The sequence below is a fragment of the Alosa alosa genome, chromosome 5 (genome assembly GCF_017589495.1).
Source record: "Alosa alosa isolate M-15738 ecotype Scorff River chromosome 5, AALO_Geno_1.1, whole genome shotgun sequence".
Lineage (NCBI taxonomy): Eukaryota > Metazoa > Chordata > Actinopteri > Clupeiformes > Clupeidae > Alosa > Alosa alosa.
In genome coordinates, this window is record NC_063193.1 from 20731284 (window position 1) to 20803372 (window position 72089).

Genomic DNA, 72089 nt, shown 5'->3' on the forward strand with positions numbered 1-72089 from the left:
CTTTGACTATATATTCTTTTTTTAAAACATTATTTACTGAGAGTGAATCCACAAGACCACCATGCACGCCACACCCACCCAAAACACAGTACACTACAAGTTGGATGAATCTGAAAACAACTGCAGTACAACCTGAAAACTAATTATTCAGTGGTTTTCAAATATTTTCTGAGGTGTGAGGATGCATGTTTTTCTTTCTTTTTTTTTCACATTATTTACTGAGAGTGACTCCACAAGACCACCATGCACGCCACACCCACCCAACACATAGTACACTACAAGTTGGACGCACCGCCCCTTGTGGAGACTAACGTAAATTCAAAATTGAAAAGGAAAGCATCATTTCATTGATTGAGACACCGACCTCGACATGGGAAGCGTGATGTTGTTCTCTTATATAAATTTCGCGAAATGGAGCGGCTAGATGACAATAGCCGTGTTGGAATTGTGAAACGACGAGATATATTTGTGCAGTTATAATGTTGCTGCTGCTGTAGTGTAACGTTGTGCCTCGATGCTTACACAGACAGCTCCCTTGAAGCGGTTGTCATACAGTTGCTGGAGCGCACGGGCGTTTGTTGCTGGGGAGGATATATTTGTTGCTAACACTAGCACTAGCAGACGCTAGGCATCTTGCCATCGTGTTCCCTGCCTTTGGATAATAATTGAGTCCTCATGTTTTGCCGGTGTTTTTATTCACATTTCTTGATTTTTGATTCATTTGGAATCGCCAAAGTGTGGGCAGTGGACAGTACACGTCACTGAAGGTAATGCTAACCTTTTGTAACCGTTACACTCTGTGGCTTGTTATCGATAACGTTAGCTTGATTTGAGAGACGAAATTCGCTAGCAATAGCGAATAGCAACAGCTAACGTTACCTCACTCTCCAAAGGTAATTTAGCCACCATCTCCTAGTCATTCTGTGTGGAAAATATGACAGTTTTACCGTTTGCTAATTTGTATGTGCAGATAACGTCAACGTTCTCCATCTGTTAACTAGCTTCTAAGCATCTGAATCTCTCATAACGTTAACTGACATTAACGTTAGTGTTCTTGTAGTCGGTTTAAGAGATATCGATAGCTAATTTACGAATTATCTATGATTCTCGATTAGGTTAGATAGGTAGCTAATCATTTCTCTGTTGAGGTTTCCTAGCTATCGATAGCCAGCTAGTTACATAGACAAATAACACAAGGCCTCCAAATTAATGTGCTGTCTAGCAGTTAGCTTAGCTAACGTCATTTTATACTGAAAGCTGGAAATCTACACTGAATTACGGACATCTCAGTTAACGCTAAGACACAAAAGACACACACGTTAGACACCCAAGTTAACGTTAACTGGGTAGCAACTAGCTTCTACAATATTGGTTTAACCAGGTTTATGGCGAGCAAGTGTCAGTCTACGTTAGTTCACCAAATAATTATATACCATTTGTTTAGTACGTTAATGTTAGATAAGTAAACAGCTCTAACAGTACCAATGAGCCGCTAGCCAGATGTTCAACATAAACGCTAGAAGAATGACGGATGAATGATCCAAAGGCCAATCAGTGTTTGCAAGCTAGATTCTAACTGTTAGCTGCCACTGCCATTTACCCCCGAAACAAGCCCTGTGGTAGGCCGTCTAGCTAACCGATTAGCCAGCTTGTTAGATGAAGATGCTGCCACAGTTTAAAACGTTGTTTTCGTCTCGCTGCCATTTGCACTCATGTCAGTTAACGTTACTTCATTAATTCATAATTTGTTTCCTGAGTATGGTGTTAACGTTACGTTATTTTCATCTCAGACAAGTTGGCCAACGTTTTGCTAACGTCAACGTTTTGGATAAACGTCAGTTGCTCTGTTTGCATAAAGGACAGCTTGTCCTACCTAACCAGTTACTTTTAATTGGCTTAAGCAGTTACTCAACTTGTCTTGCATGGGTATGCAGTTGGGAGTGAAAAGAGGTGTTTACAATGTGATTTCGCTAACATTTGCCTTAGATAAAACCGCTGAGTCTTTGCAGGATGGATATGGATTTGGGTGCTGGCGGGGACAGCGCTAGAAGAAAAATGGATTTGGCTGGGGAGGTGACTGAGGTGGTTCCTCTGGAAATGTACGACTCCGCAAGAGCAAAAATAGCTGCAAACCTTCGATGGTTATTCGCCAAAGCCTACGGCATTGGTAAGTTGCACGCATTTAAAAAATAATGTCCTTTTGGCTAACAGGCAAAGGCTACATGCTACATGCTCATCTCGGCACCCATTTGCCTTATTTTTCCAGAGGGAGACACTGGAGTATACCACTCATAAACAAGCAGTTGCTGCAGTGGTGCCTTAGTTTGAAGTGTTTAATGCTAATGCATAGTGTTTTGAGGGATCTCAAAGTGTCGTTTAACTAATTCATGTCAGTTATTTAGCATGCCTTAGAAGATTTCTTTATTTTAACACATTCAAACAAGCAAGCATGTCATATGTAGGGAGTGGGAATGTTGCAGGCTGCGTCCACTGAGCCTGGGTTTGTACATGAGGATCAACAGCATTTGTTCCGTTTGCTTGGCTGGCAGAATCAAATGCTGGCTGTAAGCAGGAAATGTGGGCTTCCCAACTCCACAGACTGACAGTCAGCAATTATTGTGCACCACCTTAACACAGCTCTAAGTCAGAGTGCATTAATCCACTGTTATCGTAAAACAACACAACAGGAAGTGGGATGGACCGACGTCACTGCAGACTTATGGAATGCGTAGAGTAGTGAGTGCATCATCATGAGCCATTATTTGGAGATGGTCCTCAAGACCGTGTCTCCATGCATGTGCTTAACTCATTGAATGCCAAGCTGTTTTCGGGAGCTTTGTCGTAGAGTGCCAGCAATCTAGACCATTGTTGATGATTTTTGTACAGCCACAGCATATTCTGTGTTAAAGCTATAAACACATACAATAGCTCGACTAAAAGGTGAGACTTTAAGCTCTCGGTGGGTGCAAACCGTGTATTTCTACACGCCTCTGTTCCTGAGAAATCCCAAGCTAAACAGTGGCTAGTTTTCATCAAAATCGCTGTTTTTTTTTTTTTCTAGAAATGGAGATATAACGTCTTTCATGAATTATGAAGTGTTGCCTGTTACTTACTCATGTAAACTTTCCAGGAAGTGATCAGCGAGACCTGGCGAGACTGCCACCTAGTGATATACCCACGAAAATGGCCTGGTTTTGACCTGACGTGCATGCGTCACTGATTCGACCCAAAGCGGCAACCGAGTTATGATAAAACGTCCAGATAAAATCTCCAGATTGTGCGTTGTGAGTTTCATGATTGTCATATATTTCATTTCCATTCATCACAGAGTTCCCAAAATCACATATAAGGTGTGTTAGAGTGTCTAGTTTCGTAATTAAAAAAAAAAAAAGCTAAAAACGTAATATTACGTTTTTGGCACTCAACGCATGGGAAGGGAAAACGTAATATTACGTTTTTGGCACTCAATGAGTTAAGAAGAAGTGAAGTGAAAGATTGTGCCCATTCATTGTGTGATTGACAGTTTCATCGACTAAGAGTCACTCAGTTGTACTGTTTAAAGCAGCCGTGGCCTACTGGTTAGCGCTTCGGACTTGTAACCAGAGGTTTGCCCGTTTGAACCCCGACCAGAAGGAACGGCTGAAGTGCCCTTAAGCAAGGCACCTAAACACTCACTGCTCCCCGAGCGCCGCTGTAGCAGGCAGCTCACTGCGTTGGGATTAGTGTGTGCTTCACCTCACTGTGTGTTCACTGTGTGCTGAGTGTGTTTCACTAATTCACGGATTGGGATAAATGCAGAGACCAAATTTCCCTCATGGGATCAAAAGAGTATATATACTTATACTTACTTAGTTATACTATAACCATGAAACTCATACTGAAATGACTGAAGCAGAAATGCAGACTACTTGTTGATCTTTTCTTAATATTTCATATGGCCACATTGAATGTTTAAGGTAAACGTCATGGTTCTTAGGTTCATGTACAATTTCATTCAAACCTAAATAAATACTGTGGATTGGATTGAATTGTAACCTTCAGCCAGCATAAACAGTTATGTAATGGTAGTCAGGCATCTGGTTGCTCAGAAACAAAATTGGACCCACGTTGCAGGACCGATATCAGCACATTTTAATTTCAAGTAAGAAATGTATGCCTAGTAGTGATTGTGCTGATGAAGGAATGTAAATAACTACTGTGTGTCAAGTTTAAGTGTTCTTCAGAGTTGGGTAGTTCCAGGCTCAGGTAGTGGAAATCCTGGTCCGTTTGCTGCATGTTACATACAACTTCTTGTGCAGCAAATTTCAATTTTGCTGTTGGAGGATTTGCAATTACAGGTTGTTCACAAAAACACTAGGCATCAGTGTTTAACTCTGTTGCCCTCAAATTTGGTTAGGGAGTCTAAACTACTACAATGTGTGGTCCAACAGCTTTTGTGTGCGACTCAGGTTTGCGTACAACATATTTTTTTTATTATAAGATTTGGCTTTGGCAGATTATTAGGTGCTGTGAATGTGATTGAAAAATCATTGTTTGGTCCATGGTGTAATGAAACATTTAAAAGTGTTTGATCACTGTGATCAAGCCCATCTTAGCAGTGAGTGGCTTAAAGGTTGTTTCTTTCTTTGTAAGATATTTCAGACAATTCATACAGCTTCCCCCTTAAAGGAAGAGTAATTGCAACACAATTACCTGTGGGTATGTGGCATCAGCAATTGTTTTGAAGAGGATCATAGTCACTTAGATTTAGCGTCATAGATAGATAGATAGATAGATACTTTATTGATCCCCAGGGGAAATTCAAGTGGGAAATTCATTGTCCTTTATATCCTTTCATTTTTGGTGCATCTGATTGTCATTAATCAAATTCCAAGGTTCTTTTTGAGCTAAATGTGGTAACGTTTTAACTAATCAGTGGAACCTCTAGCACACTTAGGTCTATCTGTAACTGACTTGTCACTCTGGAATCCTTGGCCAGCTCCATGAACATGAAGGTTTCTTGAGAAAGGAAAAGGTCATGTGCTTGGGTTGGGCTGTATTAGGATGGTGACTGCTATGTGTAGTTAAATTGGAACGCTCCACATATCATCCAGTTGACAATCAGGTGCTTCACAGCGGTAGGACGGTAAACTATTAAATCAAAGATAACAGACTGGAGAACACTGATAAAACGTGCAGTCTTTAGTAGGGCTGTCAAAATAACTGATTAATTTCGATTAATTAATTTGAGAAAAAAATAACCGATTAAAAAAAAAAAAAATAACGCAGATCAATCGATTCTGTATGACCTTTGACCCCGAGCCGTTGTAGTCAGTAACCATTAGACTGTAAAATGAAGGAGAGAGAAGAAAATGTGCTGCCTAGATCATTGATTGGAACATTTACTTTTCAAAAACGGCTTGATGGTATTGGTAAAAATAAAGTGTTGATTAAAATAAAGTCCTCTGCAATGTATGTGATAAAAAAAAACCTTCTTCCCGAAGCACTTTTGAATTTATTTCCTCAGCATATTAGGTCAGATCATAGATTATTATGGCCATTATTAAAATAATAATAAAAGAGTTTTTGATTTTTAATGTTTAATGTTTTAATGTTATTCAATTATTGATTTGAATTTAAATATTTAAAATACTTTCACAGCAAAAATCATATATGCGATTAATTTAGATTAATTAATCACAGAGTATGTAATTAATTAGATTAATTTTTTTTAATCGATCGACAGCCCTAGTCTTTAGTAGTGCAAACAATTACTGATATTTAGTCATTTTATAAATGCTTTTGTCCATATTGAATCAGACAAGGAAACAAGGAATTTGTGCCTCTTGTAAATGTGATTAGGCCATCAGTTTTTCTTTGTAAATTTCTTTGTGCTGAATATAAGTGCTGATCGTAGGGTGAATATCTGACAACTACTCATTGGTAGGTGATCATTCACAGACATCTTGAAGTACACTCTTGTGCAGTGTTTTTTGCCAGACTTTCAGTGTGGGAGCAATATTCAACCCTTTTGCCCATGGAAACAACAAGTTCATCCACATGGCTCTGGCCCTCAGCATTTTGATGTTCTCCAGCTGAGGTAATAATGGCAGTGTTGGACATTGATTGGGAAAGCTCTGAATTTTGGCAGGGAGGCATGAAGGTGCAGGCTGAATTCTTCCTTGGCTCCGAGTTGTGATTGCTCCTTCGCTCAGGGGGAAGCAATTGGACTCTGTAAACTTTGTTGAAATCATTTTAATCACTCTTTTTGGCTGGTCTGTTTTGTTGTTTTTTTTTGCAAAATCACACAGCTGTCGGTTTGTTTAGGTTTGAATGGGACTTGAACTAAGGTAAAGGTGGTACTAGTATGGAAGAGAACTAGAGGACTTGCAGGCAGACAAAAAGCTTGAATAACATTGGTGTTGTTTGCTTCTTTGACATGGTAATAGCCCTTGATGGTGACCATGTCATGTTTATCATCACTCTGGGATGACTGGTTTTATTAGGCTATACTTTGGAAGCAGGGAAAACGGCACTAACCTTGCCCTTGCTCTTGTATGGGGCTCGATGATTGTGTAGGCAAGTTAAACGTTTTGTTTTTAACATTAGAAAACTGTTCTGGCTTATTCACAGCAGCCTTGAGGCTGTATTTTGTTCCTTGGTGATCTAAATTAATCAAATGTTATGATCTAATAGCATTTTGTAATAATGAGGGTAAACTATAATTTGGTGTATTGACAATTAAAGCCTTTGACAGAGGCCTTATGTTTGAAATTTTGATTTTAGAAACTGGGAAACTAAAAAGATGGGGCCTATGCATCTACATTTCAGGAAATGTATTTTTATATTACGCCTAGCATTGCAGAACTTGCCCAAAATGGTATCACAGGTATCTGTATCAAACAAACATTTTGGAGTAATGCCTTGGCCCACACGTATGGAATATTATGCTGGCAGCATCAACTTCTTGAGAGGTTTTTCAACAGGAGCTTGGAGTCATGTTCATGCTGAAGAGGAATTGGTACCAGAGTATCAAAATAGAATCAACCACTAGGCTTGTGACTCTTAAGTATTCTCTTCGTATATCCGAGAGCTTTCTAGTGCAATTAAATCCTTATGGGTTGTCTGTATTAAGGTTTAAATCTGTTGTTAAATCTCAAATGAAGTGGGCCAAGCTTACATTTGTTTGATTTGAGTCTGAATTTCAAGGCTAGACCTATCCTTCAACAGATCACACGTTTTCTCCGGAACACAGTGCCTCCAGTGATCTTGATGTAGCCTAATTTGCACTGATAGCCCCAGCTCCACACAGTGTTGCTGTGTTGGCACTACGTCTCCTCATCTCAAGCCCTGGCTGGCAGTGAAGACCCCTGCATTGTTTCCTGGTATACCCCCTTGTGAGACTCACGGCTCAGGCTGTCATCACTGGCTGCAAGAACCTGTCATGTGTGAGACCAGTGACCTAATTTTAATCCACCAGTTGTGTGTCTAATGAATATTTAATTGGAAATGCTCATGTCATGGCTGTGCACTTTGTGGGCAGCACATGACAGAAATGTGAAGTTGGCCTACGTACAGTTGCTGGATAAACTTGTTGTGATGGTTGAATGAAACCATGCTAAATGAAAAGATGCTTGTTTGGTGAAACGAGTGAGAATTTTCACGCAACCTGCAAACATGCGTGCCAATATTCAGCAGTATGAACACAAATGTACTATTTCATATGTCGTGCAGCTCTGTGAGTGACTCACAAGTTATCTAAATAACCATGACTTGGTGAACATCGTCCAAATTAAACTTTAAAGTAGGCCTGTACCCTTGGATTTCCAAGATATCGCATGTGAAAGCTGTGCTTTCATACAGACAATAATTGGCCATTGTGGAGGGCAAATTATCCGAGGCTCTCTGCATTTCTCAAGAGTTGCCCTGCTTCCCTTGACCCCTGTCCGTCCGACTGTCTGTACCTATTGTATGTGACAGGCCAATTTGCCCTCAACAAAGGCCTTTTAACGGATTATGACCCGCATTATGGCTGCAAACGACAGAGTAGTAAATAAAGCTTAAGCTCAGGCTATGCATGAGGCTCCAAGCCCTCTAGAACACATGAGATATGGTGGGAATTTTCACTTGCACAAAGAATTTGTATATTTGGCCCTATTATTGCAAAAAAATTTTGTTCAATGATGAATATTTTGAACATATTTTTTTCTATATGGTCATTGTGGATAAGGTTTTCAATGAATGACCGTAATACTGGCCTAATTTATCAACTTAGTTAGTAGGGCCCTAAAGGACTCAGTCTAGATGACCTTGCTTTCTTAGTTGCTAAGCTAAAACAGGCATATTGGCACCACCCTGTATCATCTCTGGGTTATTCTTATTTGTACTAATTTAGGAGGGAAGCCTTCATTTAATCCATTTGAGAATACTAGATCAGAGGCTGCCTTGTCGGATGTCCAGCAAACTGATTTGGTTACTTATCTGATAAAGGATGGACAGCTATTCCTCTGTATTGCTTTTTTTATGGGTTTTGCATGACCATCAAATCAGATCCTATTGTTTTATTAAGAGCCAATTTTGTTAATGACCACCAGTTTTAAATTTGACTCAGTCTTTAACATATTCAACTGATACTTGGCCATTTGTTACTTTAGTGTTTGTGAGCGTAGTGTATGAATCTGAATCATTCATTTAAATATCAGGCCCATGTAGGAAGCAGGTGTTTGGGCATGTTGCGTTGCACTAGCACAGACAAGAACGCCTTGACTCGTAGTGTTTTTCCATGATTCAGCTGATTGACACCCGGTGGAAAGATCTCTGCAGTTTATAGTGTGTCTGTGTCTGCTAGCCCATCCCTTTGTGGAACCCAGCCCAGTCAGTCCACTCCCCCTGCGGGGAAAATGTCCCACCTTCCTGTTAGTAAGCTGGCGATCTCTCTCACACACACACACACACACACACACACACACATGCGCACACACACACAGGAGTGAAATGGACTCCAGTCCAGCCTCAGCCAAGCCAAGTCTTTGCACCTCACAGCACCAATGTATGCTTCCCCCTCAGCTTCATGAGTTACCCTCGTGCAACACACCATCACCATGAGACTCTGACACTTGGTTGTTTGTCTGCTGCACAGTGTAAGCTGATTTGTCAGAGCTGACAGGTCGTGCCCCCTGACTCACTGGGTTCAGTGCAGCTTTGGAAGGTGTGATTAACAGTCAGGAGCCCCAGGCTACTGATGCAAATGTCTGTCTGAGTAATACACTCGTAATATTTGTGTGGGGAATACTGTATGTTTTAGTTTTTCTTTTCTTTTGTGGTAGAGAGGGGTGTGATTCTGTTTTTGATCAGGAAATGCATAGCAGCAGTGGACCCACTAGTGATATGACACTGTTGCTTACTGTCATAAGATGTATGTTTAATCACACAAGAAAACTGACTTTTGGATGATCAACTGTCCTTTCCCTCTTCTCTTCAGACAATATCCCAGAAGACCTGCGGGACCCGTTCTACACGGACCAGTATGAGCAGGAGCACATCAAGCCACCCGTGATCCGGCTGCTGCTCTCCTGTGAGCTTTACTGCCGTGTCTGCGGCCTCATCCTCAAGGGCGACCAGGTGGCATCGCTGCAGTCGCACCTGTCTGTCATTCAGGCGCTCTCGCGCAAGGGTATCTATGTGATGGAGAGTGACGACACGCCGGTCACCGAGTCGGACCTCGGCTGCATGCCCATTAAAATGGTGAGCTTGAACCCACCCACAAAATACTGGGTACCATCATGTGGCAGTCTTGTTGTAGTGCTCTTGCTCTAAACTGCCAGTGAAACATAAGGTGAAAGTCTGCATTCCTGTTGTGCAAAAGTGTAAAACGGTGCATGTACACTGGAGAGCTACTTATTGAACCAGTTGGACCACATTATCGAAGATGATTACCGCACTGAAATGTCACATTCAACACGAGGGAAACACAGAGAAACAATAGGCATGTTTTGTTCATGCACGATTGCCTTTATGAATTCCCAATAGCATAAGATACAGGGTTGCCACCTTGTATTCTTCCACTCATGTTTTAGAACATCCATTTAAACGTACAGTTTTTGTTGTTGTCAAATCAGCTTAAAAGATCATGTGCCTTTTGTAAGCCAGCCTTGTTGAACCACCTAGACAGTGTAGGCTACATAGTTTCTCAGCAAGCATCTTCTTGTAACCAATCAGAAGTCTAGAGAATTCCCAGTTCAATTATGGCTATCTATGAGAACAAAGCTTATTAGCTGAAAGGATTGAGTATGGGAGTGGATAGGACTCTTGAAGTTGTTGGCCGCCCCGAGTCGGATGATTGCAGCTTTACCTTTTGGTGTTTCCTGGTTGTTTCTCTGAATCTTTGTAGAAATAATAGATATTGGAAGCCAATATGTAGCCTATTTTTTTTGTCTGAGTTGATGTGAGTATACAAAGAAAAGGGAAGATTGGCACTGACAACACATTGCAACCCTGGCCTCTGAGATTCAGATATAAACATGAAAAGTATTTTCCACAGGAAGGTTCGCATGGAGGGGGTTATGCCAGCGTGGGCTTCAGATATGATGCCATAAATGTGATGACGTGTCTGCTTAGCTCTGCAAATTTTGACATTTTAGGATTTCAAATCTCTGGGGTAGACCCATAAATATTTATCATTTCTAGATGGCTTGCCATCTGGGAGTCCATATGGACATCCCAGGCCAAAAGTGGTGGGTGGGGACAAAGTGGGATGGGTGCCACCATTGCTTCCCAGTGTGCCCTTTGCCTCTAATGTCTTGAGCGGTATGATGTCCACAGATACTGTGTCAAGAGATCACAGAGATTTCATGTATGCAAAGTATTTAGGCTAACCTTTGCTGTTAACCTGAAAAGAGCTCACAGAGATTTCACATGTGCAAAGTGTTTAGGCTAACCTTTGCTGTTAACTTGAACAAATGATCCAGTCCAGTATGAGTGTTGTTTTGGAGAAGTGTTGACAAGGTTTGTTAAGACTATTAACTATTAGTTTGTGTTGCCTTTTCCTTTGTCCCAGAAGGACACATGCTTCTATTGCTGCTTATTGGACCCTGATGCACACAGATATGGTGACCGCTTTGAACAAAACACAACTTTTACACAATTACACTTGAAGGGCAACTTTTAAATCTTGCATCGGTTGAATTTTGATGCACAAACACTATGTGTGAGAGACATGAGTTAGGAATCCTCAGGCACCAGGAATGAATGGAGAAGGAGTAGTAGGGTTGGCAGGTGTAACAGGGTTGAACTGAAGATGTTCAGTGTGGAGAACTCTGCCAGCTTCCGTGTAATTTAACCTTTTAAGATGCAAATATCATTGAATCTGGATGAGGCAGTTTTTCAGTGACTAAGATCTGCGGTAACGACATGAATTTCCTTTTCAGAGTACAGTGTGTTGTGTTTGTTGTTTAATTCATAGAAGTTTAAAAGATACAGTTTCTATAGTGATTGTGAAATATTTCTAAGTGTTTGCATTGTTAGGTCAGGTAGCCTATAGAGGAATAATTCAAATTGACGTCTTAACATTACTAACTCTAGATACAGTTTGTACATCAGTGTAGTGCAAAAGTTTTCACATACATGGTAATTTTACAGTATTCACTCACCATCCTATTTTGTTTTAATGACACAGGCTAGATCAGTTTTGGCCTTAATTTTCTGCTTAATTTTTAAGTTAATTTTGCTGTTTTCTGTCAATTTAAGATCACCGTATGGTCCCCCCCCCCCCCCCCCCCCCCTCTGTGCAACTCTTAAGGGTTATTTAGGACATGGCCATCGATCAGTATTTGGATGTCTGCAATGCACATCCCAGTTGCAAGCTGCAGCCCCAGCGTGTCCTGCTTTCACTCAGGCTTTCCGCTGGCCTGCCATGTGATCTCCAAAGGCTGCCTACTTAATCGCTGGTCTCAAGCTGATCAGGCTGCAGCTCCAGCATGTGAGACTGTGGTATCTGCTGCAGCAGCACTTTTCACAGTCACAACAAGCCCGGCGTGAGTTGCTGTTATTATGGTATTGCATGTGAGGACTAGATTAATGATCATGTTCAGTGCACCTACCTCAGAGGCGGAAATTAAGTTTAGTAGATGTTCACATTTTAAAGGCACTGACAAATACTACTAGGTGGTGAAATTCCCCATCCACTCAATAGTAAATCATTTTGTATCTGAAATCTACCAGCGACTTTTATACAGTATTTCACCAGCATGTGGCTTGTGCTAATTTCCATCTCTGACACGCCTATGTACTAATATTTTTTTTTTTTTTTTGCAAACACAGCATATGTTTGTGAATGAAATAAGGCCAGGAGAAGTGCCAAGATACTACTAGCCTGCTTGCTATTGGATGGACTACTTGAAGGGAGCACGTGTTTGATGGTGCCACCTGTGCTTGATGGCATGAGAGAGCTAATGAATGACATGGAGCTGAATTGGGGATTGTTGATGTTTTTTTTTTTTTTTCCCCCTTCTGGAATTTAAGAAAGAGAAGCAGAGTTGGTAAACCTAGAAGATTAATTTAAGTATAAGTATATATACTCTTTTGATCCCGTAAGGGAAATTTGGTCTCTGCATTTATCCCAATCCGTGAATTAGTGAAACACACTCGGCACACAGTGAACACACAGTGAGGTGAAGCACACACTAATCCCGGCGCAGTGAGCTGCCTGCAACAACGGCGCTCGGAGGCGGTGAGGGGTTAGGTGCCTTGCTCAAGGGCACTTCAGCCGTTCCTACTGGTCGGGGTTCGAACCGGCAACCCTCCAGTTACAAGTCCGAAGCCCTAACCAGTAGGCCACAGCTGCCCCCCAATTTGTCCTGTCTGTACACGATGTGTGGAGATCTTTTAGAAATATGTTGGTTCTCTTATGAAATGGCTGATACTATTAATTGTCTGCCTCTTTTATTGTCATTTCTGATCTTTGATGCTTTCACAAAAATATGTACAACTTAGTGTCTTGGGAAGTTCATGTACAAGATCGTGTGTGTGTGTGTGTGTGCATTTGTGTACTTGTAGAGCCCTTGTGACATCAGATCAGATGACCGACTAAAGTTCTGGGAATGATGCCACAACAGAATTAAGCCTTAAGAACAAAGAGTTTCAGAACTTGAATGAACTGGTTTGAGTTTGGGTGTAGCCTGTGTGAATTCAACAACTAATGCTTCTAAATTCAGTGTTTACACAGGTGGGGCGTTTTGTCTTTAGAAAAGTCTAGATGGTACATAATAGTCCTGTACAGCAAGAGACAACATACTTACATTAACAATATTAACATCCATATTTTTAACTTGGACTGGATAGCTAAAATGTTGATGGAGGAGTTGAGTCTTTATTCAGATTAAAAAAATGTCTTACTGGACCTCTGTGCTTGTTATCTTTGGTAGGTGAAAGCCTCTCCCATTGTTTGCGGAATCCCATTAGTGTCCATTTGTGAAAACTCCCCTTAACTTTACTGTACCTCCTGGCTCTTCCCATACTGTTGCCAATGAGATTGAATGAACAAATAAAAAAAAAAGGAATGAATGCCTACTACCTACAAAGCTATTGTCAGCATTGCATATAATTGACACAAAATCTAAAGACACATACTCTGTACAGGGCTGCAGCTAACGGTTATTTTCATAGTTGATTAATCTGTCAATTATTTTCTCGATTAATTGCTCAGTGTTTCCAAAGATTATGTCCTAATGCCTTATTTGCCTTATAAACGAAAGATATTTAGTTTACCGTCATAGAAGAGATAGTAAAGTTGAAAATATTCAATCAACTCCATTCAATTCAAGAATTTTGAGGTAGCTTACTTAAAAACGGAAAATGACACAAACTGATTACCAAAGTAGTTGACAATTAATTCAATAGTCAACAACTAATTGATTCATTGTTGCATCCCAAGTTGCATGTAAAATGCCTTAAGTTGTGCCGAATGTAATAGGAAGCCTACGTGTGCCTATTTGTCCAGCTCAGTCCTTGCTGATGATCTAGTCTCTGGGAATGATGCCCTTCATAAGATGAGTCGATAGAACTTTTTGAGGAACCCTCCAATCTATGACCAGAGGGGTTGGCCAAGTGTGACTGCATATTTGTTTGAAATTTACAACAATGGCAGCAGTGCAAGCACTACATCAAACAATACAAATAATAGAAACAATCCAAGCAAATATTGATTAATTAAAACTTGAGCGAGAAGAATTTCTAATGTTATTCCACAAGGTTGTTGTCGAAATGCCAACAGGATTTGTGAAAAGCCTTATGTGTCAGCTTGCACTGTTGGTGGGGATGTGGGAAGTATAGCAATCCCTTAGGCATAGTGGTCGATGCCACATAGTGGCGGCTGCAGTGATGGGGAAACAACCCTAACGGGGTGTGGCCGGACGTCACTCAAAAAGTACATTTTGATCTAGTTGTACCAAAGTCCTTTTAGGCAAGTCCCTCCACTTGGGGGCCATATTGCAATGCTTGTTGGGGCCCTTATCGGGCATCTATTTCGGCAGAAATGGACGTGCGCAAGGCTTTGTGACTCCGACCTTGCTCCAGCGGCGCGATTACATTACATGATTGGCATGATGTATTTATAACACACCGATCTAATGCACAATGTATTCACTGTAGTCGACTTTTTTGCCGCGGAAAGGGCGGGATATGTGTAGATGACTGCCATATTGGCGTTACAAACTAACCTCATGCATTTCTATGGAGGATTTTTTGAGTGCTGTGTCTCCTCATTAGAATGTCTCTAGTTGTAGCAGGCTAAAGCTCACTCCTGTATATCTGTATATATACTTTTTTTGATCCCATGAGGGAAATTTGGTCTCTGCATTTAACCCAATCGGTGAATTAGTGAAACACAAACAGCACACAGTGAACACACAGTGAGGTGAACCACACACTAATCCCGGCGCAGTGAGCTGCCTGCTACAACGGGCGGGCGAGGGGGAGCAGTGAGGGGTTAGGTGCCTTACTCTCAAGGGGCACTTCAGCCGCGGCCCACTGGTCGGGGCTCGAACCGGCAACCCTCCGGTTACAAGTCCAGAGTGCTAACCAGTGGGCCACGGCTGCCCAACTCCTTGATGTTTGAAAAGGACCTGCAGGGTTGGGTTGCATTTAACCTTTCTTCCTGACTTCCTCCTCCGTCTCCCTCACCTTGTCTGTATTGTGCACATTACACATTTATATTTCACGAGGGCTCACCTACAGTCATGGCTATTTATACCAAGCTATTTTTACTATTTGGAATACCCGAGAAGATGGCAGCAGAGATTCCCCAAGTGCAAGCATGGATTGAAAGTATGATGGTGTTTGTATTCTCATGGGTGGAGCTCTGATGATGTGGGTTAGTGGTGTGTGTGCCTCTTGGTCATCACACTTTCCTCCCACGTTTAAATGATTTGGATTTGAGCCAATTAGTACACTAATTACTCTCGGTTTACTTGTCCGAAGTGTTTGCTTTTGAAATCTCCTCAGTAGATTAATGTGAAGCTGATCACACACGTCTCTGTTTTCGTGCCTGTTCCAGAGTTCCCATATCCCGATGATCGATGCCCTCATGATGGCCTACACTGTGGAGATGATCAGCATCGAGCGGGTGGTGGCCTGTGTCAAGCGCTTCTCCACCTTCAGTGCCTCCAAGGAGCTGCCCTTTGACCTCGAGGATGCCATGGTCTTCTGGATCAACAAGGTGAGCAGCAAGGGATCTTGGACTCCTACTTATGCCCATGGATGACTTTCTTTAGGATTTTATTTGTAGTTTGTAATAACATGGTACTTAACAGTACAAATACATCTTGGCTTAAATGGACTTTCTTAACCTGCTATGGCACCATCAAGTAGAGTGTAGATGGGATTTCAAACCCATTCTCTCCAGTGTTGAGCCACATGTTGCATAATAGTGTTCACCACCAAGACCAATCCTATTAGCACTCTACTTAATGGGAGTGTTTTTACAACACCAAGGTTAAGCTTAAGATCAGAGGTAAAGTTAGGATGGCTGGTGGCATACAAGGCAAGTTGTTTTTGGATTCTTCTTTTGAAGTATCTTGAAGTATCTTTAAAGTATCACCCTTCCAGACATCATTTTCCTGTATTGCAAGTGGTACAACAAAACTCCCATGCATTGTTCAGAGTTGGTGAAGTGTCATTGTGTACTTCACCGATGCAGTGCCCAGTTCGTCTTTTTAACGGAATACCCAGACACTGTATTTTTTTTTCTTGGAAAAACATTCCAATGCCACCCACTGTTCTGCTGCTGGAATGCTTTACTGGAATTGGTACCGAAAACTCCTCTGCACCCGCCACATAGGGGGACAAAACAAATTAGACAGAGCAACATGAAAATGTATGGAGACAGCTGGATTATCAGGTAGTGTTGCAGAGTCTGTCTGGTTTAAAATTAGTCTGCGCTGCTCTTGCCCAGCTATAATTAGCTTATCTGGGGAATCAGGATGGCATGCAGTGGATGCCTGGTATTGAATGGCCTGTTGCATTAACACACTCCGTGTACAGTACAGCTTTCACCTGAGAGTGCAGCCCTGATATCTTCAGACACTACGTATTGATGGTGTCCTGTCCAGCGGAATCTCCTTTTGGTTGATTTTCCATCAGTGCTGGAGAACACACTGTTGGGTGCACTGTCATAGTTACCCGGTTTGAACTTAAGGGCTTGCAATATAGGGCTTGGCTTTTCTGCATAATTACATTACATTCAAGTGTAATGAATATGTCTGTTGTTTCTTTTACAATGTAAAGGCCTGTAGGCTCATCAGTCATACAGATTGCCACTTCTGGGATTCATGTGAACGTTTGTCTTGTTGGTGATTCAAAGGGAATTACTTTAAAGCGACAGTTGGGAATTAAGCCCACTGGGCTCTGTAGTTTATCCCCTGGATGATCAGGGTGGGATTTATTTCCCTTCCCTGGTATGGAACCTTGTTTTGAATGCAGTAAAATTGAATTGTCTGTGTAACCAGATGTTTTGACTGAGGTAGAGGTGTTTTGACTAAAGTTAGCGTACTGTTTTGGTTACAGGTCAACATGAAAATGAGGGAGATCTCCGAGAAGGAGGTCAAAGTAAAACAGCATCTTTTGGAGTCGCCAAGTCACCAAAAGGTAAATCTGCCGTCTCTGCATGGACGACTGCTGCTGTATTATTGTTTTTTTTTCTTACTGCAAATTTCACAGATCTTGGGGGCTGAACACTGTTGCTTCACTCTTTTTATAAAATAATAAAAATAAAAACAAACCTCCCTCTCCCACATTGCTCAGCTGAGTATCCCTAGCAAATATACTAATATTTGACTCTTTTCCTCTGCCGCTGTTTGTAGGCATATTTTGCATCTTCCGAATGACGCCACTTTCTAAACTGCTCTTTTAATCTCTGAACGCAAATCAGTCCTGCCTGTTCAATTCTCTCTGACACTATCTGCTCCTCTCCATGTCTTCTCCCTTCCAATACCTCCCTCTTCCCTTGCTACTTGGATAGTCTCCCTCAAAATGGTATTGGAAACTAGTACCTGTAAGTTGGCTGCTAGTTCCTCCTCTCCACCTTCGCACGTAGTGATGTATCTGTCCATATTTGTACAACCACCACCACAAGCACATTCTTGGCTGGCAGCGCTTTGGAATTATCCCTTATTTTTGGGGTTGCCGGGTGGGGCCTTTCACTGTATCTGTGTCCACAATGGTCTGTGCCAACCTTTTTTTTTTTTTTTTTTTTTTTTTTTTTTTTTCCATTTCCTTTCCTTGTTCTCAGTGTTCTTTTTTTGTCCATGTGTTGTGTGTCATCCAGCCTGATTTCATGCTTGCTCTGGCCCACTGCATGTTGGAGCCTGTGGAACTGTCTCGTGTGGTACAGTACACCACTCATTACCATTCACGTTAGCCCTCTCAACTAGACCTGTGTAGCTCAGGCTAGTTTGTAGTTATCTGTCGGTCTATGTTAGCTGTGGTTTTAGACAGATCTGTCAGTTCATGTGTGGTCATCCATTTGGTGTTTTAAACTAGTCTAAAAGGTCATCTGTTTTGTCTCTGGTCTCTTGTGTCTTAAAGGTAAAGGAACATATAGCAGATAGTTATGTTTGTCTATTTGAGCTGTAATATCTCCTCATTCTGTCTTTGATTCTGCCTCGGTTTAAAAACACAGGATAAGTGCATGTAAAAAGAAAATAGAAAAATCCCCCTCACTGAATGAAAAACAAATCCATCACATGGTCTCATTTAATATGATTGATTCAGTTGAAATCACTCACTCACAAATGACTTGCTTTCACTTTTTAGTCACTTTGTTTATTTTTGTTTTACATTGAAGCATTTCTGAAAATACAGTGATGAAGTACCCCCTTGTCACAACGACTAGTCCTCACATTTGTGTCTAATATGAGCTTCAATTTCTTTTGTTGTACACTTGAAATTAATTTACTCACTGCCTTTTCATGTTTTCTTCTGCCTTTGCTTTCTTGCTGAAATCCTTGTTTTTACAGTCTGACAGAAAGATTACACAAGTAATGAACTGGACTTCCAAATTAAACATCAGACATATTTAATTTGGTCACATAATAATATTTTAGCTGACAGTTGAAAAGCCTTTTTTCCTCAAAAAGGAAAAGAATCTAAGAAATCACAACCTGTGGCATTTGAATTACACCAGAATTATTTATCCCAAAGTTCAGACTGTAAAAATGAGTTATTTGTAGGTTTATTGCTTTATAAGTCACCACACTCTTATTAAATATTTAAGAGCACATGGTATTTTTGTTTTGCTACACTAGCTATGACATTGGGTTTCTGTTTGGTTAGTTGTCTAGTATTAATTTTGAAACTGCTTTTCCAAATTATTACTAGACATCACTACTGTGCTTGAGTATCGTTTTCTTTAAAGACCTTTCTCCTTTCATGATGCTCTAACAGTTTGGAAACTGAGAGCAAGTGGTCTGTCAGATTTCCTCTTGTTCCTGTAAAGGTCGTGGAAGTTCATTACCAATCACTTTTATGCATTACTCTTTTAGCATCAATCCATAATGGACAAGCCCAGTCATAGCTACAAAGAAACCAAATGTGCTGTGTACCACGATCCCATCTAGTTTCCCACCATCTCGATCTGGCATCCCACTGTGTCAGATGAGATGGCAGCGGCTAAACGCTGTGCGGACCGGCCTCAGTAAATGTGTGCCCTCGCGTCCGTTCCGGTTTAGGTGCGGTATCGACGGGACCATGCCTCGGGCCGACAGATGCCCTACTTTCCCCTGGTGGAGGAACTGATGAGAGACGTGTGCGATGGAGCAGCTCTGCTGACCGTGGTCCACTATTACTGCCCCAACGTGATGAAGCTGGACGGTACACAAATGCAGTTCTATTTGTTTTTGTTTCTCATCAGAACCGTCCATATTTGTCCATTGCACTGGCTGCTGAATCATTCTCCCTTTGACTGCATTAGGGGTGGCAGTGAGTGCCATAGTAGGCCATGTCATCTGCAGATTTGCATCATGGCCAGCGACAGTCTAAATCTGATTAGAGGGTAACTGCTAAATCATGTCTGCGTCTGGCAGGCAGTCAGAGCAAACAACCACAGCGGAAAAACGGCGCAGAGGCCTGAATGCAAGCATTGTTTCTTGCCAGGATTACCAGTTAGAGGAATTCGGTCAAAAATCCTGTTGGCTGGTTTACTCTTGTTATCCTCTTCCTTCGAAAAGGATAAGGTGTTTTAAAACAAGTAATCAGCTTTATAAGCATTATGTTATTGTACAGTCTCAGTACTATTGATACAGGGCTCAATCATTTCCCTGTGTGGTCACGGTTGTTTATTACTCAGCATATAAACAGATTTCATTGTTACATCCATAGCATTCTTAACAAGTTCTCTTTTATCGTCAGTTTATCAATATGTGGATAGACCTGAAATGTTCTAAAATATAATATAACTTGGTTACTCCCAGACATGCTGCTGACCCAATGTTCATTGTACCGTTTTGGTTTCTCTCTGTTCTCTCTCTTTTTTTTTTTTTTTTTTTTTATCAGATATTTGCTTGAAGGAAGTGACCTCGATAGCTGACAGTCTGTATAATATCCAGCTCCTGAGGGAGTTTGCCACTGAGTACCTTAACAAAGGATTTTATCTGACACTAGAGGACATGCTTTATGCACCGCTTGTTCTCAAAGTGAGTTTCTCACTCTTTTTTTCTACATTAGCCTATTCTCTCTCGTAGACACCTCTTGTCTTAGAAGCAGCAATACTAAAGCTTCTTTATTCATTTCCTAGCATAATGTCATGGTCTTCATCGCTGAACTCTTCTGGTGGTTTGAAATCGTCAAACCTGAATTTGTACAGCCAAGGGATATCCAAGAATCCAAAGATGGTGAGGGAGTATGATGTTTTGTTACATCACATCCTGATGTCCAGAGTTGCTCTGTATAGTCGTTCATACCTGTTGGTAATGCTGACAAATACTTACATTGCCTGTATTTTTATTGATTTATTGATAAATTTGTATTTATTTTTTTTCAGCCAAAGATATGGTATTTCATGTTACATAGCTATAGAAATGAAATCCTAATACCATCTGATTTGGCTTACTTCATCAATTTATCTAATTCACACCTTTATCCTCACCTGCTGTCTGGTCTGTCTCGATGCAGCCCGCTCATTGGCTCAGCCCAAGAGCCTCCGGCCCTCCGTCCCCATATCCAACGCCACCAAACGCAGCTTCCTGGTCACACCTGGCATGGCCGACCCAGCGCTTCCTGTTCAGAACAGTGCAGACGTGTGTAACAGGTATCTCCTGCACCCCGAAGACTCTAACCCTCCGTCTAGCCCGTAAGTCTTCTGTGCTGCTCTGTGTTATGTGTGGGCCCTCCCCCCCCTCAATCCGGATTGAGGTATGGCTTGTGGTGGAATTATTTTGGTGAAGGTTCTGAGTGGACCACTGAGTCATTGCTTGAAATGACCTCTGACCTCAGGTGTTTTAACTTCAGAGCAATCCAACTGGCTTAGCTAAACTCCGACTCAAATGTCACTTGGAAGGGTTAACATAGATCTGTTTTCTAAAAGCAGAGAGAGCCTTATTTTCTGAACTTCTCACACATGCCCTCTAGTGGTATAACCAGTCCGTGTCTGTTTTGAGGAGAAAAGGGAGGATATCAGCTTTATGAAGCAGCTCCTTCAGTTTTTCTGACCCATGTTGAGAATAAAAGGAAAAGCTAAATTATTTTGTTCTAATAAGTTCTGTGTAAAATATGCTGTTGATGAAATAAAGTGTGCCAAGATGCATGTGGCCTCTCTATAAGCTACTAGGTTGAATAGCTTTGGTAGCATTTAAGAACACACTCTACGCTGAGGGTTTTCTGTGAGCCTCATTATTTCAATGGTCAGAGAAATTCAGAATTAGGAATTGGGCCACGGATGGCAGTCAAAAATGAGAACAGATGTTTAAGGACAGGTTACCATTTATGTTCAAATCTTTGGCTACTCTTCGCTTCATTGGCAGCTCTTGCATGTCTTAACCGTAAAATACTCTTAACTTTTAAAGACTCCTTTCCAATGAATATCCTGAACCTTGAACCAAATACACCTACATAAAACACCTTTTCCTGTCTCTAGAGTAGTGTGTGTGTTCATGTGTCTGATGGTTGTTCCTTGTTGTTCCAGTGCTAAAGGCAGCCCCAGCTTCAGCCTCCCACACCCCCTCCTCCCCCTGAGGCAAAGGCAACAGAAGCCCCAGCAGGGTGAAGACATGATGGGTAAGAGCTCCCCAAATTCCTGCAGTTGCACACCCCCAAGACCACCCTCCATCAGACCCCATAAAAACCCCCATCAGAATTAGGGTTGGCGTTAGATAGGCAAGCAGATGCATGTGACTAAACACATTGTAGTATTTTTTTTTTAACAGCATATGAACGCATAATTGGGGCAAGTTTATAGGAACAACGAATGATAAGAGGCAAGATTAGATTACACCTGCAACAGTAGCTATAACGATAATGGTAAAAAGTACAGTTTTAAGCCTCTTCATAGTCAATTAGGATGACGACACTTGCACTTCCAGATGGATTTTGATGCAATAAAAACATTACAGCCAATCAAAATCTGTATTTTAGAGATCACATCAATGATTTCCAGAGACCTCCTTTTCTTAATCATTCAGTGTGGATGTTCATATTGTTAGTTAGTTGTCTTTATAGTTAGTTATAGTTCTTTGTGTGGACAGGTCTTAAGTCAGTAAGAGGTTCTAAATGTTAATTTTGATGCATGTTGTGTTCTCCATCCCTAGTTTACTTGCAATGTTGTGATAGGAAATGCATACATTTGCACACTTTTCATTTTGTTCCATTTTGTATTTCATTTTAAAACAGCGCTTTCAAGCGAAAACCAAATAGTGTGGATGCAGCCTGAGCCAGATAGCCTCAGGGCACTGTTTTGTATTAATGGCCCTTATCCTCTTTTGCACCCCTTTCTGTGAGACTGCACTCCCCCAGGTGATTCTCCCCTGGTGGTGTTGACTGTAGAAGAGGCACCCTGAAGTGTCTGTGTTTTCAGTGCCTTGTGTTCTTGCTCTCTCCTCAGGCAGCCGAATTCGCTCCAACTCGTTCACGCAAGACAGTCACAGAGGAGCAGGCTGGGCGGAAAAGAGACAGAGGTATATCGCTGCTCATTCTTATTTTCTAGAATCAGCACGTGCACACAATCAGGATGGGCTACTATGTGGCCCTTTAAGATATTGATTGATTTTTTTTTCTTGGGAGCTTGTGGACACAATGTGTACACAATTTGCAATGCCCTATTGGCTTTTTTTTTGGTTCAAGTGTGGTTCAAGAGTCCACAAGACTCACTACCCACTGTTGGTTTCATTGTCATCTTGTCATAGTTCCCATTGGATTTCAAACAACTTTACATTTATTTGTAGTACATTGCTTAAGAAATTGTGAGTGAATTACAAGAAATTGTAAGAATTGAAAGTGCTGGCTGTCCTTGTAATATTGTGTGTGTGTGTGTGTGTGTGTGTGGTATTTAGTTGAAGCACAGTCTTCAGTATATCCAGAGTCTCCCTACAGTTTGTCCTGGAAATCTAATAAACCCATGACTCACCCTGTGTTTATCTTCTCGACGGCAGACCACTGTCCCAGATGAACCGCTTCCTGCTCCATTCGGCCACCGACAGTGACGTTGACATGCACTCAGGCGATAGTGCCAGTCTAACCTGCTCTATCAGCGAGGACAGCCTGGCCGCGAGCATCACCCCTAAGCACCAGGGCATCCCCAGACGCGTCAACGGCCACGGCCTACTGGGCAACGTCAACATGGTGGAGGAGGACGACGTGCAGCACCTGACCGTCGTCACCAGCGACAGCACAGTCTTGGCCAACGCTGAAGCGGAGTGCCAGAGCGCAGCCCCTGCGGTGAGAACTAATTCCTGGTTGAGACAAGACGACAAGGTTTCAGATGGGGGTTTCTATCTGGAGCCCTTAATGCCTGCTGCCTTGAAACCAGCAAAAGAGAAGTCTATTAATCTGAACAAGGAGGAGGAGTCAGGGGAGCTGTGTAAAAGCTCCACCGCCCGCAGAGTAGTTGGTGGCAGTAATGGGGGAGGAGGAGGAGAGCAGTCTGCATCTTTCCCCAGACGGAGAGCCACTCACAGCCTTAACCGGACCTTCACCCCCAACTCCAGTGCTGAGTTTGTTGCCCAGGCAGCGGAGGCGAACGCCACTGCTCAGTCTGAGACTCCACCCATGGCACTGAGCCAAGCCTTCAAGCCACTGGCTGCCAGCAGTGCAGAGCTCTCCCCGACCGACCGCTCCCCCGGCTTCTTCCTGCACTCCTCAGCACCAGACGACGACAAGCAGCCCGAGCAGGCTTGGGAGATGCAGTCGGACTCCGACACGTTGGATCTAGCTGATGAGCAGGAGCTCGAGCTCAGCAAGGACGAGCTGTACTCGGACAAGCAGCAGCTGGACGAGGAGGACCAGGAGTCGGCCAAGCTGCGCGAGGACATGAGCGTCAAGGAGCACGAGGACAAGGACAAAGAAGGCGGCGGCCCGAGCAGCCGCTGCTCCAGCCCAGGCCTCAGCAGCGTCCACTCGGCGGCCAGCAGCGTGGCCAGCGGCAGCGTGCGCATGACCAGCTTCGCCGAGCGCAAGCTGCACCACAGCCGCTTCGGCAGCAACCAGGACCTGCGCTCGGCCAGCAGCTCGCAGCGGACCACGCCGGACGGCTCGGAGAACAGCTACTCGCTGCCCGTCGTCACGTCCTGGCGCAGCAAGCGCGACCAGAGCCCGACGACGGGCCAGCAGGGGGGGAAGGACTCGGCCAACGTGCTGGCCTCCGAGCTGGTGCAGCTGCGCATGCAGCTGGAGGAGAAGCGGCGCGCCATCGAGACGCAGAAGCGCAAGATGGAGGTGCTGTCGGCGCGGCAGCGGCTCAAGCTGGGCAAGGTGGCCTTCCTGCACATCGTCAAGAAGGGCAAGAGCGACACGCTCCCGCAGCCAATCAAGTCCAGCTACAGCTTCAAGGACGCAAAGAGGCTCAACGGGGAGAAAGAAAAAGAGGCCACGTCTAAAGACGACGCCTGCGTGGACGCGCTCCGAGCCGGGGCGAAGGAGGCGGCTAAGCAGTCGGAGGAGAAAGGGACGCTGGAGTGGGCGAGTAGCTGCAGCACGCCCGTGTCTCCCGTTATCGAATCGAAGAGCTTGGTGCAGGAGGAGGAGCTGGATCTCAACGAGTGCAACCGTTCCATCGAGATGCTGAACGATGCCATCGGCAGCATCCAGCAGCAGATGATGCAGTTGTCTCTGCAGCAGGAGCTGCTGATGAAGCAGAACGTCATGTCGCCGCCGTCCGCGTCTCCACTCGGGGACCAGGGGGACGTGCCCACGGAGGGGAAGTACCCCCAGGCCATCCACTTCGATATGGCGCCGGCCACAAGTGGCACCGTGAGGAAGCCCCCGAAGCTGAGTTCCGCTCGAGGCAGCCGCTCCAAACCCTCGGAGCTCAAACTGGCCAAGGACGCCAAGCAGGCGGGTAAGGGTAGCACCCCAACACAGAGAGTGGCCAGCCCTGGGAGCAGGACCCCTAGAGCCGAGCCCGAGGAAGTCACGACGCCTGACGCTGGGAACCTGAGGAGCAGCACCCCCTTCCAGCTCAATGAAGAGGCCAACCTCCGGAAGGCTGCCTCAAAAGTTCCGCTCGGTGTGTCCTACGACAAGGGATTCCCTGACACTTTAGCAGAGTCGGAGTACGACACTCGTGACGCGGACCTAACGGAAGAATTCATGTCTGAAGAGGAGATGAGAAGCAAGGCCAACCTGATTGAGGTAGACTTGTCTGAGCTGGCCGGGGAGACGGGAGAGGAGCTAACCTCCCTCCTACTTGATGCTGCTGCTGCTGATGGTGGGGATGGCGAGAAGAAATCCGGCATGGGCTTTTTTTTCAAGGTGAGTGTTCCATTCCCTGAATGTAATATATTTAAGCAATAAGCCACTCGAGGCTGTAGGTTACACTGATTCTACAACAGCTAAGGGGCGTTGTTAGGCATGACGCGCTAGCGAGTGCCTAAAACCCCCTTAGCTGTTGTAGAATCAGTGTAACCTACAGCCTCGAAAGTGGCTTATTGCTTTTCTAAAACTGTTACTATAAATACCTGGCAAAGTAAAGGCACAGCAACGAGAAATATAACGAAGTTATTCCTAGATAATCATTCTTCCACCAAGAAATATATTTCCTCTATCTGAATGGTTGCCAAGCAACGTCGAGACGCAGCTACTTTAACTTTTGTATCAAGTTATGGTAGCGCAGGAATATAGAACGAAATGCGGTCAAGGTGTATGTTTATGCTGCATTTTACAACGGCATCGAACGTGATTCAGCCAATCACAGTCAAGGACCTGAACTATCAGTTTTAGAATCCTGTTTATTATACAGCTCTTCAGAGTGCTGCAGAGAGTTCCATTCACATGGAGGTCTGTTAAATCCATGTAATGACCACTGCAAATATATAATGACCAATGGCAATGGTGTTGGAGCTTTTGATTGACATATTTCATATCATTCTGTAAATAGAATAGAACTTTCATATCATTCTGTAAATAGAATAGAACTTTTTTGAAAATGAAAGTCAGTAAGTAATAGGTTGCCATGCAACATCTGAAACTTTCAAATTCTATTGGTGTGGTGAACTATTTACTCAGTGAAAGCCACGAAACATTAACAAAATAATTTTAAAACACAGAACAAACAAACCAAATAACAAACTCTCTTCTCGCCTTAACAAGTAGCCATATAAAAGACAAAATGTATCTGCCGGTCTTTTTCTGATAATGACCGGCGGTCAATACATTTTCTCTTAGGAAATGTATGCTTTTATTCAGTTTGATCCAATGTCCCAGTACAATGCATTTTTAAGTGCCCGACTGCCTTAAATTTATTTCAATATACTACAGTTCGATGCTTTATTCAAATAAAAATTCGACACTTTGGAACAAAACAGCTTAGATTAGCTCAAAGTGCGTTCTCTGCCGCTTTGCTTTGCTTTGCTTTGCACTTTGCTGGTTTATCCCCAGTTTTCCCATGTCCATATAGAATACATTCTGTAGCTGTAGACGTGTTCTAAGCGGAATGGTTTCCTCCGCAGGATGACCAGAAGGCTGAGGATGAGCTGGCCAAGAAGCGAGCAGCGTTCCTTCTCAAGCAGCAGCGGAAGGCTGAGGAGACGCGGCTGCGCAAGCTGCAGCTGGAGGCCGACAGTGAGCAGAAGAGAGACGAGGCCAGGTACTGTAGGATTGACCCCCACCCCAAATTTAAAGAAGGACACACATCCTCCAACACGCATACATAAACGCATTTGTATGTGTGTGTGCTTCACCAGTTGATACATGAAAGTCAAAACATTTCAGTCGATCAAATCTGTTCTCATAAATTCTGTGAAAGCCCAGGGGATTGAGGAGGACACAACCCTTCTGTATTTGGTGTTTTGACATAGTCATGACAATGTAGACTATATTATGACTTGTTTTGACTTGTTGTGACGTCTGCTTGTTGGTTGTGTTATGGTGGTTATCTATCGCACGTTCCGGTGGTTAATAGAACTGTCCGTCATGGCTGATGTGTGGTCGGCAGGCGCAAGGCTGATGCGGATCGCATCAGGAAGGAGGAGGAGAAGGCCCGACGGGAGCTCATCAAGCAGGAGTACCTGAGGAGGAAGCAGCAGGAGATCTTTGAGGAGCAGGGCCAGGGCCAGGGGCAGCCCAAGCCCAAGCCCAAGCCCAAACCCAAGAAGCAGCGGCCCAAATCCGTGTTCCACGATGAGTCCGTCTCCGATGGCTATCCCAAGTGCTCCCCTGCCAGTAAGCGCTCTCTGCATTTAAAACTTATGTGTGCAAGAAAGATGCATTGTACTATATTGGGTAAAGAGGTTAAGTAGCAGTTTCAGTTTCATTTCACTGCTGGTTACGCCCTTTAGGCTAGTGTGCTGTCTGTATGTGATTGAGGAATGTACAGTGCAGGGTAGAAATCTGACTGAATTTGCATTACATCTGTTTGCTTTAACCAATAGTATGCTGCAAGATGTTTTCAACTACATTTAATTTCCCTATTGTAGTGTAACCTGCCATTTAGAAAATGTTCACTTCATTCCTGTTAATTCCCTTCATTTCTTAATAATTCTCATTGAAAGTTTCCAACTTTGAGAATTCTTGTAATTCTGCAACCCTAGTCTCAACCAATCTTTGGTTGACATGAGACTAACTTGATCTGAGTTCTTGCCACCTTGCTCTTGACATAAAAACACAATGTTTCCATGGCAACAATGTTTAGCTAGACCTCTACTCTGCTGCTTGCGGCTAAATTTATTCATGAACTTTCTGAAGACTGCACTGCTGGTGTGAATTGCATTAGGACAAACATGACCTTGGCATTGCAAGATCTATGCTCCACTGGTTGAGCTATGTAAATGTACAGCTCATAGGCATGGAGTGCAGTTATCATGTTAAGTAAAAAAAACATTCAGCTAAGCAAAATTAACTAAAATATATATTCGGTATATTAGTAATAAGTTCATTACTCAAAGCGTAATTATATAATATTGACGGATGGTTAATTTGCAAATGAAAGCCAAGGCTGCTGAATCATGCTGATGTAGCTTAGATTTCTCACTATGTTAATTGCTTGAACAGCAATTGTCCAGTGAGTCAGCCCCACAGTTAAGTGTTTACGGAAATGATTCTGTAGATGGGCATAATGATTCACTCAGTGGAGGTCTGCTCATGGCCACCCAGCTATCAGGCCAAGTCTCCGAAGTACAATTGCAGCCGCATTTTAAAAAGGGATCAGTTTTCGTCAGTCCAAATTTCCACTAATTCAACCCATGCTGTACTTATATTTTGTGAACCCCTTCGTGCCCACCCATCTGTTTTTGCAGATGATAATCTGATCAACGCCCAGTCTGGCTCCAGCCTCTCCCTGGCCTCAGTAGCCACTACAGGGGCCGACAGCGTCAACTCAGGCGGGGCTGGGTCTCAGCGGTGAGTTGGCCTATCGATGGAATTGTATCTTTAGGTCCAATTACCGAAGATGGACGTTGATGTAGTGTCCACATCTGTTTAAGCCTAGTTCTGGAGGTTTATACATTCCTAATTCCAGGCCTTGTGTGTTTATCTTCGTCTCCAGGGGAGAGTCTGTGGAATCATTCCCAGGCCTTAGCCGTAATTCCAGTCGAGCTACAGAGAGGGACTGGGACAACGGGTCCACAGCATCCTCCATCACATCCACGTCCATGGCTGAGTACACCGGTAAGAAAACACACTTTCTTTTGTTTAGGCTGATCAGTAAGTGAATTGTGGCCTAATATTTCCTTTTTATTTTTTTCCAGGTCCAAAACTCTTTAAGGAGCCAAGTGCGAAGTCCAATAAGCCGATTATTCACAATGCCATCGCCCACTGCTGTTTAGCTGGAAAGGTCAACGAACCACATAAAAATTCCATCCTTGAGGTGAGCATGTTGTCCAAAATGGCTAATTGTTGCATGATGTGGTGTCTGTATAGATCTTTCTTTTAATGATTGACTGCTTTGTGTATATTTCGATTGCCTTAAAAGCCATGCGGAATTGGATTAATTAATTCGGTCAGCTGAAGGAAGTCTAAAAACAGCATAGCTAATGTGCAGATGCTCTGCGGAAGGCTAAATAGGCTGACGTAATGCTTCTGGGTTGCTATCTAAAACAGAAGCTGAACTTTTTAAATGTGTGAGCAAAGTAAGGGATAATGTATAGAACGCCGGTCATTGTCGGGAGATAAGGTCCCGACAGGCGAACCCGGACCCGACCCAGCGCCAAGCGGAGGTGTCTTGTTCTGCCCTGAAGGGACCTATCTCCCGACAATGACCGGGCGTTCTATACATTATCCCGCTTTATTACACGACTACTTACCAAAGCGACACTATAAACTCCCCACGATATGACTTTAGCCTACATAGCCTAGGCTATAGCCTATTTGTTACCGTTTCATCATGGCTTTTGCTGAGAAACAAATAGTTCGCAACAACACACGCTGAACTTGAATCAAACATTTTTTAGAACACAGCTGATCAACCGTCTGCTTTCACTTTTGAATGAAGTTCCAATCCTTGCGTAGTGATGTGAAAGAATTGACTTAGAAGAATAGCACAAAGCTTTCCTTGACAGCGGTCTGTTATACTTAGCAACGGTCTGTTATTCAGAATTAGCAGACCGCCGAACGCTGGGAAGGCCCATTCAAGTGAATGGAGCATTCTGCAGCACTATTAAAAGTCGTGTAATAAGCATGGTTATTTCACCTAGCCAGACGTGTTGAACGACTACTGAAAGGTCTCCTCACCCTTCTCCTTGTCTTCTCTCCATCCCTCCAGGAGCTGGAGAAGTGCGAGTCGAACCACCTGATGATTCTGTTCCGAGACGGGGGCTGCATGTTCCGGGCCCTCTACTCCTACTTCCCAGACACGGAGGAAATCCAGAAGTTAACGGGCACCGGGCCCAAGAACATTAGCAAGAAGATGATCGACAAGCTCTACAAGTACAGCTCGGACCGCAAGCAGTTCACGGTCATCCCAGCCAAGACTGTGTCGGTTAGTGTGGACGCCCTGACCATCCACAACCACCTATGGCAAGTCAAGAGACCCGGACCCAAGCGGAGCGGGAAATGAACAGAACAAACGCACCGGACAATGTGACTTGTGGAGACAGACTCCTGTATTTGTCCCTCATACTGTTGACGGATGAGAGGCGACGAGATCGATGTTTGTTGATGCTTGTGAGAATGTCTGAACCTACTGGCTCTCGATCTGACATCTGATCTGATAAAGGGTTATTGTTTGTTTTTGTTTGTTTGTTTTCCGTTCTTCCACTGCAGACCGGTTAGCATGCCGTGGTGGTGGTGATCATGATTTTTGTCGATAACGGTCATGATTTCTTTGTCTCCACATCAGTAGATTCCTTGTTACTTGAAGTATTTATTGCTTTTGGCACTAAGTTCTTTGGCCTTGCCCACCCTCTCACCCCTGTGCCCTCGACACCCAGTTATCAGACACACTAAACGGGGAAGAGGGGGGCAAGAGTATTTAACTGCTCTGTTCTGTCGAAAAACTGTGGATTTGTCTCTTCACTGTACAGAGTTATGCGGACAAAAAAAAGGAACTGCTCATTATACCTGGACTCACTTTCCGCACATCTTCAACGGACGTAAGGGCTCGGGGGTTGCAAATTGCAAACCCCATAACCCTGAACTCTTCAGAAGAAGAAAACGAAACAGTTTGGCGACTCGCTTCACTATCTCTCTCTCTCTCTCTCTCTCTCGCTCTCTCGAAACCATGCTGCTTGAAAATGTCCTGGGAAAGCCCAGGCGCCAGTACGTTCGCCCTCACCCCTGGTGACGCTGTCGTCTTATTTATCCAGTGCTTTAAGAAGCTTGTCAGCCGTAGCACAGCTGTATAAAGCTCTTTTAGGGTCCGACAATAGGCCTTGGTACAAATGTCAGATGCTGTTCGTTTTGTCAGTTTGTTTGTTTTTCTTTCTCAGTTTTGTATTTACTTTCATGGATCTGATGTTAGGTAGATGTGTTACTTCACTGGACTTTGTCCTGTAAAATGGTGCACTTCATCATGTCCTAGTGCTTTTATCATGCAATGTAAGCAGAAGTAATGTCAACGCTTTCTCTCTGCTCCCTGGATATATTTCTCTCTCTCTCTCTCTCTCTCTCTCTCTCTCTCTCTCTCTCTCTTCTCTCTCTCTCTCTCTGGATATATCTCTCTCTCTCTCTCTCTCTCTCTCTCTCTCTCTCTCTCTCTCTCTCTCTCTCTCTCTCTCTCTCTCTCTCTCTCTCTGTCTCTGTCTCTCTCTCTCTCTGTCTGTCTCCCTCCTCTCTTGAAAGATGCTCTATCACAAGGAGTATGTGGCTATCAAATTGAATGACAGTACCCAATATATTCATAATTCTTTTAACTTTGCCATTGTCGTGGAGTTATTTCCTGGCACGTAGAACATTCCGCTACTATGTCACCACTGCTGAATCTATCCCGTTTTTTTGTTCTTTCATTTATTTATTTTTTATTTTTATTTTTGTTTGTTTTGGTTTGTAGAAGCCACATGCCGGCCTCGATCAAACGGAAGTGTCGCACAAGCACTTTATACACGCTGACTAAGTTACATGAGGGAGTTTCACTACGCGCTCACAAATATAGGCCTGTGTCAAAAATGTCTGGTGGAACTATACATGGTTTATTCAGTGCGTGAGACATTTTGAATATGTTTGTTTAAAAATGATTTGCTTGTTTGTTTCTGCAGTCATTTGGTCCTCCCAAATAATTCTGGTACTGTCATCTGACTTTCACCTGGATGAAAACTCGACAAAACAGGATTAGAAGAGGTTGTAGGTTCTTTGTTCAACTTAAACACTTAGATAGTGTCCTAACAAACCAAACACTAAGATGTAGTACTGACCAGAGCAAGCTGAAGGTCCACCAGGAGCTCTCAAACTACTGGTTCCAAAAAAGGCTTTAGGAAACTTGATTCTAATATGTTGCTGCATTTTGTTTACTTTTAAATAGGAGTTTTGTATATTAATTGTTTTATACTCACAAAAAGATTGTATTGAAATCCATCACCATTTTTAATACTGTGCTTTTCATGCTTGGTCATTTTAAAAGTTTCTTTATCATACCACTTATTTATTTTAAAAAGAGGCACTGAAAATCAATAAATATGTCGTCAATAAAACCATTTCCACCCTTTTCATTTTTTCATGCTTTGGGTTGCCATTCATGTTAAGTTGCAGCTTTCAGCTTAAAGCAACACAGAGTTTTTTTGTTGTTTACATAGTACCTCTCTAACATTTCCTAAATGCAACACTCTTAAAACATATGTGTTGTCCCCATCTGGACACAGAGATGTGGTAAAATCACACAAGTTGTGTTGTTTTCAACACATTCGTTTTAAGAGTGTAAGACTGAAGTTATAAACTTACTTTTTAGATTTGGTGTTTATAAATTCTATAGTTCTATCTATAGTGTTCTAACTTGAGAGAGAGAGAGAGTACATTTTCAAACTACACTATACTGTAGAGTAGAATAAGTGTTGGCTTTGGATGCAGAAACCAGAAACGGTCCTGTTGCACAATGCAAATACAGAGGTCATGTTTTTCCTGTGGTGATGACCTCCTCACTGGTCTCATACATTTCCATCATCCTCTTCATCAACCAACTGGAACACCAGTCACCTACGCCTCAGTGGAAACAGCTGTATCCGTGACGATGAACCAACGACAAACGTGTCATGACAACAAGTGATCCAATCTCAGCATGTGGTGAGTCTCAGGTAGTCCTCAGAGGACCGTCCGTCTTATTAGATTCCATTTCAGGCTGCTGTGGAATTCTGAGTTCTGCTGGTACTCATCATGTTGGGTAAGGTTTTGTTCTTCCAAGATCATCAAACGAGGAGGAACATTTTGATGACGTTTCATTTGCATATTATGTTCTCACAGATTCTTTTGGTGTGCTAGTGATGGCTGCTTGGATAAAGTTGGCATGTTGTGACTGTCCATATGTGAAAGACACCTATGTCTGTTCATATAACATACCTCAAAGTAAGGTGTTTTATTTGTTATTTTTAACCCTAACATTATCAAGCAATGTTAAAATAAAGATGATCACCTTGTTTGTAACTAGTTCTCTTTTCAGACTAATCTAACTTTAATTTAATTTAATTTCAGTACAGCAAAAGAATTAGCTGGTAAACTTTGGATGTTTTTGAATTAATATAGCTCAAAAAGCTCAGTCCCATTGCTTGACGAGGTTTGGTAGTGGGGGTGAAGGGCTACTAACAGCCCCTGGAATTTCATAGTGAATAATTTTATTGTATTTTTGAAAGCACATTAAACTATATATATATCAAAATAGACTGAATGAAATGGAATTTACTTTCACACTGATTTTCAATCTAAATCCAAATCTGTAATTTCGGTCTTGTCTTTTGAACTGTAAACATAGACCATATAGGCAGAAGTATTGGGATGCCTGCCATTACACCCACCAATGTTGGACAAGAACCTGGCTTGTAATATTTGTTCTAGTTCATTCCAAATTTGATCATCTTGAGAACCCTGTTATCTGTGGCCAGTCAAGTTCTTCCACACCAAACTCACACAATGATGTATTTATGGACCTTGCTTTGTGCACTGGGCTATAGGTAGCCTGGCCTCGGCCTGCCATACTTCCGGTCGATTTCTTTTCCCTACAGTACTGCGAAGTCAGAGAGTCTGGTTTCCAGGCTAGGCTATAGGCATGCTGGTGGAGGGATAATATCATGTTTTTTCAGGGGTTGGCCTGTGGATTTAGAATGGGATGTCATTTAAGTTTGTGTGGGTGCAGTGGCAGGGATCCTAATACTTTTGTCTATATGGTGTAATTTTATCACATTTTGGTTGCTGATGAAGCATTTTGTATCATTTAAGGTTTTCCAATGGGCTTGAAATCTGTAGTTTTTTTTGGAAAGTGAATGTGGGAGAGCTCAACTCAACTGTCTTCACCAGTGATGCTCTATCATCTGTGACTGATCTGACACTGAGTGGTACAGGAATTGTTGCTATTGCACCTGGAGCTCTGAGGAAATTTCAACAACTAGAATCTCTAGATCTTGACAACAACCGTTTGGAAAAGATAACCCCTGTCTGGTTTAGCCATCCTGAAGTTATGAAGAACATCATCTTATCCCACAACATCATTGAGAACATAGAGGACACCGATTTGTCTAATTTCTCTGGCCTTGAGCGCCTTCATCTATCAGGAAACTATATCCACACAATTGCTCTGGGGAGCTTCAGAGATCTGAGAAAGTTGCAACTTCTGGATTTGTCAAATAACTCTTTGATTTATGTGAATCCAGAAACATTCCAACCACTCAGTAATACAACAAAAATAGACCTCCATGATAATCCCTGGGATTGCTCCTGTGGAAGAGCGGGCTTTGAGGACTTCAAAGTCTTCTTGCAAGGTCAGCCTTTAAAGAGTTTGGTCTAAGATCAGGCATGGACAGTCCTATCTGCTTAAGTTTGTTTTCATTCTAGCATAGAAGGATCACATCTCACACAACTGATTGGTCAATAATGGAAACTGTTGATTGCAAGGAGGGGAGTGATATAGTTTGAAGTAAACTGTAGCTGAACTGGCTCATTCTGGCCAGGGCTGCTCAGTAACCATGATATATTCTATCAAATCTACCAATCTCAACTATATCTCAGTTGACTTTCATACCCCATTTCATTCTATCAGTCTGTTTGATGTCTCTCAGTGCTCATTCTTGTCTGCAGGTCTGCACTCTGCATCTCGACTGGAGAATGAGATGGCAGTGACATGCAAAACCCCTGCTGCCTTAAAAGGGAAACATGTTTGGAGTGTGTTATGTCCGTCACCCCGCCCCACCATCATCACTGTAGTGTCTGTAACCACTGGGTCGTCCACTGCAACACCAGTCACAGGGAGTAGAGCCACTTCTCTTACACTGTCCCCCCACAAACCCTCAGCCAGCACAGTGGAGTCCATAGCCAAGCTGGCCATTGGGCTGCCTGCTCTTATTTGTTTAATTGGTAAGAAATGACATGTTGTTGTTTTTTTGTCTAAACTAGGTTGCAGGGCTTAAAGCGATGAAAATGTCTGTGCCTGAAGTTATCTGACGTTTATGAGGACGTCATATATACTGTAGTCTCATTGCCTATTTTCAAATCTTAAACGTACCGACTCACGTCTGAATTCAGGCACAGTGCTTGAAAACTTTAAGGCCTGAGGTTGTGATCTTTGAAGTGATATTTTGTTGTTGCACATATGTTGTTGTATTTATGTCACTTGTAGGTGGCTAATGTTAATGGATTAGACCTTTCTTATGTTTCCTTCTTCCTTTGTTTACAGTGGTCTTGTGCATCCTTGTGTGTATAGTCTGTGTGCTGTCATTTCTGTACCATCGAAAACTAAAAAAGAAACGGATTGTGCCGCATCCAAAAGCCCAATCTCCAGGGTCAAATCTCCACCATCATTTAGGTTTTGCACAGCAGAAGGACCAAAACCCTGAGGCAATTAGCAGCATACTAGTTGGCAGAGCCAAATCCGCTGGTCCTGTGATGTGCAGGTCTGAAGTCCTGACCAAGGCAGCAACCACGCTTCCTAAACACAAAGGAGACAGAGGTCTGGATCAGAGCTCTGAGAGGAACAGCTCAGAGGACCACGCTGCAGTGGTCACAGGAGATGGAATTGACCACACAGAAGAGCTCAACCCAACGTTTCTAAATGGTGGTGAAAGAACCGCGGACTCAACAGAGAACACGGAGGAGGACTTGCCCTATCTCACTATTGGAATTAAAGCACCCACGGAACATTATGAGGAGCACGGCTACGACAACACAGGTCAACCTTGCCACGCCGGGGAAATGCAGCGGACATTTGTCAGAGTAAAAACCTGGCCACCAACAGCCATCCTGTGGGCACGGCAACAGGCTCAACAAGAGGAGGTTGTTGATGTAAGTTTTTTCCAGAAACTTCAGGCAGAATTCAGGCTTCGTGGGCAAGAAGAGATCCCTGATGTGAATTTCCAACCAGGCAGTCCATCAGGAGGCTCTCCAACCAACGCCCCCGAAACGGTGTCAGTGGACGTGCCTTTGGGTGACACAGACCAAGCTGGAGCAGCTGAGGACAGTCCTGCTCTCTCCAATTTAAATGATGAGACACAAAGAAGTGATATCAGCCCACCTGGCAGTGACCATCAAAATGACCACATGACTGATGCAGAGCCTGACCATCAAAATGACCACATGACTGATGCAGAGCCTGACCATCAAAATGACCACATGACTGATGCAGAGCCTGACCAATCCATACTGGACACACTAAGACTTGAAACTACTGAAGGCATGGCTGATAGCCACAGTGATGAGAGGCTAGAAATGGGCATCCCAACTGAGACTATAGATGACCCTGATCAATCCATACCAGACAAGTTGAGACTCGAAACTACTGAAGATATGGCTGACAGCAACTGTGATGGGAGGCGAGAAATGGGCATCCCGACTCAGGATGTTCAGGAACCTGATCAGTCCATGCTGAATGTGTCGAGATGTGAAACTGCTGTGGTAGGCACGACTGACCGCAACAATGGCATGAAACTGGGACTGGACATGGCAACTCTGAAGACAGAAGATGAGATACCAGAGCCATCAGCTGCAGGGAAAAAGTCCAGAACTGGAACAAGCCAATCGAAGCGACCGACCAGGGAATCTGATAAGAGCACAACAGGATCATCTCCTCCTCCAAAGTCCTGTTCCCCCAGCGACGAGAGTCTGCTACGGCACAACCAGTACGTCTTTATTGACCTCCTGCACGAGGTGGTGGAGAACCAAGGACGCTGGACCAGAGAGAGATGGAAGCAGACTCACTTAAACAGACGAAAGTTTCAAGTGAAATATTAGCTTAATTATCAACTGATGACACTGTTAATCACTGTATGTATTTAACCTATTATGTCAGTATATATAATGGTGAATGGTTTTGGATAAGTTTACCACTGTATCTGCGTACCCTATATAATTATGGATACTTCTTGTCATAGTGATCAGACTTTAAGATGAATCATGGTTCTTCTCCCACACAAACACACTGTTTTTAGCTGCATGCAGCATTTATTATTTCAGTCTCGCATGTCAAGAGGAACACATACTTCCAATAAGAAATTGTACAAAATTAATTTTGACACATTTGTTCTCTGGACATTTAAAAAATGTCAACATAACAAAACAAATAAACAACATAAATAGGTAATTACAAATGTAATATTTTGATCATTTTGGCAAAACAAGGGGCATGCAAGGTCCATGTGAAATATTTCTACTCATAGACTCACAAGGTACTTCAAAAAACTGAAACAGTGATGTGTAATATCACCTTCGGATCATGATACAGAATTGTACAACAAAAAAAGCAAGCTATACCTCAAAATACATGCTTTATGTGCATATTCTTCATGACAAATGGTACGAGAGGAGCAACACTGGTAAGCTTTCAGTGAAGTACTGGCCTTTATGAGTTAGAGAATGCTATCGAGCAATGGCTTAGCTTTCAGTGAACTATAGAGGCCAAAGGCCACGACTGATGCTTTGGCACTAGTTACTAGATGTGGCATGCTCCATGGCATACTGGGTGGAATGGCCTTCCATCCTTTTAGTCAGGTGTTACTTGGCTGGCTGTCTGACATACTGCACATGCTGCCACTATGTCTTTTGGGTACATCAGAACCACCCTCAGGCACTACTGATCAACTACAACATGCAGTATTGGATATGGCTGTTGATCTAAATGGGTTCTCTTTAGATCTCAATGGCAAGGGCCATTTTAGTGTTAACTAGCCCAGGAGAGAAGAAGTTTTGGCAAAGTTAGATGGGGAAAATGTTTCATTTTAAGGCTTATGACGCAGGTAAAATTAAACAAGAGATATTTGCCAATGGCTAGTTTGAAAGATATGCTGATGCAGAACAAGTGTAGCTGGGATCTGGGATTATTCTGCAAATAACTTAACTTTTAATGAGAGACACAGAAACGAAGCACATTCACTTTCATAAAGTCTATGATATTCAAATCATTCCAGTCCAGACATCACGTCATGTGTCTTTGCTGAACTGCTCTGATAAAAAAGATTCATCGTACATGTTTTCCCTCTAAACTGTGGTTGCTCTCCATGCCCTATTAAACCTTTTGCAGAGTAGCATGACTGCCTTTGAGCTGTGTCTATATGCAAAAAAAAAGATTTTTAATGAGCCAAGCCCAGTGTCAGATTAAGATGTTGCGCTCCTCAACTGTGTGGTTTAAAGTTTAAAGGGTCATGCTATTTTCCACTCCTTTTCTCAAGGTAGAGCTTAGTGCAAGAGTTTTTTAAATGCCTTTCATGTCCTATAATTAACATTGAAATAATATTTAAATAAGCACAAACATACATAGAAATCACTGAATTCATCTCATGAATATATACAATGAATAAAATCACAAACTATAGATATAACAGCTTATAGATATAACATAATGGACATTGAAAGAAATAAATGCTTATCACTTTGATCAAAGTTGATCAAATATTTCATGTTACCGAAAGCATTTACATATCTGTACATGACAGTATCATTTTCACATATAGCCAGTGCACTTCACAACGCTGATGCTCTGGGAATGAGCCACAGCACCAACCGTCTGCATCCCAAATTCTCTTAAAAAATAACTAGGAAAGATCTGGTCCTCTTCCCCAGTGCCCGTACTACTCTCCTCTCGCCATATTTGTGGGGAAAGGGTTTTTTAATCTTCGATACAAAGTACCATACACCAGCCTGTAACCTATGAGGTAAGAAAACTGCCCACTCGCATGCATTTGTAGTCCTATAAAACACGAGGAGAGCTGGCATTTGCCTGAAGGGAGGATTGGTCTACTGAAATAGGAGAGAGAAAGAGAGAGGGAGGGAGAGAGACAGAGAGCCCTGGTTCGGTCCACCTCTCGGGGAATGTGGCCATGGTTGAGTGTGTCAGTGTGAACAGTGGTCAGTTCGCTCACTGTCCAACACTGTGGGGAGAGGTAATGAACCTGACACAGAGAGTGTTTGCCCCCCCCCCCCACACCGTTCTGGCCAAAAGCAATCAATCTGGTGAATTTTTTAAAAAAGTGGTTTGTTATGAGGATTTTGATACATTTTTAGTTAACATTTTTAAGTTAACATATACTTAATTTACAAACATGCATTAGATCAGACAAATGAAGAGCTATGTGCCAAGATAAAAGCCTTGCTTTGACAGATTCTCAGAAGGAGCGACTCTTCTTACCTGCCAACATCAGTGTCATTATTCTTACATAATTCAAGTTTTGCATTGAGGGACATTCATATAGATTATCAATGTGATTCAGATTTAACAAAGTGCAGATATGAAATCTCTTTAAGGATTTGTGCTTTACAAAATGTACAGAAATCTGTGAAATGTGACAGAAATAACTCAAATCTGATCTGGTCTCAAGTGCCAGCCACAGTAAAGATCCCTTTCTTCTCAACTGGACTGGTACAAAAGGACTGTACTGACCTCTTTGGTCCTTCAAACACTTTCACCATCCAAACCTTCCCATATGGACCCTTTCAAGAGAGTTCCATTATCAGCATCATAGTTGGCCCCACAAGACTTCCTTTTTAACATTCCATATGTTATCTTAATGCAGAGGAAGTAGATTGGGGCCCAAATAGAACGTTCAAGCATTGTTTTTGTTTACCTTGTTGAAAGGGTCTATAAAAGTGATACATGGAACTAGAAAGTGTTTCCTTTGAACAGTAACTGCCAGTAGCCTTTGGAGGCCTGAGTGTGCATGGCTACAGGCTTGAACCTGTAGTATGGAATGAATATGAAGTGATGAATGTTGAAGTTGAAATGAAATGAAGAAGTGTGTGTGTGTGTGTGTACACTGTGTACCCATGTGTTATGCACTGTGTGTACAGTATGTATTTGTGATATAAGAATGTGTGTGTGATGTGTGGGAAAGGCTGTGTAGCAATATTGTATTATGGAATTGGCATGGCATGAGTTCAGCGTGTGATGTGAGTTCTGCATGGGGTTGAGTATGTGAAGCGAGTGTATTGTTTAGTATGAATAGTATAGTATGAATCAGGTGACCACTAAACGGATGGCTTCTCCTCTTCTTCTCCAGTAGCAGCAGGTCCCCACTCCAGCAGATGGGGGAGAAGAGCAGGTGAAGAGTAGAGGTATGATGTGTGTGTACCTCATGGCTGCTGGTGGTGTGTGTGTGTGTGTGTGTGTGTGTGTGTGTGTGTGTGTGTGTGTGTGTGTGTGTGTGTGTGGTGTGTGTGTGTGTGTGTGTGTGTGTGTGTGTGTGTGTTTGTGTGGGTGCTGTGGGTGGGATGATGTGCTACAGTAATTTAGGGTTGGAGAGGGAAAGTGAACAAGGCTCTGTGGTGGCTCTCAGCGGAGACATGGGGGATCAGGGACTCGGGCAGTCGGGGGGGATGCTGGCGACGCTCAGAGGTCGGTCTCGTCTCGAGTCTCGGCGGTGTACTCCTGGTGAACCTTGGCACTCGGCTGCCCGGCCGGCATATCATCGGGCATGTGCGCCAATGGGTCGGAGCGAATTATGTAACTAAATAGAACAAAGACAGAAAAATAACAAATAGGAGGATAATTACATAGGCTGCGAGGAGCTTTTTTGGTTGCCTGCCACTTTGCTTCCATGAGCATGACTCACCATACATCTCACAGTCACGAAACTGATAACTCATTAGATAAAGAGGTCTGGCTGGGTTCACACGAGCATGCAATTGCTGCTAAATTGAGATGTGACTCATGTTTGATTGACGGTTGTTGTGCGTCAACCTCCGGTGTTGGTTTCAGCGCTTAAGTGGCGGAGGGATCTAGCTAAGGTACGTACACAATGTCGTTCAGCTCGAGGATGGTGTCTGGCGCAGGGTTGATCAGCACGTACGAGAGAGTGTTCTGCTGATCGTTCATCTCATCTGGAAAAAGAAACGTTGATCAAAATGGGGGAAGATCTGTCAAACATGACAAAGTCAATTCTATTTGTTATTATGTCTTATTTTCTAATCAGAAGCATTCAAGATTAAATATAGAACATCACTCCAATAACATAATCCAAGTGGGCAAAACAATAGCATGTGTTTGTGCAGGGGGCAGGGGGGAATGTAAGTGTGTGGTCTCGTGTGTGTGTGTGTGTGTGTGCCTGTGTTTGTGTGTATGTGCACTAGGTGCAGGTGTCTGAAGCGTTGTGTCTACGTGTTGTTGAGCGGAAGGTCGACCTGAGAATGACGTACAGTAGATGTAGCTTGGCATTGGCGGGGGCGGAAAGTGGAAATAAACAGAACTAAGCATTACTGGAAAGTACTTCACTGCTCCGAACCCACCTGTGTTTGCCACTTAACGTGTGCCAAGCCGAGTGAAAGAGAGAGAAGGACTGACCATTACTGACAGGGCACGGCTTAAGACAGGACGCCCATGCAGCTGCAAGATCTCCCATGCGCTGAGGGGCATGCAGACAATGTCCGCATCCAAGGACAGAAACACGAAGTCCACACCCACCCCACCCCCACACCAAAGTCCATGTCCCCGAAACCACCCCCTCCCCCAAGTCAATCACTGAGTCTCACAACGTCACCAAGTCGCCAGGTTGCCATGCCAACACACAGCTCCCAACAGACAAGTGCCAACTGACAAGAGCAACACAGAGGCATGCTTGCAGCATTCGTCAGGTAACCTAGCCAAGCTCGTTGAGGCTCGACCGATCAGAGTGAAGCAAAAGACATTCAGTGTGAGCTTTGAAAGGACACATACCAGGACATGTTTACCATGTACATCTGAGCAGATGGCTTACAGTATGTGTGTGTGAGTGTGTGAGTGTGCGTGTGTGTGTGTGAGTGAGTATAGTGCCTTATAAAACTGCCTCGTCTGGGAACGTCTACCCTGTACTTATTGTATGCTGTCCACTGTCTGGCGGTGCAACATACAACAGTGTTTGTGCAGGGCCGCGCCTATAACCTTGGAGTTATCAGGCATGCTCCACCAGCCTTTACCCACGGCACTCACAACTTCAGCTGCTTGAAAACCCTCAACCAGGAAGTGTGTCTACTCAAAACACATGCTCGGTCCTAAAGAGCATGTGTTCAAGACAATGTGTACTGTATGGCCAGTAAACTAGAGCTCGACTGTGTCCTTTCAAGCAGACACAGTGTGTTCTGCTCCACTCTGACCAAACATCCTGCAGTCAGACCCTCGCCATGTCCGTACTGTAAGTGACGGTACATTCAGCAAGTACCTGTCAAGTAAGTAACCTTTGTCATGTCAGTACCTTCAGTCAGTACCAAACAGAGGAAATACAAATAGATTGTTGTTAGCCTAAATGGAGCAATAATGGTGTATATCACTGTTTACTGAAGGGTTTGAGATGGCCTTCCTGAATAACCATGTTCCTTCAAAGCCTGGTGCTAAACCCAGGTGTGTACATGTCACCTGTTTCAGCCCATTTCTGTTCATCCTCTATGGGGAATAAACCATTGGGAACCAGAGCTAAAGGGTCATTGGTGTTGTCATCATACATACAGTTTTGTGACGGTCAGAAATTAAGCTTATGTGACCGGCTTACCTGTGTCATTGGACTGTCCATGTGTACAGTATATGTGTGTATATATAGTGTATATGTTGTGTGTTTGTGCGGATGTTTGTGAGGATGTGTGTGTGTGTGTGTGTGCATATGTATGAGTATGTGTGTGTGTGTGTGTGTGTGTGTGTGTGAGAGTATCTTCTACATTTGAGGCCACACATCTTATCTCTTCAGATTGACTGAAGGTGGTTACGAACTGGGTTCAAAAACAGTGTTATCTGAGAGTCTGATTTTAGTGATGCAGATTTCCCAGATACCATCTTGGCCTCTATTCAAACCCCTGTTCACTTTCATCATCAAACCATCATATCTGCTCTCTTAAGCAGAGGGAAATTAAGTAATTAAGACACAATGGTAAGCCAATTGTTCCAAAATTAAGGACCAAAATTAAAGGACAAAATTAAACACACACATTTTAGTACGGATTGCAGTTTAAGAGATTTGTGGGGGTTTTTTTTGTAGGGTGTTTTATAGCGATTCCATGTGATACCACAAAGAGGTAAAATCTGCATGACTAATAATAGATAATGCAATCAAAATGCTCATTAACCGTCAGATACTAAGTACTGAGTTTAAAATGCAGAGAATAATGCTTTAATTGCTCGTATAAATGTTCCCACCAGTTACCACTGTTTCATCAAGCTATATCCATACTGAACATATCTGAAGTATCAGATTACTGTGGATTTAAAATAAATGAGAGACTGTTAATTGGAGAAATTCTGGACATCTGTGGTGCTATGAAGTTATTTGTGGTCTCTGTCAGCAGGGGGCGTCAAACAAGGCAGCAAAACAATTCACACAAACACTTCTCACAGGTACACCCCAGTGACGTGTCCTAGGAAGGTATTACCTTGCAAATATCCTAGATTTACACGATTCATCACATCGCTTGCGGTTAAATTAGCTACGTCCTCTGAAGAAGAGGGGGAAAGAAGAAAAGAGAGGAAGTAGAGAAGAGAGAGAGAAGAGGTCAGCCAAGCAGCAGATACATAAAACATACCTCATCACAAGAACAGGAAAAGGACGGAGACAGGACAGAGTGCTACAAGCGTGTCATGCTGAAATGAAATTGAAATTAAATGTAATCAAAGCCCTCACACTTGGCACACTCTGTGAAAAAAAAAAAAAAAAAACTCTCTTTGAGACGTATAAGTAAGCATACCAATGTGCTGGAGATGCATACTCTTCATAGTTGTTCTCTTTTAAGAAAAACAAAGCATGGCGTAAAATATAAACATGAAAAGAATCAGAAATGTGAAAAGAGCGTGCCAAGAGAGAGGGGCATAGTGCAAAATGCACAGTGAAATAGATCAAATGCATGGATGGACAGCACACGCTGAAGAGGGAAGCACTGGTTTAGAAAAGGTCTAATATGGTTTAGAGTACAGTACATCTCTGCTGCATATGACTAATGTCATGGGCAACCAACTGTACGTCATTTATTCATGATTCATATGTAATAGACAGTAGTATCGGTACTCCTTTAGTGGGAAATATGATAGTGGATCAATATGTTTAATATGAAGAACTAAGGGTAATCTGAAAGTTGTTCAAATCTAGTGACAGAGTACAGTATTAAAATGATGAAGCAGAACACTTATCCTCTCTTCAGTATATTTTGTTGAACCAAAATGATTACATGGAGCAAACTTTTAAAGTAAAAAATGGAATAAATGATCAATCTGACTATCTGCCAGTCTATTCTGACCTCTAATCACACACAGACATGGAAAGGTGTGAGATGTCACAAAAAGTGAAGTCAAGATGTAATGTGATGTAATGATGAGTGATGGGACAATGTTAAAAGATGGAGAGGCCTTATTGCATTGCATCTACTATTACATGTTCTAAAAATACCACAGTGAAATAAGTTATATGTATAACTGCACAAGTTAATACTGCCTAACCTGGTTTATTTCATGATTACAATTTAACATTCAATATGTAAGTGAATTGTAATATTTTATGACTAATGTTTTAAATTGTAATAATGAAATGAATCCTTCTGGTCCTGCATGCTCCTGGGGAGATTACCGTATCCGACGGTGGGCAGGCCCAGGTGCTTCATGCGGTTCTTGACCAGCTCGGACAGCTCCTGCCTCTCGGAGCGGCGGTACATGTTGAGGCGCTGCTGGCTGATCTTCGGGCTGCTCGGGTTTGGTGCTCTTTGGCGCTCCAGCCGCCGCCCACTGCATGCTCTTCTTGCGCAGCAGCGGGTGGTCCGACTGGTCGCTGCCCATCGAGTAGCGGTGCGACGGCTTCTCCTTCCAGGACTCGCGGCGGTCCCGCGACTCCTCACACTCCTCCATGTTCATGGACACTTGGGACTGCGAAGGGAAGCGTGGTAGGCACTGAGATTAGATTTGTTTAGTTTGAAACATTGTACTTGGGCTGGGCTCCAAGAAATACTTCTTGAAGAGAACGTTTTGTTCTCAACAGATCTTTATCAGGCAAATAAGAACTTCTGTTGAAGATCTGTTGAGATCAAAACGTTGCCTTTTTAGAATAAATAAAGTATTTCTTGTAGACCATATACAGTATGCAGACCATCTCCTTCTCTCTCTCTGACACGTTTTGTCTGGCACCTGTTAAAACATATTTTGGATCCACAAATAGTTTGAAACATTCACAAATTAAATAGCAATGTGTGAAGCAATAATGTGTTTGTGTGCTAACCACCTAGCTTCAGACGGTATTCTCTCATAATACCACTTTTTTTTTTTATCTCAAGAGGTGCTTTCTCGCATACATGCAAGTCAATGAGAGAGTACCATTATGGACATAATAGTGCATTCAAAACAACTCAAATTCTACACATAGTCCTTTTAATCATTCCTCAGCCTTAAAGGCTAACAAGGCTGGTGCTTATAACCAGTTTCAATACAGGTGAGAGCCATAGAACCCCCCAGGATGGATTACCATTGTGTTACAGGTCAACCCAGGCCAAAGCCGTCACCCATTTACAGCTGGGTGGATTGAGACCATGCAAGTACACTGCCTTGTCCAAAAAAGGTGACCACATGCGACCACTTAGCTACATGCTCTGTCAGGTATGAAGAGACCTGAGAGAATATCACAGCGCAGTTAAACTATTACCAGAGCTATTAGCGTAGGACCATTATCATTTGTAACATTGTGTTCTCAGACCGTGAGCATACAGTAGCACAGCACATTTCAGTAAACACAGACCGGTGATGTATCGATGTGCCAGCGTGTGGCTATTTCAACCCTGAAAAAATAACAACCAATTTCATAGCAATGAAAGGAAATTATTATATAACTAGATTTGCTGTGAATACAAAGCATTTTCAGAGGAAATGAATGTGCTGCTCGAACACATAATCATAAGGAATTGGCTACAAATGTCCTCTATCAAACCACAGAATAAGACCCCTTCACAGTGAGATACAGTAGCCTGAGCCTAAAATACCATAATAACTCACTAGCGACATGAGAGAACCAAAATGAGGGTGTTGTTTATGAAGGGCCCTTCCGTACCTCTGAGGAGGAAAACATGTGGCACTCGGTGCGGTAAATCCCAATAGGAATCTCTGCACTGGTGGAGCACAGCTTCTGGAACAATCTCCCATAGGTCCGGATCCAAAGGTCTTCCTCTGTCACCTTCATCTAAAAAACACACACACACACACACACACACACACACACACACACACACACACACACACACACACTTCAGAAAACCTTAACACTGTGCATGAGATAGAGAGGCTCAAGTCATTCTGCTGCTCTTACCATACAGAGGTATCCAGAGCCTGGCGTTGTGTCCAGCCCTAAGAGAAGTCTGGCGATGGTGATCATGTAGTCTTTCACAAAGGACTGCGCAGAAATAGCAGGACGGAGGAAGTTAGAGATAACACATTACAGGCAGTGCTCAGCAGACAGAATGGGATGCCAGCACATCAGCAGCACATCACTGGATCTACAGTAAACTGGCACTCCACTGTAATTCTCTCACTAACCTGGTAAAGGAGTGTGTCCAACATGCTGATACTGAACACCCTTCCTGCAGCAAATGGCAGACGAAACATGAAGGCCAGGTTTGATCCTTTATCACGCTCTATCTGTAGAAATAAAATAATTGCATTCCATGTAATATTCAGATGATTTCTTTCCACTTAAAGGAACCATATGTAAGAAATGTATTTCATTTAATCATAAGATGGCCCTGAGATGTCACTAGACATTAAGAAATCATGTTCATTTCAAATACTCAGTAGTCTGGTCAGGATATTTGTCATTTAAAAAGTGAAGTTGCAGCCCTCAACTGATGTTGATGTTGTGTTTTGTCATGTCATGTTGTGTTTTGGCCTGATGCGCCACCCTCCACCTATCTACTAATCACAGTTAGTAGTGTTTCGGCATCCAGGTTGGCAACCTCGAGTCAGGGGGGAGGGGGAGGGGATACAACGCTCTACAGTAATTTGAAAGTGATTGTAGTTCCAGTTTTGGCCACAATCTTACATATGGTTCCTTTAAATGCAGCTGCAACAGCTGAATACTTGACTAAACATGTGTGTTGTGGTCAGTGTCCATCTTTTACCTTCTCTAGTTTGGAGAGGGCGAGCGAGTAACAGTCTTTGGCTCTGAACTGCATGAATCTCATGTTGGACGGATGGGTGAGCTCAGTGATAATACTGAGACTAGGAAACAACCTGAGGTTTCAAAAGAAAAGAGAGAAAGAAATAATTATATAGGAAGAGCAGGAGAGAGAGAGAGAGAGAGAGAGAGGGAGAGAGAGGAGAGAGAAAGATTGATGGAGAGACAAAGGGACACAAGCAGAGAATGGGGATAAACACAGCTTACTTCACTGTAAGAATGATCACTGATTACAATGGCCAGTTCCCTCATGTGCCTGAAACATGGCAATTACAATTACAGATTGGTAGAGAACAGCATAGAGAACTTACACAGGGAAAACGGTTACCTTTCCTGAACATGGGTCTGTAAGAGAGCAGTCTTAGGATGTAGTATGACTAGAGTTGGGTGAACCGTCTACAGTTGCTCTACCTGAACATGGTCTGCACATTGACAATAGTCTTGGCGTCGGCCATGTAGTCCTCCTCTGCACTCATGGTGCTCTCCTTGTCCACCACCACCAGGTTATCAGCGTAGATGATCCCACACTGGAGCAGGTTATCCAGGCTGCCAATGACAGCACACGCTAATCAATCATTCATATTCAGAGCTGAATAAAGCAACGTGTGCTGTCAACGGGGAGTAACGCTTCAATCAATGATACAGCATCGGCAAAGCATCAGCTGCTACCACTATTGTCATTTTCAGTAGTAGGCCTACAGTATGCAATTACAGCTCATTACAACTCATTACAACAAATGCTTCAACTTAAGTTTCAAAAAAATTGTGATATGCTATTAACTGACAACAATACTAGTCATAAAAGTACAAATAACTGTGCTAATGTTTCTCAAGGCGACTAAGACTCAGACCTACTTGTCAATATTTCCAACCATGAAGTATACCATGGGAAAGCAACAGATGGCTTCCAGGAAGTGATTATCAGGCCTGCAGGGGAACATAAGGAAGTTAAGATTTCAGCACATTCACCATGTTTATGGAGCATTGCCAAACTCCTTATTTACATATTTGTCTGACTAATTAACTGCCCATTTTCTCCTCCTTCTCAGAAGTAGGCTGGCTCTGATTGAATATGCAGCTGAACTATGTATATTAAAGGGCATTATTAAAAGTATATAAATCCTTACTATTTTAAGAGTTATAATCTGTGGATAGACAAACTTCACTGGGTATAATAGTCCTCATACAGGAGGCAATACGACCTTCAGCATACACTCAAGAACAAAACATTATGATGACTGAACTGATGAAGTAGACTCAAACAGCTAAGAGTAGGCTAAAAACATTTCAAACAATTAATGCTGAAATTACCAGGTCTAAAACTCTGCAGTAACCCTAAACATCTCAAACAATTGGTCTCACACAAAAGCATTAAGGAGACTAAATTAGGCTGACCATTAAAAAAGTGAAAACAGTTTTCTTTTCTCATAACCAACCCCTCAAGAGTTGTTAGAGCTTAGTTTTTAAAAACCCCTGTATCTGCTGGTGAGGGAGCGTTGGCTTCTCTTACGCATTGTCCAGGAGCAGCACGATGGGGTTGAGCTCTTTCTTTGGCCGGTAATAAGCCCTCAGCGGGACTAAGAAGTTGTACAGGCCGTTCCCTGCCGTCTCGGCGGACACAATTATGAGCTTGTTCTTAAAGCCATACGCTTTGGCGTCTTCAAAGCTGTTGTGCTTGCAACCCTGTCGAAAGGGACAGTGACTCCATGTTACAGCACAGAATACACACCGACAGCTATATAAAAAACTGATACTTTTTTATACTTTTTTACTTGGTTTAGAATCAAGGGTCATTATGTCTGTACAGCATAAGGACTGGGGGTTAGGCTGGCTGTGACAGTCAAAATTCAGGAAAAGCCAGGAAAATTATTTTAATGGTACTCATAGGGCTCATTTAAATGTAGTCATCACTCCTGCATAATAAAAAAGTCAATTCCTCGGAGACAGCGATATAATTGTCTGTTTTGTTCACTAAAATAACAAATTATAATGGCCCACTTTAACACTTTTTTCAGTCCACTGTGCTGTGTGGAAAGTAGGTTAGCTGTGCACACAGAACCGAACAGAAATGACTGTATGCAGGGGCTGCTCCTCACCCCTTATTTTTTGTAAAAATTCTAATTTCTAATTCTATCTCCTCCTTCTCGAGCACACTCTGTTACAGTCTGTCCTTACAAAACCCAAGGCTGCTTTTTTTCCTCATGCTAATTGGGAAGGATGTGGTGGGCGGCTCACCTTGTCGAGTCGCAAGCAACAGAATGGAGCCTTTTGATGTAGGAGGTGGCAGAGGGTTGGCGAGCTCCCAATGTACGGCGAATTGGGTGGATATCCTTTCACATATCTGAAATGCAGATGAATAAAACGTTGAAACCAGGGAGGGAGCACAGATGCATTTTGTCTGCTTCCTTCTCGACAGTAGACAGTATACATTCCACTGCATCACATTCAACGACTTCATCCACGCTTCTCAAGCAGAGCCGAATTGCCCTACTGGCAGGACTGCAATGTTAATGTTTCACCACAGGTAGGCGCTGTGGACCCATGTTAGCAGAAGATGGTGTGTGTGTTCGCCACACTGCATTAGTCGTCTCCCAGTGGGGCACATTAGAAGAGGCATTTTGGAGGGAGAAGCACAAATCGGAGGCTCATTAAGGAAGCCTGTCCCTAGAAAACCATCGTCAGCCATTCTGTGGGAAGTCCCAAAGATGTCTCAGATGAGGAGGTGGACACTAGGGACTTTCTTGGTCAGAGAATGGAGTTTTACAGCCATTTAACGCACAAACAAAAACAAAAACAAAAACAAAACAAATTCTGCAAGCACGGCTGCTGATGCAGCGTCTGTCATCGCTGTGTGTGTACTGGCCACTTCCTGTCACCTTGTTGTGTCTCCTGTCCCTTGCAGATCTTCGAGGCAGAGCTGCCACTACGTATTGCAGTCAAAAGAAAATGCCCCCCAGATCCTCTGATTTGATGTGACACTATGTGACCTTTTCTCTCCAATTGTCCCTCTGCCTCTCCTGCCATCTGGCAGGCTGGTTATAGCTGGATGCGTGGAGCTTTCTGGGACAGTCTTTCTGGGAGCAACAAGCCTGTCAAGTCTGCTCTGCTCTTAACAATGTTGGTATTGGGTCACGATAACATACAGTATATTTCAATCAGAGGACACACAGATCTGAAACATGAAATTCTCAAAAGTGCAACCTTGTTGTGTTGAAGGTGTTTGCAGTTGCTGAATGTGTTGATTTATTCAGAGCAAATAAATAGGCAGCTTGGCAGATGGGGTCCTTTTGTGTTGATGGTCTTTGTATGGGAATACAATACTGTATCTGAGTTGTCAAAAAGCAGCAGCCAAGGTCTGCCTATGTGGTGTTAGACTGGGTGATTGATTTTGCACTCTTCACCAAGGATGAGGAGGAGCAGTACTGTCTTAATGGTGTTGCCAAACAACCTCATTTATCTGTTTTGTCAAGGCAACTACAGCAGGAAAGGGCTTTAGATAATGAGCCATCAAGGCTGCATACTACACTCTACTGCAGCTCTCACAGTCACTTTATGGTCTCTCCAGTGGTCGACAAACACAGGGATTCTAGAATTTGACGAGAGAAAAAAAAAATCCCAATTCCAATATATTTTAATCCAATTAAATGAAATCTAAAGTCACCCATGACGTAAATTCACCTACAGAGACTGTGTGCCTGCTGGTGTGAGACAAGGGAGAGACTTGCCATAATCATTAGCCTTTGTTTAAAAAAACACTTAGATGCAGGACTGGCTGGTCACATCGAGATACAAGATGTTTTGATGACTGCTTAACCTTAGTGTCAGTCCCCTAGAAAGCAATCCTCTCATTTTAGCAGATGCTGGTTTTGCTATGACTCATCTGAATTGACAATGTTGAGAGGTGGACAATGTGAGTTCATCGCTAGGCTACTGTCATGTCTTCTCTGACTACAGCCCTGCACTTTGCTGATGTGGTCAGAGTTATTGGAGAAGTAGGAGAGGCTGCTGTGTCCCTTCTATCGGTATGGTGTCAGATGTGGGATTTGTTGTCAGGCTGTCGGCCTGCGGAGTTTGAGACCCCTCAGGATGGCTTTAAGGTGAGACGTGAGGGGTCAATAGGTCAGCCTGCACTGGGAGCAGTACACTCTTAAAACAAATGTGTTGTCCCTATCTGGACACAGAGATGTGTTAAAAAACAACGCAAGTTGTGTTGTTTTCAATACATTTGTTTTAAGAGTGTAGGATATAAAATATGCATGAGGGATACCACAGGGTGTTGAAGACTTTCAGTGTGCTTCCTGAAGGAGAAGATAGTCTGACCAACCATCATTATTAGTCACACTAACAAGTCCTGGTAATTAACACCGTTAGAGTGCATGACTCAGGCTGTGATTGGCGAATATTCTCTTGCTTCGCTACAGAGACAACCAGCAACCTTGAGAAGAACCAGTGGAAGGGTGAATCAAACCACAAATCATGTGGCTGCAGCTAATTAGCTACAGGGTTCAAGACCTCAACATCCAGCACAGATACAGAAGCTCACCAAACCACTGTAATCAGAGACTTTCTAATGAGGAGACACAGCACTCAAAAAATCCTCCATAGAAATGTTACATTGAGCCAATCATGTGCTGTGTTGTGAATACATTGAGCCAATAATGTGGTGTGTTGTGAAGACAACGTGCCAATCGTGTTGTGATCTCGCCGCTGGAGCAAGATTGGTGTCGTGAAGCCTTGCGCACACGCATTTCTGCCAAAACGGATGCCCGATGAGTGCCCAAAAAGCGTTGCAATATGGCTTCCGAGTGGAGGGACTTGCCTAAAAGGACTTTGCTGTAATTGCCAAACGAACCACCACAAGTTTCTCAAAGTGACAGATTCTCTGCTAAACATGGGGTGCTGCTGGAATATCACAGAGAAGATGGCTGTACTGCACTGAAGTTGACAGAGGAAACTTACTCCTGGCACTGCAGTATAAACAAGAAGAAGAGCTACATCAACTATTCCCAGAAAACATTCCACTGAATCTGGCAAGCCTTCTCGAGGCTTTTAATATAATTAGCACACAGACAATGATAGAGAAACAATGACAGCCCCAGGCTTAATGTAAGGGAAATCTCAGTGCCTGAACTTGCAAAGCCATTAGTCACCATATATTTAACTATTTTCAAATCTTAAATAGGCCAACCTGAATTCCAGCACAGTGCTGAGAACTTTAGGCCCTGACAGTCTGCCTGTTAGATGACATCCTAGTGTTTCACATTTATTCAGTAATTTAGCAGGGTAAAAGTGATGAGTGCAGAAATGATATAAGGGGCAACTTTTTGAGCCATGTTACCAGGCAATCACATCAGCCATTCTTTATGTTCTGGCTGGAGGATCACAACAAGTTGCCTGCTGGTTGTTTACGCTCTCCAGAAAGAAATTGCAGCCTAATATCAAAGGGAATGTGTCAAAACAGCACTGGTCAGTAAGTTGCCCGGCGGCACCATTGCTCAAAAAGTTGCCCTGTGTATCATCCATCACCTTTAGACATGTTATAGTGAGTGTGGTGACTCACTCTGCACTGGGCAGGCCCTCCTCGTCTGGTTGGGGCGTCTCGTCCTCCAGCGGATCGGTGAGGAGGTCACAGGGCAGGATGGCCGTGGAGTCGGCGATCTCCAGCACCGGGGCGATGCTTGGCCGCCGGCTGCCCGCGCCATTCTCCGTGGGCACGCCCAGCTTGTTGCTGTCCTCCGGGGGCACGGGGTTCTGCAGGTCTATGGCAACCGTCCCTGCAGCAGCAGTGAGAGGTGGGCGAGAGCGTGAAACACAGGGAGATGTGACTCTTGTCGCTCAGCCAACGTTTCGAGCCAGGAAGCTTAATCACATTAACAGGGCTGAAAGGATTTGTTCACACTCCCGCAGCATATTTTATTGTGTTCATTACGTCTTGGCTTAATAAACCAATCAGCAAGAGTTACGCAAGCTTCTGAGTTCTACTACTTGCACTGTTCAGCTGGCCCTGCAGGACTGTGAACATCATCCATCACAGACTCCACCACCAGACTGCAGGAGTCAGTCAGATGCAGCACTAAAGACAAGAGGTGAAGGCACCTACACTTCAACTGGAAAAGCATGCAAAGGCCTTAAAGTGACACAATGTAGAAATTACCCTTTTCATCTCTTCTATATGCTGGGTACCCATTTACAGGGCTTAAAATAAGAAAAATGTTAATGCCTGCAATAGCAGGAATTGCAGTCACACGTTGGCAATGTCAGAGACTCCATTCTCCTGAGTCGGTGTGGCGTCAAAATGAGGTTGAAGCCATTATTTTAAGGTAATAGAAATACACTGTTTTGCTTTAAATACAGACATGCAGTGACCATTTTGTTATTTTTCCATTTCTAAATGCCTGGAAAATATGTGGAGTTGTTGGTCATGTATAATTTAAATGAAAAACAACAAACAACTTACCAATGTTTTTGTGTATGAATTTATTATAATGAAAGCGGGATGACAACTTTAGCCACTGAAATATTTATGTGGTAGAGATGGCAAAACATAAACAAACCATTTGTGGATATCATTATTACCAATCTGAATGCCCTAATCTTAGAAAGAAAAAGAACAATGACTCTAGGTGGCACTTACTACCCCCTCTGTCTCTGTCAAACACACACACACACACACACACACACACACACACACACACACACACACACACACACTCACCCATGCTGGCGATGATGCTCTGAACGGGCAGGCGGGAGGGGGCGTCGTACAGCCCCACGGACGCCAGGCCCTTGTTGTGCTTCTCTTCCTGCTTGAAGATGAAGGCGGAGTTCTCCTCCTTGGTGATGTTAATGTAGTAACAGGTGTCGGTGGCAGCCATGATGTGGCGCGGGCCCGGGTTCAGCAGGATGCTTTTGTTCTCCTCTCGTTTGACGCCGATCAGACACACACCGTACCTGGAGGAAACGCACCCACATCACTTACTTCTGGAGTATTAAAACAACCCACTCAGGAGCTGAATGGTGCCAGTGTATGGGTAGTTCCACAGTCAAAGTGAGCGCTCGAGATTATCCATACTGTATATATATTTGTACTTTAATATATGTGATTATGTTGGATTCTATAATTGTATGTGCATTGTTAATGACTAGAATTAGAAACACATTGATAATTGGAAAAACATAACATAGGATAACATAACATAACATAAATAATGATATTTCAAAAAAGTTTATTTTCACATGACTGTGAAACTACCCCTATACTAACAGATTAGCATGACTATGTAAATGTAAATGGTAAAATAGCTGAAATATTACAAGAGAAGGGGAAAATAATATTCATGAAACATAATATGTCTCTGTGAACATTAACATTAATGGGTTATTAAACCCTGGGATATTAAGTCATGAAACAGGACGTTGTATGAAAATGCTGCCAGCATAGCCTCTAGAAGAACTTACACCCTGATGCAAATGAACTGAAACAAGTTAGCAGCCATCTGAAAACGGAGAAATCACTCTCCATTCCTTTCTCCTTTCAGTCCCTATTAAAGTGTCTCACTTGTTTGGTGAGGGTTGAGTTTGCACAAGACATCATCTCTGGGTGTTGTTTTCCTTCTTAAGACCACCACAGTTTCCTTTGCATTTCAGAGAAATTGAACCGTATGTCTTGCACTTTGTTTCAAGTAACTTGCATATTTCCTGCTTACTTTTTGTGGGCATGAAACGACGCGTAAGTGAAGCTCTTGCTGTCATACTCCCCGAAGAACTTGCTGTCGCACAGACGGATGTGGTAGACCTCGTTGCCCGAGCAACGGCCGTATGTCCTCTGCCACTGCTCTGGAGAGAGCTGGCCCTCCCTGCAAGCAGAAGGATCAAGACCTGACCTGAGAAGAAAACCAGAGCTTGAGAGACAATGACAGGCCACCTACAGTAGCTTACACGAGGAAACATCTGAAGGGTCCATACACATGCTTCCTTGTGTAGTTTTAAGGAAGTCAAACTGGTATTTACTTCAGAAATACTTTGCCATTACACAGAAAATAGGCAATAAACTGTGGTTTACTATGCTGGCCATTTCCCTTTTTATCATTTGGCTGGCTGGAGCTTTTATCCAAAGTACAAATTAGGCAGAGTACCAGTGAAGTAGAGTAGAGTAAAAAGCAAACCGCTCCATCAGAAGGAAACCATATGCAAAGTGGCAAGTTTAAAAATGAGAAGTCTAGTGTTTATGACTTGTGATTGAAGCCCGATAGATGTGTGGCTGACTGTGGAATAGTTTTACAGTTTATATATATTATACTTTTCAGTGTCTGCAAAGGACTCATCAGAATTCATCACTAACCAGAGTTCTTCTGGCTTCAGTTTCAAAACCTTTAGAGCATCGAGGAGAGGATTCTAGATTAAGACTTCATAGCACACTGTGATGGCAGTCCCAGACAAGTTCATTCAGTCACAGACCATAATGACTATGTCCAAAGTTGAAGCATTACCTTGGACGAGCCCCAAGACGAAGACTGGCAACTGCTTTGTGGATGAGTATTAGGGGCATCAGTGAACACGATATGGCCAGTGACAGGGAGCCAGAGCAGGGAGGTGAGAAATGGTATTAGCGGGGTTTCTGCCTATCTGATTGCAAGGGCAGCGAGCTGCCACATTCATAGTCACCTGAGGAGATTTGACCCAACACGTCTACAGGTTGGGTTTCACTCGCTCACTCTCTATGCTCAAATAACAAATAACTTGGATCAGATAACAAAAACAAAAGCACTAAAGTATAAAATAATATAACATCTAATAAAATAGTATAAAATAATCTAAATAAAATAATAAGAAAATAAACTGGTGTTGTTCAGCTGTGTCGTTCTAAAACATGCATTTGGCCCGTGTTCATTCTCAGTTGGCCACACCTTGTTCTGATCCGGTGGCAACAGGGGCAGAAACCGCCGCTCTGTCTCCCACCTTTGATTGCTGCCAATTACATTTGCATGAGTGCACAGCACAGCACCGCTGCACAAACATGAAATCGGTGTTCAAGCGGTGACAAACAAGACATCGTTTCAGCCGTCAACCAAGGCAACCTAAGACTGAAGAATTAAGACTTACGTAATCACAAACTGACCTACAAGTAAAGATGAGTTCCCAGCACCACTGTGTCCAATAGTATTTAAAACATAATTTAGAACAACATCAGTTTTGCGATGCTGTTCACGGTTCGCTAATGCAAGCAGAGCTTTTTTCCTCCGGAGAGGTAAATTTAGTAACAGATTGGATGCGCTGGGGAGAGGTGCACAGCTCTGTAAATCCACTGGCTTTGATAACTCCCCTGGAGATCCAGACAGCAGTACACAGAGCTGTCGGGACGTCAGTCACTCACACATCAACACTCTCCCCTCGCCTCGCCTCCATCGAGTCCCTTTGCAATAAAAGTTGAGAGCAATACATTAGTCCTATAGGAGGTATACATTTATGATTACAGTGCATATGGAAAGTAATCACAGCGCTTCACTTTTCCACATTTCGCTATGTTACAGCCTTATTCCAAAATAGAGTAAATTATTTTTCCTCTTAAAATTCTACACATACAGTAATACATACATAAGTGCTGTGAATACTTTCTGTATGCAATGTATGTATGTTTGTGTATGAGTGTGTTCAATGCAGAATTCTATTTTTTTTTGTCATTCCTCAGCGTCAGAAATAATCAATATCCCCACCAGAAACAAAAGAGGTGTGCCGCTGCAATCTAGAGCACTCACACAGACAAAGCCTAAACCTTTCAAGTGGAACAAAGAGCACTTTGGATAAAAGCTTCTGCCAATTGAATACATTTAAATGTAAACTGAAATAAATGAGATACTAACTAATCGTGACACTTGCATAATAAGAGGCATCATTAAAGATGAACTTTGATCATAAATACCTATAATTCTATTCATAAATTCATAATAGATTCTAGTTGGGTCTTTTTTTATGTTGACCTGTGTATGGCTGATGACTACTTACTGTCCCCGCGATGTGTGAACAAGGAGGGTCACCAGGGTGGACGTGGCCGGACACACACAGTTCAGGGCCAGCATGGCGTATCTGAACTCCTCTTCACACACCACGTGATCTAACACAGACAAATACAAACACATACACACACACACACACACACCACATGACTACATCACCTGTTTAAAGGGTATCATTATTATGCAGTGGCTGGAATCAGATGACTAACCAGCAAATTTCACATGGAATTTGTTCTCTGGTTTGAGGATCTGCACAAACAGTGGACAGTTGGGGGCGAAGTCCTTCACAGCCCAGGCCCTCAGGATGGTCTGGTGATCCTGGGGTGATCAATCACACCATGTCCTTAATAAACCACAGCCTACATACAGCTCAGGGGATAATGGTTGGTTGGGCGTTATTGATTTTAATAATACGTACGGCGGCCGTGCGATCCACTTCATTCCTGCTGCTGAGAATAAAGCATGCCTCCGCATCATCCATCCTGCAGGATGACAGCGAGAGAGCGTCAGAGAGAGAGAGCACTAAAAGTTATATTCTTAGACATATCCATTCATCAGTTTTTACTTAAAAAATTGAGGTTTCTAAGTTAGCATGTTTTTGTCTGTGCTTGTGTGTGTGTGTGTGTGTGTGTGTGTGTGTGTGTGTGTGTGTGTGTGTGTGTGTGTGTGTGGTGTGTGTCTAGCAAAAGAAATTACCCAGTTAAAAACCCAGTGAGTGATGGCCTTATAGTGTAAGCCCCGTTTGAAGTCTGTTCTGTGTATTATTACCGCTTAAAAAAGCATTCAGTGAACGTCACATCAGCTCAGCAGTTTCCTGCATCAAAGTTAGTGAGTCATGAACAGCACAACACGAATGACATGAATGACTTGCTTGGCTCTCATCAGGTCCTGGTCTTTGAGTGCGGAGCCCTGGAGATAGATGACCCGCTGGGACCAGAGGGGGATCTGCAGCACGCGCCGCACCTGGATGTCCATCTCCGTGGGACACAGGATGACCACGTAGTAATCCTGCAGGAGAAAAGTGCTATTAAAGGGCCGCTGCTGCCTCAAGAGCTACTGTAGAGATGCCGTCTGGCAACCAGAAGTGTCCTTGAGCAAGACATTGAACCCTGAACTGTTCCTGTGCACGTTGGCGCATTGAATGGCAGCCTACACCATAGATGTATGAGCCTGAGTGTGTGTGTGTGTGTGTGTGTGTGTGTGTGTGTGTGTGTGTGTGTGTGTGTGTGTGTGTGTGTGTGTGTGTGTGTGTGTTGTGTGTGTGTGTGAGAGAGAGAGAGAGATCTATATAAAGGCAGTCCGTTTGCCATTGAATATGGCTGCTACAAGCGTTTTTACAAGGCTGGAGGGCTTTACATGTGAAAGTCCAAATATATCAGATGCATGACCTCAAGTGTGAGTAATTCAACTTAATAATGCCATTATCAAAATAAGAACTTCGGTTTTTCCTCCGGATGGTATAATCTCTACAGGTGAACAAGAAGTTCCAAAAAAGTGGGAAAAGAAAGACAATAAAACCTTTTTTCTCCTGCCTCAACAAAGTTTAGAGATGCCAACTTAGTATACTACTGCGCACCTGCAGTCTGGGATGGGCGTAGAACTCATTGAGGAAGTCCATGAGGAGGTCGATCTTGAGTGAGCTGACACACAGCACCACGTGCTTCTCAGTCTGGGCTCGATGCCTGCTGTAGTTTCCCCCTGACTTCTGACGCTCCATCCACAGATAGGCAAGCTCCTCAAACTGAGACAAGCGCAAAACATACAGTACGTACATACATAGGTGGTTACAATATCAACAATTATGTCAGACACAAAAAGTAACTGATGAATGTGAATCATAATCTTAAAGCTGGAAGAATTGATTCCTTTTGGTGATGTTTTAAAACGGGAAGATTCTCACAGTTATGCCATGTGTTATGAAAGAAAACCTTACAAAATAGTGAGGTCTGTCCCTATAGTCAGTCAGTGCGTTTCGGAGGGTAGTGTTACCTGTAAGGGAAGGACCACCAGCGCAACACAGATCATGATGACCACGAGCAGCTGGGAAGGCCAGATGCGAGGGGTGACGTCCCCGAAGCCCACCGTGGAGAAGGTGACGATGCAGAAGTACACCGAGTCAAACAAGGACAGGTTCTTCCCTGCTCTTTCCAGGTGCTGTATTCCACAGGCACTAGGAATGACAACAGCGGAAGACTGGTGCATGAGTATGGACCCTTTCAACAAGGTAAACAAAAACAATGCTTGAACGTTCTATTTGGGCCCCAATCTACTTCCTCTGCATTAAGATAACATATGGAATGTTAAAACGGAAGTCTTGTGGGGCCAACTATGATGCTGATAATGGAACTCTCTTGAAAGGGTCTATACAGCAACGTGGGAAACTAACGTATCGGAACCCCCCCTATTACCACCAGTCCCGTGTTTCTGTCCTCCTACGTGTATGTGTCACTTACTATTTATTTCTATACAAACCAAGACGGCGGATTCCTAAGGAAACGCAAGCACCCACACCATAAGTGTATCTAAATTAGCTATGTACTAAAAATTACATTTTACCGTGACTCGAAGAGCTGTAAACAGTCTTGTGAGATGCGTGTACAAATCCGCTTGGAGCTCCAGTGGAATTTTGAAGTAGCGACGAGAATTCTCAGTCTAACCGTTTATGTGCTGTTGAAAGGGTGGAAGTAGACGACCCACCAGGCCAGCACTAACCTCCGAGCGCGGTAAACAAAATCGGATATTTCAGGCAGTAAAAGCCCCGGTAAGAACCAAAGCAGATTTTGTTCAAATCTACACACCTATGGCTACTGAAAAATGTTATTTTGAAGTATTAAAAATCGAACAAAATGGGTGATAATTAGAGGTGTTACGATATCTACCAGCCACTGACAGATGTACATATTCAAGTTCACCAGCCGCAGCTCAATAATATATCATTATTTTTGTGTTTGATTTTTGTGTCACTTTCATATTTTACAAGTATCTGACACGTATCTAGTGTTTGTGCATCATATACTGTCCTGGTACATAGGGATCAGTTGGATGGTATGATCAAAGAATGGCTCGATCAGCTTTCATGCGCTTGCAGTACTGTACTCCATATATAAGATGAAAGCACTCTCTCTCTCTCTTATCTCTCTCTCTCTCTCTCTCTCTCTCTCTCTCTCTCTCTAATGTTGAATTCTGTTTCTAGAGTGAAACCAAGCAGTGTCCTACATTTATCTTTTTCCTACTATTTACTGCAAGCCCACATCTTGGGATTTGAAAACAACTTTCTCTATGTGCCATGCTAGCTTTAGTAGGCACACCCATAATAAACTATTTACAGCTATTTGTCATGGTGATATGGGACGTGCAACAAGGGCACTGCTCTCATTATGAAAGTTCTCTGTTTGATATTTGAATCATCAGGCTTGTAAAAATAAACTAACTACAGTGTGTTAATACAGTAAATAACAACTAAAGTGAGCTGAAATTCTCTTTGTTGTTGACCAATTTATTCTCTAAGAAACTCATTTCAACCATTTTATCACTCAACACTCATGATCATTTTACAATGCCAATTGTAGTAAAAGTAAAAAAGGTTAAAATATCAAATCAAGTCCTAATAGCACGGCAACACGTTACATTTATATAGCGCTTTTCTAGATATTCAAAGCACTTTCCAATAAAGGGGGGGAACCTTACTAACCACCACCAATAGACTAATATTCAAATAGACTTAGACTACTCAACTATTATCTTCTGGGTGAAGTGAAAGTGAAGCTTTGCCATTTTATTCTATGCATCTGCTTTCAGTTTCTGCATAGTTGTGCAGATATTCCTTATCACTGAACTGAATTCAGCCGACTGCCTCGCTTTATCGCCATAAAAAAAAGCTGCCATGGCTACAAAAGGTATTAAGGTCGCCATGGTAACAGCAGCTAAATTAGACACATGGCTAATTTGCCATGTAATATCCAACAATGGCATGGGGCCGGTGCAATTATACTTCCTTAGGGCTTGATCAACAGCTTAGTTTTGCTTAAATTGCAACAGTCTGACCAATATCATTACTACAATCACTGAGGAAAGGCTAGAGAAGCTAGATAATTCAGGAGTCTTGAGGCATCTGACAAAACCAGTTGGAGTTCCGCTAACAGGGAAGCCGCGCAGTGAACTGACAACCTGAGGCATCAAGCTGCCTTACAGTGTACGTCCTTTTTAGTGAGAGATGCATGCAGAGAATATTGATGGCCTACCTGCAGTCTAGAATGCCATAGAATTGCTAATGGAATAACTAGCTTGTTCAGACAACACTATGACAAAATGTACATTACAGTCAAGAATGCTTTAGTCATTTTAGAGCTGGCTGATTCACCGTATGATGACTGTTATGCAGGGCACAGATACACTATGACGGTGAGATAAGCAAACAGGACACTTGAAATACTCTTAACACTGATTGGATGAAGGTGTGCGGCCATATAGCCAATGTCAAGTGTTTCAGTGGTAGCTCTTTCATCTGCCCTTTGACAAAGAACAATGGCCAATGCCCTGACACCAAATCAGATTTGCTAAAACCTAATTGATTGATGTCCCCTCTGTTCACTGCTTCTCAAAGGACTGACAGGATTTGCATGCCGATGTAATGCAATTTGAGGGCTGACTGCGGAGGCGGAGGCTGGTGGCTACTCACCCGGTGAAGACCAGGCAGAGCAGGGTGCAGATGAGGATGAGCACCTGGTTAAACATGGCAGAGTGGGTCCGCTGTATGGCACGGTGGAGGTCATTCTGGTGGTGCAGGGGGTGGGGGGACAAGGACGAAGCCATGTTTAATTACAGGGTCTCTCTTGATTCCATGTGCCAGTGATCTATACACTATCTTACTGCGTGTAAGACATGGCTAAGAATACAGGTAAGACTTGTATGGAGGTTAAGCTCTCCTTTTCCTGATGTGCAATGAAGGGGCAGCCGTGGCCTATTGGTTAGCGCTTCGGACTTGTAACCGGAGGGTTGCTAGTTTGAACCCTGACCAGTAGGAACGGCTGGAGTGCCCTTGAGCAAGGCACCTAACCCCTCACTGCTCCCCGAGCGCCGCTGTAGCAGGCAGCTCACTGCCTCAGGATTAATGTGTGCTTCACCTCACTGTGTGTTCCCTGTGTGCCGAGTGTGTTTCACTAATTCACGGATTGGGATAAATGCAGAGACCAAATTGGATCAAAAAAGTATATATACTTATACTTACTTACTTACATGCCATATGCTTTTGCAAGAAAGAATCGGTTTGGGTTGGACTTGTAATAGATATACAGGGGGCTTGCTGATTATAATATGATTTGTGATATGTTTAGAAAATGAAATATCTGCCTGCTATTTAATTTTTGGTCTTTAAATTGGCTTTTGTTATTTACCCACACAGTCATCACGGATCATTACTGTCATGCCTTGCTAGGTTCTGACATCTAATGATTTGCTATTAGCTGGAACTAAATCTCATTGGCCCCTGCAGCGCTTTCCTGCCAAGTCGTATGCGACCCTTCACCTAAGAGGCTGCCTTATCAGCAAAACAAACAGGAGGTTTTCCAACAACAATCTGCCGCAAGTGACTTTCATTCATATGATGTGATCCTGATTAAAAAACAAAAGGTCATTGCCATAAAAGCACTTACGATCATGTTCTCCAAAGCGCACTTGGCCAGCCAGCAGTTGAGGAACACAGGGACAAATATATTTCTCAATGGCGGCCAGAAGATCTGTAGACCAATAACAATATATTTTAATAACACAATCACACAAAACGGCATTATTTTGTCAGATGAGCAACAGACATATAAAACATAATTGAGCTCCATTTTGCCTTTGGGAACCGTCCCAGAGATTTGATCCTTCAAAAACTAAATCATTAACCTGCTGAATCCATTATCCTAGTGTCCTTTCCACTACAACTGTCTCTAGACTCATTCATCACACCTGAATCTGACCACAATCTATCATGACCGACAGGGACGCACGCTAGGACACACTGCACTACAGAGAGTTGGAGAGGATTTTAAGGGCACAATTCTCAGTTAAGGAGCTTTGGGTAAACAACATAAGATGGTGATGTACATAATATAAGAGACGATAAATAAATAGCCATCTTGGTCAAGCTCTAACATTACAAAGACATAATTTTGTCTTTCACTTGATGACAATAGCAACAAACACAGTTACAAGAATATACAGTAACCTGCATCTGATCTACATATTCATCATTCCTCTTCACAGTGTTTTATAAAGCGGTTTTATCATGCGTAAAGCTGCTAATTACAAACTGTCAAATTGAAGGGCTTCAGACCCATAAATAGGAGCAATGGAGTATTACACTGAAATCATAAACTTTTACTGATAGACCTCTAACAGGCTAACTAACAGGCAGGCTCCACCAGGCATGGAGCATATGCTGCAACATTTAGCTTCCACTATAATCAATGGAACTGGCTACACCAGATGTGATAGTGGCGTGTATTTTTGAAAACCAATCTTCTAAAACTAAGTTCTGCACATGGAGCGTTTCAACTGCGCACCCCGTGTAGCCCGGCTGTATTGCAACAAAAGCTGTCTCTGTTTTGAGGTGTGAATCTGTCTTGCAAACTTACTGTTATTATAAATGGCACTGTGTTCATCATTTCCAACATGAAGGAGATCTGGAACATCTGCTCCCAGATGTTTCCCTTTGAGACACACAGATAAAGACTGAGTATCACCAATGAGTGACAGGGAGGTAAGAATGAACACAGCTGCCATAATAACTCTTTCAATGTTACACAGAGCTGTAAATGATCATTTTCAGTGATAATACATCAGTTACGTGACAATGTTTTTTTTTAAACAAAGGTTAACAAGTTAATGCTTGGCACTAAACAATCATAATATGTTGACTTTTTTAATTAACTTAATCCATCTGGGATTTTGTTTCATTAAAATGATAATTAAGGCATTAAGAAACGGTTAAAGGAGATGGGTCTCACCTTGTAACTTAGATATGTGAGGAGCATTGCCTCTAGGAAACTAATTAAGGCCACTGTCACCTACACCAGGAGAGGGAGAAAGGGATAGATGGAGGGGGAGAGAGAGAGGGAAAGAGAAACGATTGAGCGGGAGGTTAAGGAATTACTCCCCTGGGGCTAATGACATCTACAGTTGCAATAAGAGTGGATTTGGACTCAGTCAGACAAAGATCAATGAGACTGTATGAGGAGGGGTAAGACTAACACACACACGCACACACACACACACACGCACACGCACACGCACACGCACACGCACACACACACACACACACACGCATGCACACACACACACACACACACACACACACACAGGAATTTCTACCAGCATACTACTTCTACTTAATGGCCTGTAGCATCTCCACCAGATTGAGAGAGGGCAGGAAAGTTGGACTAATTAAGAGCTTCAATAATGGAATCCCTGCTTTGTTGTGTCATTCATTGCCAGGCCATACATCAGGGACAGTTTTAAGGCTCGTTGTCACAGAGGCCTGGGGAAATGGACTTGACCAGTCAACAATAACAGTAATGGGGAATTAAAAGCAGACAGGTAATTGGTTTTCAGCACCCATTCAATCTCTAAGGCACTGATGTATGGTGATAATAAAGTGTGGGTTTCCCCCAACCCACAAAGGAATAACCTTCTGGAGATTCGGGCAGGAATTAAACACCTCAGTGTAATTATTGTGCTAAAGTGAGGTGCACGTTGCCAATTTTCAGTCCATGCTGTCAAGTTCATTACTGTGGCATTTAATTGCAACAGTCCTCTTACCTGAATAGCCCAGACAGGTGTTCTTCTGTTTACCCAGATAATTAATGCCCTTCCCATGAGAAACAACAAAACAAAAACAAGACAAAAGACAAAGACTAGCCTTAGTTTACAGGTATATTAGGAGGTGTATTTCTATCAAGCAGAGAGAACAGGGGGGCCCACTTCTGGGACTTACCAGTTGATATCTGAAGGATCAGCGGTTATGTTGTACGTGTGCGTGCTGTTGCTGCTCGGACAAAAATAATTACAGTTAAAATTAGGGCAAACCAACACATTATAATATAAAAAAAGCTTCTTAATCTAACTGAGGGTTGCCTTGGTAACTTTACAGTGGCACAGTTTTGATGTGACTTGCTTTTTAGTGTGATAATGAACCATAATCACTGCATGGCTCTCATCACACTCTATGGCTGTCACAACAAAATGTACATAATTACTATCATTTTATTAGGAACCCCCTCCCCAGAATATTAATACCATCTGTGTCCCTGGGACACCCTGACTATGGTGTAGCATATTCTAAGGATATGGAGATGTCTTGGGCAGTACCTTGCACGTGTGACCTCAGTGGGATCGTCCAGAGACACCCTCACTATGTACAGAAGGCATGTCAGCAGCTTCAAGGACAGGTTCAAAAGCCGTATTCTCAGGCCTGGAACATGGAAGAGAGCAGACAAAGGGGTTTCATCCATTCCTTTGGGATTCCTTTCAAAAGGTCAACATGACTGAACAGCCAAGAGATCTTCCATGCAGGTTCACTTGCAAGTTGATTTTCACATCTCTAAAGCCTGTGTTACACTGTTACAGAATTTCAGACACCTTGACACTTTTTTAAAGTACTTTGACAATAAAAAAGTAAATTGATGCGATGAGCATGTGGTTCTTTAAGGAATACATCCTTCTTCGAAAGGAATGACTTAAGTGCATTGTGTTGCTCAAAAAAAAGCACAAGTCCAACTCCTCCAAAGTTGACGCCAACGCCGATTCAAACAACCGCTCTTCGTTCGCCATAGCCACCTTCCTTGTTGTTCACCGTCGCAGGACTGTCGATATCCTGTTAAGCCCGTCTTAAGACTCTCTAACAAAATAGAGCGCTGTGATTGGATGAAGTCCACGGCGTCAGCCATTAGAAATCCCTATGGTTTGATACTAGACGTACAGGCTGAGCAAATTAATTTGCCGCCGCTAGGGTGCGTCTAGATTTCTAGGCTAAATTAAAATAAGAGAAAACGGAAACCAAATTGAATTAAATTATACCCCATGTATGTCTTATTCAATTAAATTATGCCTAAAAAGGGTGTATGAATCAAAATGAAGCAAAACCTACAGGACGTCATGAAACACTGACCCAAAACACCCAATCAGGTGCCCAGAGTTTAAAAAGCCACGGGGGGTGCTGTGGCACAACTGCCCACATCCAAATGCCCATGGGGACCCAGAGTTGAGTTTGACCCGGGTCACTTCCCGATCCCACCCCATCTCTCTCTCCCACTCGCCTCCTGTCACTCTTCACTGTCCTCTCTTCATAAAGCCAGAAGTCCACAAATATAAATGAAAAAATCTCACATTATTTGTCAGGCTGTTTAAAAGCCACAAGTCTACAGGAGCCATCACTTTTAGAATTTACACACGCCAGCACCAAGACCAAGAAGAATCGATCTAAGGGGCTCGAGGGAACATAGGGATATTGAAGCTTTAAAATGACATTTGGAGCCAGACTATGAAGCACATCTAAGGTGATCATATTGATGAAGTTAAGCAATGCTATGATGATTTAGGCACGTAAACAGGACAGTAGTCATGATGTAAGGTCACAAAAGCATGACTAATATCTTTCTTCCCTATAGTATGCCACTGACTGTGTGTGACTTCTGACAAGTATATAGCGTACAATTGAATACAGGCATAACCATACATTATACACTGTATGGTACGCATACAACTATAAATAAACAAGAATTCACAAAATGGTTCACACAAATGGTCTATACACCCCATAGTGTTTTCTCCGCATTTCTTGAGAAAACTGATTTCTGCTTCAATGATGCAGAAAAGCCTGAAGGATGGTGTGCCATTTTCAGAACATCAAAATGTTTACGTGGAGCATTCTCTGGCTCAATGCTGATGTTACTCAAAAGGAGGGAGGGGCGGGGTGGTGTGGGGCGTTTAAAGTAGTTTAAAACACACACTTACTATTTTCAGCTTAGATTCAATAAAAATAAAAACAGGCAAATGTGCTATTATGACTCAAAAGTCTTTGAGTTTTTGTCTGCACCCCATAAAAGAGGTCTCCATTGTTTCCTATGACAACCAGCCATTTTCTGCTTGGAATATATTCCACTTTAGATCTATTTTTAAAGATGGCGAGAGCAAAACCAGTCATTACAGTACCATATTATCTGTGTAGCAAATGGCAGAGGCTTTGACAAGCTATGGTGCTGTGGAGGTCGAGGATGAACAACACAGGCAATTTTCTGAGTGTCTGAGCTATTAGCATTAGCTTTGGAAGTAATGCATTCACCAAGGACCAACATATCTGACTACGTTGGATATTGAGGATGACTGAAATGCATGCTGTTCAGGTGACAATGTGCATCAATAGTGGCTCATGCAAATAAGACACCTTCTCTCCGTTCCTAAATCATCACTGTAATCCATCCGTATGCGATGGATATTGTTATATCTGAGCACCTGAGTCTCACACAAGCTTCCCTACGACACCTGCAACGGGATGACAAATTAGTGACTTGAGAAAATGTAAGTAAGCAAATAATTGTGTCAGCTGTGTACCAGATGTGGCGGTGGAAACCTTGAAACCAGGACAGGAAGACAGGGTCTGCTTCGCACAACATTGTAAAGCGCATGAAGGATGGATTCAATATTTGGTGGTGGTATGGTGGTGACATTGTCCTTTTGCCTTTTTGTATAATGTATATAATATATAATGTTTATGTCTATAAAACATGTACAGCATGTGTGGCTTTTCCCTTCTTGGATAAATGTGGTTGAACTCTCACAAACAAAAAAAAAGTAAGCCCATTATAATGTTAAGTAAAAGAGTTCTTTGATGGATGGAGCTTGTGTTTGAGACCATCAGTCAGAGACTGACGTCAATAAACCCACGCTGAGCCCTGGCCAAACCCCACAGCACTTCTGGAGTTGGTATTATTAAGGCATTAGATCCTGACTGGTGCACAGAGAAAGAAGCCACCAGTCAAAGTTGTTTATATTTTTTTATTTTAGAAAGTAGTTCTATCTAATATTTCATATTTAATAGTTTTCTTTCTTCTAGAATCCAAAAGAACAGCATATCCCTTTGTCTGCTACTGAAAGGCTCTACTTTGTTCCACAATAACTATGAGCCATCGGCCAACAGCTGTGAAACAATCACAATTTATGTTGGGCCCTGTCCTGCATCCAACAGCACCTTGCATTAGAAAAGCAATCCACTCTAGCTGGAAGAAACACCTCCTCCTGCTCCTGCCTCCTCAGCTTATCCATTCACTTCATTCATATCAATCTCCTCCAATCATCATTTACTGTACATGAAACAGCTGGGGTGCCCATATAAACACCACAGAACTAATCAGTTAATCACACAGGTTTTAAGACTTTTGGATTATATTTTATGTAATTAAAATGAGTAACTGCACATTAAATTCCTTCATGGAATTGCTGACAGTTTCAATACACTCTCAATACTTTATACACACTCACACAAACTCTCAAAGTACTCCCTACACAATAGGATACAATATCATTTGTGGCTGGCCATTTAGTAAATTTGATAAGCATCCACAGATTAGATCAAGCATCCATAGATTCTGTCTACAAGTTCCCTTGCTTTCTGTGTCCACACCAAACACCCTCCCCCCCACCTACACCTTTTATGACTACCTCACTATCTGGCTGGCCCTCCCCACCCCTTTGGAGCCACGGTTCTGCTGATGATATCTGTTAAAAGGGAGCATTTCCTTGCCTTAGTGCTCTATAAGGTTCAGGCTCTGAGCTCTGTAAAGCACCTTGAGACAATTTTCAATTGTTTTATGTAAATACAATTTAAGTGAATAAATTGTACTGAATTGAGGCAAGTGCATCTCTCTCTGCAAGTGCCAGAGATCTAATGGGTTTTTCTGAGCACAGCTGGAGCTCCTCTCACTCATCACCAGGGTGACTGCACACCCCTTCAGCACCACGGACAGCGGCCTTGACTAAGTAATACAGATGGACCTGAGGGAGCTGGGGCAGGCAATCACTGAGTCGTTATGCCGCCCAGGCCACGGCCCTCCCTCCCTCCCCCTCCACTCACTGCTGGTGGGAAGAGAGCGCCATTAGGATATGGGAGCCACGCTATCAGCTGGGGCCCAATGGGCAGTTATTGCACTTCAACTATTTCCTGTCAACCAGGGCGTTTAAGAGCACCAGGGCTTTTAAGGGTGAAGCACAGATGGCACAGAGCCCATAACTGGCCGCGGCGTGTCTGCTACCACACTTTCACCATTGACTCATTACTGGGTGGACCTGACAGGGGGCAGGAGCAAAGACCTGGGGGCCACACATAAATTATACATCTTACTGCAATTCACACTTTCAGTCCCTTCTGACAGCTCTTATTTTCTCCCCAGCACCCTCTAGCCTCTGACCCAAACGCCTTTATTGGACCATGGCTCTGGGGTAATAAGTACACTTAGAAACACAGTGCGTTTATGGAGTTTGCTAGTTTCATTTATAAACTTAGTTTTACTTCTGTACTTCTGTCAAATGTTTTGTCAGCATTACATACTGTTTTTGTAACTCTGCTGCACTCACAGAGTTGCCTAGCAAACGCCCATAACAACACAGATAGTAGCCCACATAATCATTTGCTTGGTCATTTAAGTTGTTTGTCAGAATTATTGGCTCATTGCTCAATTTTACTTACTTGACCTTTGGTTTTTGATGAAAAATAACTTCAGCCTTTCCTTAAAGGTGTTTTCATTTACATAAAATTCCACCTGAACCCTGTAAAAAAAAAAAAAAAAAAAAACATCACGAAACAGCATAATCTTCTCAGTATATTATCATCACAATATGAAAAAAAAAAAAACCACTAGAATATGGGAGCATCATGCTGCTTTAATAACACCAAGATTCAAGTCTGTTATTTACACACAGTGATGCTGGTCAAATTACTGTGCTTCTGCACAGTGGCACCTAGCTCTGTTCCCCAGAGTATGGCAGAAAGACAGCACAAACATCAGCACAGTTACAACATATGGATAAAATTAAATGAGTTATCAGGGTGTGTGTGTGTATGTGTGTGTGTGTGTGCCCCTAGGGTGCTTCTCAGTCCAGCACCTGGAGATGAACACAGTCTAATTTATCCCCTCAGGTGAAGTGATGCAAGGATCCCTTAAAAGAGTTCTAGTGCAAGCAGTGTCACCCCAGTCATATGCAGGTCAAAGGTCACGGTCCTCTACTGCCCACTCTTTTTCTGTCTCTCTCCACTGTCAAATCTAAACAACTGCAAAAGCCCCAAAATATAAGTGTATGTTTCTATATATGGGTCCATTTGAGGTCTCTTGTGTGTCCATCTAGTGACAGGCAGGCTTCCCCTTACCTGCCAGAGGGTAGGAGCAGAGGGAGACAGAGAGGGAGCGGGCTGGATGAAATGGCTTCTCATTATCAGGCATGCACGCTTGATGGAATACTGAGTGTGTTTGTGGCTGCTGCTTTTGTGAAGATGACTCTCAATTTTCTCTCTCAGTGAGTGTGTGTGTGTGTATGTGTAGCAATGACTCACCATCCTCAATAACATCACTGTAAACAAACAATCATGTTTGGAGAATTCAAGTAGAAATCTTTAACAATGTCTGTGTATACCAACTGATCAGAAAGCAAAAATAGTCCATGAAGCCAGTGAATGGTTGAAACATACAAATGAATGCATATTCATAATGGTTAGCATGTCTGGACTTTTCAAGCCAGCTTAATTACAAAAACAAATTATGTTCCTGTGTGGCAGTAATCACTTAAAATCATTTAAACATAGCCTTCAACTGTTTTGTTATATTGTTCATAAACAATAATGGACCAGTGACAATTACTAAAGACAAATGACAGAAATATCTCGGAGGTAGGACCAGCGACTAAGTTCTTCATCTCCCCCTATTCCAGTCTCTACATTCAGAGAAAACTGTTATATTTATGACTGTTATATTATATTTATGACTGTTTAGGTTATTAATACTTGCTGGGTCTCTTATGGCAAAGATGCTCCTCTCCGTACAGCTACTATTGAACTTCTGTCATTTGTTCCAGTACAAATGATTGTAAATCTATTATACGTGACTATACTGAGAGCTATCTGCTTGCAAAATATGTATCCTCAATACAAAACCACAAATTAGTTTTTCTTTGAAGAAATATGAGGTTCTCGCTGCTTTTAAAAGTGCTCAACCAACCTCTGAAGCAATTAAGAGACCAAATGAAATGACACTGTAGCATTAACAATTTTGAAGTTAAGTAGCAAATTACGCAATAGTGAAATCATTGCAACTGGATTGTTTTCAAGTGGGTTTAAATGTAAGAACAACAAATAATTCTCTCATTAATATGCTGATATACGACTATTGAAAATGGTAAATTCTTGTACAGAATGGCAAGACACCAGATCACACAGACCTGACACTAGGAGAGGCAAAGTGCAGCAAAAGCCTCTGGCACCATTCCTGTCTGAGGCAAAGACACTCTCCAGGGCCAGGGATTTATGAAGTCGTTGTAGACTAAGACAACGGGAGTTTGTGGCAGTCGGTAACACAGTGCACTCTGTTGTCAGCCCCTGTTTACTTCTGGCTTTAGAACTGAACTGAGCCCATTGCAGCAGTGGACAAAACACTGCAGAGATGTAGCCCTTACCAGTGCCACTGCGCCCTTGTGAAGCTGGGTGGCCAGACAAGTAATCCTCCCAAAG

General features: G+C 42.8%; 2 protein-coding genes across 5 annotated transcripts in view; one reads left to right on the forward strand and one right to left on the reverse strand.

Annotated features, from left to right (window-relative positions):
• Window positions 1–331: 331 nt before the first annotated feature.
• On the forward strand, window positions 332–32250 carry camsap1b (calmodulin regulated spectrin-associated protein 1b). Of its 4 annotated transcripts, none has more exons than XM_048243172.1 (19): window positions 332–767; window positions 1987–2167; window positions 9461–9723; window positions 15530–15691; window positions 17038–17118; window positions 17492–17524; window positions 19200–19341; window positions 20023–20162; window positions 20264–20360; window positions 20641–20818; window positions 21650–21741; window positions 22565–22637; window positions 23112–25428; window positions 26625–26761; window positions 27110–27336; window positions 28410–28512; window positions 28658–28779; window positions 28860–28978; window positions 29873–32250. In XM_048243172.1, the coding sequence occupies exons 2-19, from the start codon at window positions 2011–2013 to the stop codon at window positions 30164–30166; spliced, it is 4737 nt and encodes a 1578-aa protein (XP_048099129.1). In that variant the 5' UTR covers window positions 332–767; window positions 1987–2010; the 3' UTR covers window positions 30167–32250. The 4 variants fall into 4 exon arrangements, with proteins under 4 accessions (XP_048099129.1, XP_048099128.1, XP_048099131.1 ...); XM_048243171.1 differs by having other exon boundaries at window positions 2010–2167; XM_048243174.1 differs by having other exon boundaries at window positions 2010–2167; window positions 20641–20776.
• An 8264-nt stretch (window positions 32251–40514) lies between these two features.
• The window catches only part of kcnt1b (potassium sodium-activated channel subfamily T member 1b), a 47794-nt gene continuing 16219 nt past the window's right edge, over window positions 40515–72089 (reverse strand). Inside the window, 30 exon segments of the mRNA XM_048243399.1 lie at window positions 40515–40670; window positions 40959–41043; window positions 43555–43617; window positions 44739–44890; window positions 44892–45031; window positions 46203–46331; window positions 46458–46541; window positions 46685–46786; window positions 47266–47377; window positions 47733–47867; window positions 48177–48248; window positions 48832–49004; window positions 49557–49662; window positions 52882–53095; window positions 54037–54272; window positions 55028–55177; window positions 57324–57432; window positions 57544–57652; window positions 57753–57816; window positions 58206–58342; window positions 58911–59075; window positions 59324–59504; window positions 62013–62107; window positions 62986–63069; window positions 63955–64029; window positions 64327–64386; window positions 65138–65186; window positions 65313–65363; window positions 65687–65789; window positions 70059–70138. Of these exon segments, the coding sequence (XP_048099356.1) occupies window positions 40553–40670; window positions 40959–41043; window positions 43555–43617; window positions 44739–44890; window positions 44892–45031; window positions 46203–46331; window positions 46458–46541; window positions 46685–46786; window positions 47266–47377; window positions 47733–47867; window positions 48177–48248; window positions 48832–49004; window positions 49557–49662; window positions 52882–53095; window positions 54037–54272; window positions 55028–55177; window positions 57324–57432; window positions 57544–57652; window positions 57753–57816; window positions 58206–58342; window positions 58911–59075; window positions 59324–59504; window positions 62013–62107; window positions 62986–63069; window positions 63955–64029; window positions 64327–64386; window positions 65138–65186; window positions 65313–65363; window positions 65687–65789; window positions 70059–70138 (3433 nt within the window). The 3' untranslated portion in view covers window positions 40515–40552.

What these genes read in the sequence shown, in the direction of transcription:
- camsap1b (XM_048243172.1), top strand. Translation starts at nt 2,011, where the DNA reads ATGGATATGGATTTGGGTGCTGGCGGGGACAGCGCTAGAAGAAAAATG. An exon ending in AGTCGCCAAGTCACCAAAAG is followed by an intron (nt 17,119 to 17,491) that starts GTAAATCTGCCG and finishes CTACTTGGATAG; the next exon opens with TCTCCCTCAAAATGGTATTG. An exon ending in TCCCAAGTGCTCCCCTGCCA is followed by an intron (nt 27,337 to 28,409) that starts GTAAGCGCTCTC and finishes CTGTTTTTGCAG; the next exon opens with ATGATAATCTGATCAACGCC.